Source organism: Nomascus leucogenys, chromosome X (genome assembly GCF_006542625.1).
Source record: "Nomascus leucogenys isolate Asia chromosome X, Asia_NLE_v1, whole genome shotgun sequence".
Taxonomy (NCBI): Eukaryota; Metazoa; Chordata; class Mammalia; order Primates; family Hylobatidae; genus Nomascus; species Nomascus leucogenys.
In genome coordinates, this window is record NC_044406.1 from 65,340,365 (window position 1) to 65,412,453 (window position 72,089).

At 37.8% G+C, this 72,089-nt stretch overlaps 1 protein-coding gene and 3 pseudogenes across 3 annotated transcripts; 3 read left to right on the forward strand and 1 right to left on the reverse strand.

Moving 5' to 3' along the window:
- Positions 1–192, reverse strand: part of LOC100602297 — a 4,015-nt pseudogene extending 3,823 nt beyond the window's left edge.
- Positions 193–8,900: 8,708 nt separating this feature from the next.
- On the forward strand, positions 8,901–9,322 carry LOC115833255 (annotated as a pseudogene). Its single transcript, XR_004028687.1, has one exon. The product of XR_004028687.1 is annotated as an ATP synthase membrane subunit DAPIT, mitochondrial pseudogene (transcript).
- Positions 9,323–20,622: 11,300 nt separating this feature from the next.
- On the forward strand, positions 20,623–22,891 carry LOC100602639 (putative BMP-2-inducible kinase-like protein). The gene has a single exon (XM_003269030.3). It carries the CDS (start codon positions 20,968–20,970, stop codon positions 22,201–22,203), a length of 1,236 nt encoding a protein of 411 aa, XP_003269078.2. The 5' UTR covers positions 20,623–20,967; the 3' UTR covers positions 22,204–22,891.
- Positions 22,892–38,012: 15,121 nt separating this feature from the next.
- LOC100602976 lies at positions 38,013–41,109 on the forward strand (annotated as a pseudogene). Its single transcript, XR_122046.4, has one exon. The product of XR_122046.4 is annotated as a rab11 family-interacting protein 1-like (transcript).
- Positions 41,110–72,089: the final 30,980 nt, after the last annotated feature.

Genomic DNA, 72,089 nt, shown 5'->3' on the forward strand with positions numbered 1-72,089 from the left:
CTTACAAACCCCATGCATAAAATACCTGCAGGTGACCTGTTTAGTCCAGCTGTGCCGCCGCTGCCGTGGCTGCCCAGCCGTCGCTGCCGTGGCTGCCGTCGCTTCCGTCGCTGCTGTCGCTGCCACAGCCCCCTCCATCTGCCCCAGGGGATAGGGCAGTGACTGTGGGGACCGGGGTGGGGAGGCCGCTGCTGCTGCCACCGCAACTGCCGCTCCTACTCCTAATGTGTTGTGGCTGTTGTTCCGGGAGCTGCAGCCTCGCCATTGCTGGTTATCCCACACAGCAAAGCCCCGGAACTTCCGGGATTATATAGTTCCTGTCTGGCTGCTGGGAGAAGACCACGAGGCCAGGCGAGGGGAGGGGAAGGAGACTGAGGCACCCGCTCGGTCCCTGCCACCTCCGCCCTAGCTAGAATTTTTTGTCGTTGATGTTGTTTTGTTTTTTGTTTTTTTTTTGTTTTTTGTTTTTTTTTGGTGCAGAGTCTTGCACTGTTGCCCAGTCTGGAGTACAGCGGCGCGATCTCGGCTCACTGCAACCTCCGCCTACAGAGTTCAAGCAATTCTCCCTGCCTCAGCCTCCCGAGTAGCTGGGATTACAGGCGCTTGTCACCACACCCAGCTAATTTTTGTATTTTTTAGTAGAGACGGGTTTCGCCATGTTCGCCAGGCTTGAACTCCTGACCTTGGGTGATCCACCCGCCTCCGCCTCCCAAAGTGCTGGGATTAAGGCGTGAGCCACCATGCCTGGCCCACCCTAGTTAGATTTTCAAAAAAGAGAGAGAAGTTCTGGCACGGTGGGTCATGCGTGTAATCCCAACACTTTGGGAGGTCAAGGCTGGTGGATCACTTGAGGTCAGGAGTTCAAGACCAGCCTGGCCAACATGGTAAAACCCTGTCTCTACTAAAAATACAAAAATTAGCCGGGCGTGGTAGCATGGGCCTGTAATCCTAGCTACTCCGGAGGCTGAGGCAGGAGGATCACTTGAACCCAGGAGGCGGAGGTTGCAGTGAGCCAAGATCGCGCCACTGCACTCCAGCCTGGGCAACAGAGTGAGACTCTGTCTCAAAACTAAAATAAGAGAAAAGATGCAAGTAAGTATAATCAGAAACGACAAAGGTGACATTACAACTAATCCTGCAGAAATACAGAAAAGCCTCAGAGACTACTGTGAATATTTCTATGCACGCAAACTAGAAAATCTAAGGGAAATGCCAAAATTCCTAGAAAGACAAAACCTCCCAAGATTGAAGCAGGAGGAAATAGAATTCCTGAACAGACTAACAGTTACTTACAAAATTGAATCAGTAATAAAAAACCTACCATCCAAAAAAAAAAAAAAAAATCTCTGGACCAGATGCTTTCACAGCTGAATTCTACCACATACAAAGAGCTGGTACTAATCCTACTGAAACTGTTTTAAAAATTTGAGGAGGGATACCTTCCTCATTCTGTGAAACCAATATCATTCTGATACCAAAATCTGACAAAGACATACACAAAAAGAAAATGATAGAACAATATCCCTGATGAAAAATCAAGAAGAAAGGGAAGCAAAAAGAAAGAAAAGGCATCCAAATAGGAAGAGATGAAGACAAATAATCTCTCTTCTCTGATGATATGTATCTATACCTAGAAAACCTTAAAGATTCCTCCAAGCCTCCTAGACTTGACAAACAACTTAATTAAGTTTCAGGATACAAAATAAATGTACAAATGTTAATAGCATTTCTATACAACAATAACATTCAAGCTGAAAACCAAATCAAAAATGCAAAAAGCCTCAGAAAATACTTACAAACTGAATTGAGCAGCACATCAAAGAGATAACCTACCACAATCAAGTAGGATTTATTCCTGAGATGAAAAGATGGTTCAACATATGCAGATCAGTAAATATTATTCACCACAAAGAGAATTCAAAACAAAAACTAAATTATCATCTCAATAGATATAGAAAAGGCATTCAATGAAATCCAATATTCTTTCATTTAAAAAAACAAAAAACAAAAAACTCTCAACAAGCTAGGCATCAAAGGAACATACCTCAAAACAATAAGAGCCATCTATGAAAAAGCCAAAGCCTACATCATACTGGATGGACAAAAGCTGGAATCATTCCCCTCAAGAGGTGAAACAGTACAAGAATGTCTCACCACTCCTTTTCAACATAGTGCTGGAAGTCCTAGCCAGAGAAATCAGGCAAGAGAAAGATACAAAAGGCATCCAAAGAGGGAGTCAAATTTTCTCTCTTCACTGATGACATAATTCTATACCTAGAAAATCTTAAAGGTTTCTCCAAGGGACTCATATACCTGACAAACGACGTTAGCCAAGTTTAAGGATATAAAATCAATGTACAAAAATTAGTAGCACTTCTATACAACAATGACATTCAAGCTGAAAACCAAATAAAAATGCAATCCCATTTAAAACGGCCACAAAAATATCTAAAAATATATCTAATGGATAAGATGAAAAATCTCTAAAAGGAGAACTACCAAATACTGCTGAATGAAATCAGAGATGATACAAATGGAAAAATATTCCATGCTCATGAATCAGAAGAATCAATATTATTAAAATGTCCATACTGACCAAAGCAATCTAGAGAGTCAATGCAAATTCTATCAAACTACCAAGTCTTTTTTCGCAGAATCAGAAAAAAAGACTATTCTAAAACTCATACGAATTTAAAAAGAGCCCAAATAACCAAACCAGTCCTAAGCAAAAAGAAAAAAGCTGGAGGCATCACATTACCTGACTTCAAACTATACTACAAGGCTACAGTAAGCAAAATATCATGGGACTGGTACAAAAATAGATGCATGGACCAATGGAATGAATAGAGAATGCAGAAATAAGGCCACACACCTACAACCAAATGATGTTTGACAAAGCTGACAAAAACAAGCAATGGGGAAAGGACATCCTGTTTAATAAATGGTGCTGGGAAACATAACTAATCATATGCAGAAGAATGAAAGTTGATTCCTACTTCTCACCATATACAAAAATTAACTCAACATGGATTGAAGACTTAAATGTAAGACCTCAAACTAAGACAGTCCTAGAATAAAACTTAGGAAATACTCTTCTAGATATTGACCTAGGCAAAGAATTTATTACTAAGTCCTCAAAAGAAAATGTAACACAAACGAAAACTGACAATTGAGACCAAATTAAACTAGAGAGCTTCTGCAAAGCAAGGGAAACTCTCAACAGAGTAAACAAACACCCTACTGAATGGGAAGAAAATGTTTGAAAACTTTGTAACTGACAAAGGACTGAAACCCAGAACCTATAAGAAACAGAAACAAGTCAACAAGCAAAAACAACCCCATTAAAAAGTAGGCAAAAGTCACGAACAGACATTTCTTAAAGGAAGGCATACATGCAGCCAACAAATGTATTTAAAAAAATGCTCAACATCACTAATACCAGAGAAATGTAAATCAAAACCACAATGAGATACTATTTCATACAGGTCAGATTGGCTATTAATAAAAAGCCAAAAAGTAAAAGATGTTGGCAAAGTTGCAGAGAAAAGGGAATGCTTATACACTGTTAGTGGGATGGTAAATTGGTTTAGCTCCTATGGAAAGCAGTTTTGAGATTTCTCAAAGAAATAAAAATAGAATTACCATTCTACCCAGCCATCTCATTACTAGGTATATAGATAATATCATTTGGATATTTGTCTCTACCAAATTTTGTACTGAAATACGACCACCGCCCCCCACCCAATGTTGGAGGTAAGGGCTGGTGGAGGTGTGTTGGTCATGATGGCAGATCTCTCCTATGAATGTCTACGTGTCCCCCTCATGGTTGTGGGTAAATTCTTGTTCTATTGGTTCATATGAGAGCTGGTGGTTGAAAAGAGCCTAGCATTTCTTTGGCTCTCTCTCTTGCTTCCTCTCTCACCACGTGATGCACCTTTTTCCCCTTCACCTTTTGCCATGATTTTAAGCTTCCTGAGGCCCTCACCAGAGCAGATTATGGCTCCATTCTTCTTGTAGTCTGTAGAAGTATGAGCCAAAATAAACCTATTTTCTTTATACGTTACCCAGGCTCAGGTATTCCTTTACAGCAATGCAAAATGAAATAATGCATATCCAAATGAAATAAATTGTTCTACCAAAAAGACACATGCACTTGTATGTTTATCACAGCACTGTTCACAATAGCAGAGATATGGAATCAACCTAGGTGCCCATCAGTGGTGGATTGGATAAAGAAACTATGGTACATATATACCATGGAATCCTATACAGCCATAAAAAAGAATGAAATTATGTCCTTTGCAGCAACATGGATGCAGTTAGAGGTCATTATCCTAAGTGAATTAATACAAAAATAGGAAACCAAATATTGTATGTTCTTTCTCTCTCTTTTTTTTTCTTTTGAGATGGAGTCTCGCTCTGTCACCAGGCTGGAGTGATCTCGGCTCACTGCAACCTCCGCCTCATGGGTTTAAGTGATTCTTCTGCCTCAGCCTCCCAAGTAGCCGGGATTAGAGGCAAGTGCCACCACATCCAGCTAATTTTTGTATTTTTAGTAGAGACAGCTTTTCACCATGTTGGCCAGGATGGCCTCAATCTCTTGACCTTGTGATCTGCCCACCTCGGCCTCCCAAAGTGCTGGGATTACAGGCTTGAGCCACCACACCCAGCCTTATGTTCTCTCTTATAAGTGGGAATTAACCACTGGGTACACATAGATATAAAGATGGGACCAATAGGCACTGGAGACTCCAAAAGAGGGGAAGGAGGGTTGAAAAACTATTTATTGGGTTCTATATTTACTGTTTGGGTGATGGGATCAATTGAAGCCTAAACCTCAGCATCATGCAATATATCCATGTTAACAAACTGCATATGTATCCCCTGAATCTAAAATTTTATTTTTAAAATGAGAAGATCACTTGAGCATAGGAGTTTGAGGCCAGCCTAGGCAACACATCAAGACTCCATGTCAAAAAATAAAATGCAACTCCCTGTTTCTCCCTGGAAGAGGTTTGTGCCACTCATCAAGTGTCACAACTTTTACAGCTCCCTCCCAAAGAACCTAATCCTAAACTTCTTAGCCCTGGGAGGAGAAAGCACTAGGCATACATGAGTCTCCTTAGATGAGAGAACAAAGACGTGGTCTTAACAGGTATGCAAACATGTTTACAAATGACGCCCTCTTTGAGCAGTGTGAAAAAGGGGCAGGAATATGCAGCTCCCATTTTCTCTCCAGAAGGGGTGTATGGCACACACTCCCAGTGGCTACTTGACAGCCTGAGTTCTAATAAACTTGCACTGGGGAGCCAATGGGGCAAACAAACAATAGCCCACTGGCAGCTGCAGCCAGAGCTTGGCAGTTCCTGAGCCTTTTCTCTGGCTCACCCCAGGCCTGCCATTCTTCCTGGAAGAAGTTTGGCCACACACTGTGTGCCACAACTTCTATACTGCCACCCAAGAGGCTATCTTCTTAACAAACTCTCTCTGAGAGTTAATGAAGCTTTGCATTCCTTAGTGACCCTAGACAACAAAAACCAAACAGGTGGACATACGATGGGTTCACATCCAGCAGCTTTCTCCTTAGGATCAGAGGGTGCAGCCTGAACATGAATACGAATTTTGCCACACATCCACTACCTGGCTTAGTGCAGACAGAGTGGGAGATTAACATCCATGCTCAGCTTCACCGTAAAGATACAAGTAACTGAAACATACAGCTGATACTCCCACCATTTTATCTACATCTAGAGAGTCTGGCTCCTACCTTTCTGGACTTAAAGTACTGACAGGGTATGGCATATCCTAAGCTCCAGGTGGGCACCAAAAACAAAGACAGCAGCCTGGACAAACACAAAGATTTAAGAAGCACCTTAAAATCTTTGGCTGGATGGATTGGCAGTGCCCTTCTCCTATATGGAGCCAGTCTGACAAGACTGGGAGACATAGTGGTATTAGCTAATGCACAGCAACCAACATGGAAAGTCAAGAAATATTTTAAAACAGGGGAATATGGTCCAAACAAAGGAACTAAATAAATCTCCAGAAACCAACCTGAGTAATGTTATTTACTTGACAGAGAACTCAAAATAATGGCCATAAAGATGTTCACCAAAGTCAACAGAGCAATACAAGAACAAATTAAGAACTTCCACAAATAGAAAGTAGAGAAGAGTACCAAACAGAAATCATAAATTGGGGGAATATTATGAATAAATTGAAAACTGCAGTAGAAGGGGCTCAACAGCAGACTACATCAATAAGAAGAAAGAATCAGTGAACTCAAAGACAGGTCACTGAAAATCATCCAATCCGAGGGAAAAAAAGGAAAGAATGAAAAACAGTGAAGAAAGCTTAAGGGACTTATGGGAAACCATCAAGCTGAACAACTTATGCATCACTGATATGCCAGAAGGAGAGGCGAGAAAGGGATGGAAAACATATTCAAAGAAATAATGGCAAAAAACATCACAAGCCTGGAAAAGGAAATAGCCAGAATCTGAAATCTCAAAGGACACCAAATAAGATGAATCTAAGGACACTCACAACAAAACACAGCATAATCAAATTATCAAAAGTTAAAGACAAAGACAGAGTGCTGAAAACAGCAAAGTAAAAGTGAATCATTACATGTAAGCAAACAACTATAAGACTATCAGTGAATTTCTTAGCAGAAACATTGCAGGCCGGAAAGGAGTGGGATGATATATTTAGAAAGCTTAAAGAAAAAAAAAAAAAACTGTCAACAAAGAATACTATAACCAGCAATCTTGTCTTTTAAAAACCAAGAGGTGATAAAGACTTTCTCAATCAAAATCTGAGAGAGTTTATCACTACTAGACCTGCCTTACAAGAAATGTTAAAGGGGGTTCTTAAGGCTGAAGGAAGAAGAGCCTAATTATTAATGTGAAAACACATGAAAGCATAAGACCCACTGGTAAAAGTAAATACATTGTCAAATTCAAAACACTCTAATAGAGTAATTGGAGTGCATAAATCAATGATATCTAGTATAAATATTGAAAGGTGAAGCTATTAAAACAATTAAAGCTACAAGAATTTGTTAAGGGATACAAATTATAAAAAGATGTAAAGTTTGCCATCAGAAACATAAAACATGAGAGGAGGGGGAGTAAAATTGTAGAATCTGTGTATGTAATCAAAATTGTTATTATTGTTATTATTTTTCACTACTCTCAGCTCATACCTGTAACTTTTTTATCAAATTAAAATAGCCTGTTATAAGGATAAGATGATTTTTTTGTTTGCTTTTTTTTTTTTTTTTTTTTTTGAGATGAAGTCTTGCTCTGTCACCCAGGCTGGAGTGCAGTGGTGCAATCTTGGCTCACTGCAACCTCAGTCTCCCGTGTTCAAGTGATTATCCTGCCTCAGCCTCCCAAGTAGCTGGGACTACAGGTGTGCACCACCACGCCCAGTTAATTTTTGTATTTTTGGTAGGGATAAAGTTTTGGTAGAGATGGGGCCAACCTGTTGGCCTGGTTGGTCTCAAACTTCTGACCTCAGGTGATTCACCCGCCTCAGCCTCCCAAAGTTCTGGGATTACAGGTGTGAGTCACCATGCCTGGCCAGTATAAGATGTTTTATGTAAGCCTCATGGTAACCACAAAAGTCTATAATAGATACCCAAAACATAAAAAGAAAATATCCAAAGCATATTACTACAGCCAGCCATCAAATCACAAAAAGAGAGAAAAAAAAGGAACAAAGGATTTACAAAACAATAAAAAAAATTAACAAAATGGCACTAGTAAGTCCTTATTAATAATTACTTTAAATGTAAATTGATTAAATTTTCCAATAAAAAAAGAATAGCAGAATGGATTAAAAACAAGACCCAAGTATATGCTACCTCCAAGAGACTCACTTCCCCTTAAAGGAAACTCAGACTTAATGTGAAGAAATGGAAAATGATAGTCTAACAAAAAGACAATAGGGATAGCTACAATTATTTGAGACAAAATAGACTTTAAGGGCCAGGTGCAGTGGCTCATGCCTGTAATCCTAACATATTGGGAGGCTGAGGTGGGTGGATCACCTGAAGTCAGGAGTTAGAGACCAGACTGGCCAACATGGTGAAATCTCATCTCCACTAAACAAAAAAATTATCCAGTTGTGGTGGTGGGCACCTATAATCCCAGCTACTTGGGAGGCTGAGGCAGGAGAGAATCGCTTGAACCCAGGAGGCAGAGGTAGCAGTTAGTTGAGATCATGCCACTGCACTCCAGCCTGGGTGACAGAGTGAGACTCTGCCTCCAAAAAAAAAAAAAAAATAGATTTTAGGGGAAAAAAAACTATAAAAAGAGATGAAAAATGTCATTATATAGTAATAAAGGAGTAAATATATCAAGAGGATGTAGCAATTGTGAATTTATATGCACCCAACATTATAGCACTTAAAATAAATGTACAGCAGTAATTAAGACATTCAAAGGGAGACAAAGACTGCAGTGCAATAATAGGAGGAAACTTCAATATTCCACTTTCAACACTGAACAGATCATCCAGAGAGAAAATCAATAAGGATACATTGAACTTGACCTACTTTAGACCAAATGAACCTAACAGACATATGGAACATTTAACCCAACAGCAACAGAATACACATTGTTCTCAATGCACATGATACATTCTTCTGGATAGATTATATAATAGGCCACAGGCCAGGCACAATAGCTCATGCCTATAATAACAGCACTTTGGAAGGCTGAGGTGGGAGGACCATTTGAGCCCAGCCCAGAAGTTCAAGGCCAGCCTGGGCAACATACTGAGACCCTATCTCTAAACATATATATGCATGTGTGTGTGTGTGTGTGTGCATATATATGTGTGTGTGTGTGTGTGTGTGTGTGTGTAATAGGCCACAGAACAAGTCTTAACAAATTTAAGAAGACTGAAATTATATCAAGTATGTTTCCCAAACACATTGTTATAAAACTAGAAATCCGTAACATAAAGAACCATGGAAAATGGGCGGAATTTGCAGCTTTGGCAGATTGAAATAATGGCAGGTCCAGAAAGTGATGCACAATACCAGTTCACTGGTATTAAAAAATATTTCAACTCTTATACTCTCACAGGTAGAATGAATTGTGTACTGGCCACATACAGAAGCATTGCTTTGATTGTCTTATATTTCAAGTAAAGGTCCAAAAAAACTCCCGCTATGAAAGCAACATAAATGGATTTTAAACTGTCTATAGTTCTTAATCTCATCTGTTAAGTTCCCACACCTGGAGAAGCTAATGCCAACTCATCATGTGATAATTCAGTTTGTACAATATATTATGAACCTGGAAAAAAAGAACCATGGAAAATTAACAAATATGTGAAAATTAAACAATATGCTCCTGAGAAAATATTAATATTAGAGCAAAGAAGAAATTAAAGAAGAAATTTTAAAATATCTTGAGACTAACAAAAATGGAGATGCAACATACCAAAACTTAACAGATGCAGCAAAAGCAGTTCTAAGAGGAAATTTTATAGCAATACATACTAAATCAAAAAAAAAAAAAGGATCTCAACTAAATAACCTAATGATACACCTCAAGGAACTAGAAAAAGAAGAACTAAGCCCAATGTTAGAAGAAGAAATGACAAAACAAAAATCAGAGCAGAAATAAATGGATTAGAGTCTAGAAAAACAATAGAAAAGATCAATGAAACAGTATTTTTGCACGCATTAACCAAACTCTCTTTATTCCCTCCTTCCCCACTCCCATTCTTCCCAGCTTCTGGTAACCATTAATTTACTCACTATCTCCATGAGATCACATTTTTTAGCTCCCACATATGAATGTGATCATGTGATATTTGTCTTTCTGTGCCTGGATTATTTCCCTTAAGATAATGTGACTATAGTTTCAAGAATGTGTTGTATATTTCAAAACAGCTAGACTAGAAGATTTGGAATGTTTCCAACACAAAAAATGTTAAATGTTTCAGGCAATAATTATCTGAATTACCCTGATTTGATCATTATATATTGTATGCATGTATCAAAATATCATATATACACTATACATTTGTACAATATTATGTATCAATTTTAAAAATGTAAAAGATCAATGAAACTAAAAGTTAGTATTTGGTAGAGCTAAGTGAAATTGACAAACTTTACCTAGACTAACAAAAAGAAAGAAGACTCAAATAAATAAAATCATGAATGAAAGAAGGGACATTAAAACTCATAACACAAAAATACGAAGGATAATCAGAGAAAACTATATATAATTACATGTCAACAAAGAGGAAAACCTAGAAAAAATGGATAAATTTCTAGAAACATAAAACCTACCAAGACTGAACTAAGAAGAAATTGATTATCTGAACAGATCAATAATGAGTAGGGAGATTGAATCAGTAATAAAGTCTCCTGTCAAGAAAAAGGTCAGGACCAGATGGCTTCATGACTGAATTCCACCAAACATTTAAATAAGAACTAATACTAATCCTTCTCAAACTCTTCCAAAAAGTTGAATAGGAGAAAATACTTCCACACTCATTCTATGAGGCTAGCATCACCTTGACACCAAAGCCAGACGGACACCACAAAAAAGAAAAACTCTACAATGCAATATCACTGATAAACATAAATGCCAAATTCCTCAACAAATACTAGCAAACCATATTCAACAGTACATTAAAAGGATAATTCACCGTGATCAAGTGAGATTTATCTCAGGGATGCAAGGTTGGTTCAACATATTCAAATCAGTAAATGTGATTCACCATATTAACAGAATAAAGGACAAAAACCATATGATCATTTTCATAAATGCAGAAAAAGAATTTGACAAAGTTCAACATTCTTTCATGATAAAAGCTCTCAACAAATTAGGTATAGAAAGACTGTTCCTCAATACATAAAGGAAAGCCATATATGACCAGCCCACACCTAACGTCATACTCAATGGTGAAAAGTTAAAGGCTTTTCCTTTAAGAGAAGGAAAAGACACGGATGCCCACTCTCACCACTTCTTTTCAACATAGTAATAGAAGCCCTAGCCAGAGCAATTAGACAGAATAAATAAAAGGCACCCAAATAGAAAATGATAATGTAAAATTGTCTCTGTTTGCTGATGACATTAATTTATATATAGAAAATCCTGAAGATTTTGCCAAAACTGCTAGAATTGATAAATGAATTCAGTAGAATTGCAGGATACAAAATCAAGTTACAAAAATTAGTAGCATTTCTATACACTAACAATGAACTTAAAAAGAAATTAAGAAAACAATCCTATTTATAATAGTATCAAAAAATACTTAGGAGTAAATTTAACCAAGGAAGTGAAATATCTATATACTGAAAACTATAAAACTTTGATGGGAAAAAATTAAAGAGGATGCAAACAAATGGAAAGATATCTTGTGTTCATGAATTATAAAAATTAATATTGTTAAAATATCCATACTACTCAAGGTGATGTACAGATTCAATGAAATCTCTATTAAAATTCTAATATCTTAACCGGGTATGGTGGCTCACATCTGTAATCCCAGCACTTTGGGAGGCCGAGGTGGGCGGATCACTTAAGGTCAGGAGTCTGAGAACAGCCTGGCCAACATGGAGAAACCCCGTCTCTACTAAAAATGTAAAAATTAGCCAGGCATGGTAGCGGGAGCCTGTAATCCAAGCTACTTGGGAGGCTGAGGCAGGGGAATTGCTTGAACCCATGAAGCGGACGTTGCAGTGAACCGAGATCATGCCACTGCACTCCAGCCTGGGTGACAGAGTGAGACTCTGTCTCAAAAAATATATAGATATATATAATATCAGTCTTAACATAAACAGAAAAAACAATCCTATAATTTGTATAGCACCATAAAAAAAACAAAATAGCCAAAGTGCTATTGACCAAAAATAACAAAGCTACCTAGAGGCATCACACTACCAGATTTCAAAATATATTATAAATCTATAGTAATTAAAACAACATGCTACTGGCATAAAAACAGACACATCAGGCCGGACACGGTGGCTCATGCCTGCAATCCCAGCACTTTGAGAGGCCGAGGTGGGTGAATCACGAAGTCAGGAGATGGAGACCATCCTGGCTAACATGGTGAAACCCCGCCTTTACTAAAAATACCAAAAAAAAAAAAAAAAATAGCCAGGCATGGTGGCACGTGCCTGTAGTCCCAGCTACTTGGGAGGCTGAGGCAGAAGAATCACTTGAACCCAGGAGGCGGAGGTTGCAGTGAGCCAAGATTGCACCATTGCACTCCAGCCTGGGTGACAGAGCGAGACTCTGTCAAAAAAAACAAAAAACAGTGGAATAAGATAGACATCCCAGAAATAAACCTATGCATCTATGGTCAATTGGTTTTGAACAAAAGTACCAAGAACATGCAATGGGTAAAGGACAGTTGCTTCAATAAATGCCACTGAAAAAACTAGATATCCACATACAAAAGAATGAAAATGAGCCATTATCTCAGTACTTATACAAGAATCAACTCAAAATGGATTAAAGACTTAAACATAAAACCTGAAACTATATAACTACTAGAAGAAAACATAGGAGAAAATTTCCATGACATTGACATGAGCAGAGATTTCTTGGATATGACTCCAAAAGCACAAGTAACAAAAGCAAAATTAGACAAACAAGATTGCATCAAGCTAAAAAGCTTCTGTACTGCAAAGGAAACAATTGAGTGAGGGAAAAATCCAGGGACTGGAGAGAATATCTGCAAATTATACATTCAATAAGAAAGTAATATCCAAAACCTACAAGGAACTCAAACTACTCAGTAACAAGAAAACAAATAACCCTTTTAGAAAATGGGTAAAGGACTCAAATAAACATTTCTCAAAAGAAGACATAAAAATGGACATCAGATATATTTTAAAATGCTCAACATTTCTAATCATCAGAAAAGTACAAATCAAAACCACAAGATATCACCTCACACCTGTTAGACTATTATCAAAAAGATGAAAGATAAATGTCAGTGAGGATGTGGAGAAAAGGGAACACTAGCACACCAATGGTGATACTGTAAATTAGTACAGTCATTTTAGGAAATAGTATGAAGGTACATCAAAAAACTAAAAATAGTATCACCCACCCACAGCTCCAATAGAAAATAAAAAACAGAAGAGGGAGGATAAAATTGGCCTATACCGCCTTCTCTAGTTGCAGAAACATCTGTACCACCTCCTTCGGTGGCAGAAATAGAGACCCTAATACAAAGAATTTTACGCTCTGCTGCCATAGCTGGAGAGCCCTTAGGACCTTGCGCTTTTCCTATTTCCATAAGGCCTGATCCAAATAATCCACAGCAGCTTATTCATGAACACACTCCACTAGAGTTTAAAGTTGTTGAAGGAATTAAAAGCAAGTGTGGCAAATAATGGTGTAAAGAGCCCATTCACCTTAGGATTGTTAGAATTTGTGTTTGGTGCTATGCATCTTTTACCCTTTGATGTGAAACACTTGGCGCAAACTTGCTTGTCCACTAGTGCATATATGACATGGAATTTAAATTGGCAAGAAATGTGTGCAGACCAGGCTAAACAGAACCGTGTTGCTGGACACGCAGACATTACAGAGAATACACTACAGCTATCAGTCCCTGTCTTAAACAGGCAGCATTAGAAGGAGAGCTCTTAACGTGCTCAGTAACGCAAAATCGGCAAGGCAATCAGGTGTATGTTCATAAAAAGATAAGAAAAAGACATTAGAAGTCGAAACCGCTTGGCCAAGCAGGCGGTGGGCAGAAAAAAAGGCTCAGCGGCAGAAAAGTTTGCAGCTACCAAGCCGACAAGGTCCGCCCAGGCCGGCAGCATCCCCCACCCCACCGGCAAAGGAGGGAGTGAGCGGAGCAGACACAGGCAAAGCCTAAGCAAGTACAACGCGGCCACCGCCCAAGGCCTGCAACCGCTGCCCTCTGGCTCTGAGGGCAGCCCATAGCAAAACTTCCTGTGTTACATCCCAGGCTATGATTCTCTACTAAGATTTTAGTAAAATGTAAGAAATTGAAAAACCTCTTTTCTAATAATGGCCACTGTTGTTATCTCTCTCCTACCCCTGACGTAGCTTTCCAAATTCAATTTAATTAAAACAGTAACCTCTGAAGGGAGAGAGATTACAGAGGGCCCATGAATTAGTTAAAGAGTACATGTAAAACCACACATTACCCTTTAAAAGAGAACTTTAAACCTAATTAAATGATATTTGTTAAATTTGAAGATAAAAATGTTTTGTCCTTCTCAGAAAGTGAAGAAAAGTTGTATGTAAGTGTACTGAAAACTCATGCATGAATGACTGTCTTAACCCACTGATTACAGATAGTCTTTGATTTGTACTTGCTAAAAGAGTCCTAAATTGAGTTCCCCAGCTAGTGAGTCACTGTTTTCAAGACTGTTTGCCAGATTAAAGTCCATAAACTTGGTCAGCCTGAAAACTCAATTACAAGATTTAAGCTATTCTGTCTGTGGCTTTAAGCACATGGTTAAAGTATATTATTTCAGTCTCTGCTTCTAGAGAAGCTTTCAGATTTTCTTTTTAAACTTCTTGTTACTTATTTCAGCTTGCCATCTTAATAATTAATGCAGTCAATTGCTATGTTATGACCCTGATATCATCAGGATTCCTTTAAGTAAAAGGCAATTCGAAGCGGTATTGCACTCCCCCATACCTAATGTTTTAACACTGTTTACTGATGGGTCTGGTAAATATGGAAAAGTGGCAGTCTAGTAGAGACCACATAATTCAATCACTCAATCTGAGTTTACTAGCACTCAGAGAGCTAAGGTTACTCTGTTTATTTATCAAAGAACTTTTACAACCTTAAGCTCGCTCTGGACTTTCCAGCCTTATGTTGCAAATACAACCAACAATTAATGGGGTCGAGACTTAAAGCATGGGATATGAGACTTACAAATGAAAACTTTGATAATCCAGGATTTAAAATGTTGAAGAACATGTGATATCACAGTGGAAAAGGTTTGGAGAGGTTTCTACAGTGAAATCCTAACCCAATATCAGTAACTGGAAAAACAGATAGAAAAGCACTAGGAGGTCAGGATTTCTGACGGAGGTCATTGATATTTCTTCTCCGCCCACTGCCTTACCATTAGAATGGCTTAATGACAAACCTGTATGGGTGGATCAATGGCCCCCAACACAGGAGAAACTAGATCAACTTCATCTGTTGGTAAAAGAGCAACTGAATGCAGGAAATATAGAAAGTCAGTTAGCTCCTGGAATTCACCGGTATTTGTTGTCCCAAAAAGGTCCAAAAACAATAATGATCTCTGGGGTTTCAGCTCAATGCTCAGAGCTAATTGCAGTCATTCAGGTTTTAAAGCTCACAGCTTCAGATCCTATCAACAATGTCTATGATTCAGCTTATGTTGTGAATGTAGCCAGTCGCATAGGCTACAGTTAAAAGTACACTAGACCCAGAACTGCTTGTTTCACTTATTCTCATATGCTGCATGCTACATGTCAAACAGGTGAGATAGCTGGTCATGTACAGCAACAGTCTGTCATCATTTGCTCATATAGGGATACCTAAATAATTAAAAACTGACAATGGACCTGCTTATACTAGTCATGCTTTTCAAAATTTCTTGCGCTTTGGGCTATAACCCATAAAACAGGAATTCTTTATAATCCTAGAGGACAAGGCATTATAGAACAGGCACATCGAACATTAAAACGCATGTTGAAAAGACAAAAAGGGGGTTAAAGGAGGCCAACTACCACCTCAATCAAAACTACATTTAGCCTTATTTACTTTAAATTTTTTTGACTCCTGGTACGGATGGTAAGACTCCAGCAGAAAGACATTGGCAAGTGTTAGAGGAAAAGAGGAAAGTTTATTACAAAGTGTTATGGAAATCCCTGGAAGAAGGACAATGGAAAGGTCCAGTGGATTTACTGATGTGGGGAAGAGGGTATGCTTGTGTTTTTACAGGAGATGAACAAGCCGTGTTGGTGCCCTCACGGTGCGTGCAACCATGGAATGGGAAACTGGAGGAACCCAGGGTGGCCAACTATAGGCCCGGTCCCTCTGGTATGAGCCATAAGTCAGCTGAGCCTGAGTGCAAAGATGGAGAGAAGGCCGACTGGAGTCATGACACAGTTCTAATATTACACTTGTAAAGAATATCACCACTTAATTTACAGTTTGTGTTTTTAATTCTTATGTCTTCTTAGCAGTTAAGAAGGACCAGCTCCAGTAAAACAATACCCAATTGACCTGTAAATCTTGTCAGTTATATCACTGCATTAATCATAGCACATTGCAAATACATAATATCTCTACTTTGATGATTTTAGGTAGCATCCCTGGGCTATAGATTCCTGTTATCGGTCTGAGCCTTGAGCTGCCACACCTGCTTTGCATTTTATGAAACTTCTTCTAACTCAGCTTACTTATTGTGTCCATAGAGCCTTAGGCATGATAATTTTTGCTATTGTTTCCTTGGTCACACTAATAACTTCTATTGTGATACCTTCTGTAGCTTTGCATAGTTCTGTTCAAACAGCTCAGTACATGGAAAACTGGACATGTACAGCTAACCAAGCATGGCTACTTCAGAATAAAATTAACACTGAGTTACAAACTGAAGTGCCAATGTTGAAATCCACGGTTCTATGGTTAGGGGGACAAGTACAAACTTTGCAATTGCAGCAGTAATTGCGTTGTCATTTTAATCACACTCATATTTGTGTAACCAACTTAGAAAAGTGAGTATCCATGGGACCTTGTGAAAGTCCATTTGCAGGGAGCTTTCACATCCAACATCACCTTTGATATTGGTGAATTACAAAACAAAATTCTTGATTTAAATACGCAAACTCAAGAGTTTCAGCCTTCTTTAGGAGACTGGACCGAATTCCAGCAAGGCCTGGAGAGCCCCAACCCTTGGGCCTATCTAAAGCACCACATTAACATCTTATATGTAGTTCTTGGAATAATGTTTTGTCTCTTCTTTTTATAGTCTGTAAAATCAGATGGACTGCCAATCAGAGAATGAGAGCTGCCCAGCCTGGCCTTACATTCTTCCAATTAATTCATAAACAGAAAGGCGGATATGTAGGGAGCTGAAGGCCTGTGGGACATGACCAACTCAGCATTCCACTGGAGGCTATACGATCAAACAGCAAACTTTATTATGAATGCAGGATGTGAGCAAACTTACGACTGCTCCTGCTGACAGAAGGTTTGCTGGAGGCAATCACTCCCTGGCGCCAAAGTTATCTACTGTGACATCTAGAGCCTGTTCATCAAGGAATGCAGTCTTGCAAGCCTACTCCGGACTGAGCAGCTGACCCTTTCTTCCACCCGCCTTCTCACTATCTCTTTTGCCTAATAAATACAGAGGGCTGTGTAAAGCTCAGGGCCCTTGTCCATTAGAGGCAAGGCGCCCCCGACCCCTCCTTCCAAATATACTCTTTTGTCTCATGTCTTTTATTCCCACATTTGCCCCACTTTGTTCAGTCCCCCTAGGTCCATGCAGGTTATATAGGGGCACCCCGAGCAGCGACAGAATCGGGTGCTCAACATTACTTGACTAGACTTGTTAAGGATATCTGTTTTCCGTTCAGAAAACTAGAGTTTTGATTTGTTTATCAATTGTGATTTTGTTTTAAAATATGTTAATGTCTTGTTTTAGACTTATTTTGTTTTCTCTAGATTTTTTCCCCTAACTCTTTGAGACTGATGCTTATTTTTTGTTTGTATACAAAGGAATGCATTGAAGGATTTTGAACTATCTCTTAAGTTCAAATATGTTCAAATCCCATCCATTTTGATGTGTGGCAGTCTTGTTTTCTAAGTAGTTTACAAATGTGGTTTAAATTTCTAGTTCAATAATTAAGAGTCTTTAAAAAAAAAAACCACAATAAGATACCATCTCACATCAGTCAGAATGGCGATTATTAAAAAGTCAAGAAAAAACATGCTGGTGAGGCTGCGGAGAAACAGGAACACTTTTACACTGTTGGTGGAAATGTAAATTAGTTCAGCCATTGTGGTAGACAGTGTGGTGATTCCTCAAAGACCAGAACCAGAAATACTATTTGACTCAGCAATCCCATTTCTGGGTATATACCCAAAGGAATATAAATAATTATATTATAAAGATACATACATGTATATGATCATTGCAGCACTATTTACAATAGCAAATACATGGAATCAACCCAAACGCCCATCAACGATAGACTGGATAAAGAAAATGTAGTACAAATACACCATGGAATACTATGCAGCCATAAAAAGGAACAAGATCATGTCATTTGCAGGGACATGGATGGAGCTGGAAGCCATTATTCTCAGCAAACTAATGCAGGAACAGAAAACCAAATACTGCATATTCTCACTTATAAGTGGGAGCTGAACAATGAGAATACATAGACACAGGGTAGGGAAAAACACACACTGGGACCTGTTTGTGGGGGTCAGGGGAGGGAAAAATAGCTAATGCATGCTGGGCTTAATACCTAGGTGATGGGTTGATAGGTGCAGTAAATCACCATGGGACACATTTACCTATGTAACAAACCTGCATATCCTGAATGTGTATCCCAGAACTTAAAATAAAAACTTAAAAACGTAAAAACAACAAAAGTAATGAAATCAGCATGCTGAAGAGATATCTGTACTACCATGTTCAATGCAGCATTCTTCACAATACCCAAGATATGGAAACAACCTAAGTGTCTACCAACAGATGAATTAATTTTTAAAAGTGATATATATGCACAATGGAATACCATTCAGCTCTTTAAAAACAGGAAATTCTGTCATTTGCAACAACATGGATGAATCTAGAGGACATTATGTGAAACAAGCAAGGCACAGAGAGACAAATACTGTATGATCTCACTTATATAAGGAATCTAAAGTCAAACTCATAGAAGTAGAGAATAGAGTGGTGTTTGCCAGAGGCTGGGGAAGAAAGAGGTGAATGGGGAAAGAGGAGACATTGGTCAATGGGTACAAAGGCACAATTAGGAGAAAAATTGTGTTATATTGCACGGCAAGGTGACTATAATTAATATTGTAGTGTATATTTCAAAATATCTAAAAGAGAGGATTTTAAATGTTCTCACACAAAGAAATGATAAATATTTAAGATTATAGATACACTAATTACCTGATTTGATCATTTCACAATGTATACAAGTATTGAAACATCACCTTGTACCCCACAAATATATATAATTACTATTTGTCAATTAAAAATAAAATAAAACTTAAAAAAACAAATTAACATCACCAGCAATAGGACACATCAACCTCATATATTTTCTGATATGATGCATTGAGAAGATACAACATGTCCTCTGTAGTATTATCATCAAAAATGCATAACCTTAATCTAATCATAAGATTCAACCAATCCAAATTGAGGAACACTCAACAATCAAATTAGTAAGTGGAATTCAAAGATGGCTCCCAAGTTTCCCTTTCTCCAGTGTTAACCCTTCTTTTTTAGTGTGGTTGTAACCTTTAAATATGATGAGATAATCAATGTCTTGATTAGGTTACATTTTATGGCAAAGGTGATGAAATAGTAACTATTATAATAATGTTACATTATATAATAATCTCCCATAGCAGACTAGAGATTTATCTGCTGGCTTCCAAGAAGTAAGCTGCTATATTGTGAGAGGTACACATGACTAGGACCTGAGGGAAGCATCTAAAAACAGAGCAAACTCTTGACAATAGCAAAAAAAAAAAAAAAAAAAAAAAATGGAAGACAGCAGTCCTCAAACTGTTAGAACTATATTCTGCCAACAACCAGCGAATTTGGAAGGGGATCCCAAGCCTCAGATAAGATCACAGCCTCAGGTGACATTTTGATTTCAGCCCACTGGTACCTGGAGCAGAGAACTCAGCTAATGCATACCTGGACTTTTGAGCCATGAAAGCTGTGCGGTAATAAATTTGTGTTGTTTTCAGCCTCTAAATTTTTGGTAGTTTTACGCAGCAATAGAAAATAATACGATAACTGACACACACTCTCCAAAACTTTCAAGGTCATGAAAGACAAGGAAAGATTGAAGGCCTGTCACAGATTAAAAGAGAACAAAGAGAAGTGACAACTAAAGGCAATTTGAGATCCTGAGTTGCACCTTGGGACAGAAAAATACATTAGTTGTATAACTGGTGAAATGTAAATAAAGTGTGTAGTTTAATTTAACATATTGTACCATGTTAATTTCCAATTTTTTATAGTTATACTATGGTTATGTAAGTTATTAACATTAGGGAAAAAAGGGTGAGGGGAAATGAAAATTTTTATCTCCTTTTTAAAATTTCTCTGGACTATAACATTATTTTAGTAATAAAGAGTTTAAAAATAAAACCTGGATGGTGGGAGGCCAAGGAAGGCGGATCACCTGAAGTCAGGAGTTCAAGATCAGCCTGGCCAAGATAGTGAAACCCTATCTCTACTAAAAATACAAAAATTAGCTGGTGTGGTGGCGGACGCCTGTAGTCCCAGCTACTAGGGAGGCTGAGGCAGGCGAATCGCTTGCACCTGAGAAAGAGAGTTTGCAGTGAGCCCGGATCACACCACTACACTCCAGCCTGGGCAACAGAGCAACACTCCATCTCAAAAAAACAAACAAACAAAGAAAACCTGAATGGATGATCAGGAGGCTGAGGGCAGTGGCCTCAATAAAAAGACATAGTTTCCTGGTCCAGTTTCTCGACCTGAACCAACGTTCAGAGCCACTGTAAACTGAAACGGGACTGGGTCCCCAGGAGGAGAGATTTGTAACATCATGGCAAGTATACATAGTAATGATTTTTTCAGTCCTTCTCCAAAGGGTCCTATATCCATTTACTTGAGTAATTGTGCACTGAAGAAAGAAGAATACTCAAACAAGTCAAGGACTTTTAGTCACAGTGTCTGTGTTAATATTGATACTCAGATACCCAATTGGCTTCCTGGCTTTCCTATCTGGTATGATTGCCCCTTCTCCTAAGAGCAGTGAAGAGGAAGAGCAAGAGGATGAAGAAGTTCTTCAGGGAGAACAAGGAGATTTTAATGATAATGATACCAAACCAGAAAATCTGGGTCACAGGCCTCTCCTCATGGATTCTGAAGATGAGGAAGAAGAGGAGAAACGTAGCTCTGATTCTGATTATGAGCAGGCTAAAGCAAAGTACAGTGATATGAGCCCTGTCTACAGAGACAAATCTGGCAGTGGACCAACCCAAGATATTAATACAATACTCCTCACCTCAGCCCAATTATCCTCTGATGTTGGAGTGGAGACTCCTAAACAGGAGTTCGATATATTTGGCGCCGTCCCCTTCTTTGCAGTGTGTGCTCAACAGTCCCAGCAAGAAAAGAATGAAAAGAACCTCCCTCAACACAGGTTTTCTACTGCGGGACTCCAGCAGGAGGAATTTGATGTATTCACAAAGGCGCCTTTTAGCAAGAAGGTGAATGTACAAGAATGCCATGCGGTGGGGCCTGAGACACATCCCAAAAGCATAGATATATTTGGCTCCACTCCATTTCAGCCCTTCCTCACATCAACAAGTAAAAGTGAAAGTAACGAGGACCTTTTTGGGCTTATGCCCTTTGAGGAAATAATGGGGAGCCAGCAGCAAAAAGTCAAACAGCGCAGCTTACAGAAACTGTCCTCTCGCCAAAGGCGCACAAAACAGGATATGTCCAGAAGTAATGGGAAGCGGCATCATGGTACGCCAACTAGCAAAAAGAAGACTTTGAAGCCTACCTACCGCACTCCAGAGAGGGCTCGCAGGCACAAAAAAGTGGGTCGCCGAGTCTCTCAAACCAGCAATGAATTTTTAACCATCTCAGACTCCAAGGAGAACATTGGTGCTGCAGTGACTGATGGGAAAGATAGGGGGAATGTCTTACAACTCGAGGAGAGCCTGTTGGACCCCTTCGGTGCCAAGCCCTTCCATCCTCCAGACCTGTCATGGCACCCTCTACATCAGGGCCTGAGTGACATCCGTGCTGATCACAATACTGTCCTGCCTGAGCAGCCAAGACAAAATTCACTACATGGGTCATTCCATAGTGCAGATGTATTGAAAATGGATGATTTTGGTGCCATGCCCTTTACAGAACTTGTGATGCAAAGCATCACTCCACAGCAGTCCCAACAGTCCCAACCAGTCGAATTAGACCCATTTGGTGCTGCCCCATTTCCTTCTAAACAGTAGATACTTCTGATGGATTATTGGCATTAACTCCTGTTTCAAAAAAGTATGAATAGTTTTATGAATTTGAAAAAAAAATTAATGGCTGTTTATATCATTCCTTCTTAAAGATCAATCAGAACAGGTGATTTTTAAATAAACCAGATAGAAAAATGAAGTATCTCTACAGGGTAGTAACTTGATGCCTCTTCCAAGCAGGAGAAAAGGGAGCTAAATTGCCAGCTCTAACTAAGGGTTTCTGCTACTGACATCACGACACAGAAATGCAAGTGTGGTACTTCCAGTGAAAGCACATGGCACCCTTCCAGGTGTGTTAACCACTCAGGAGGGACAGTAAAACTGTTATTTTTAATATCAGAATGTCATTTTTGTGTGCATATCCCTAAAATTAGGGTTATTTGTACATACACTAGTTACGTTTGTGAATTTTTTTAAGGTCTCTTCTAATTTCCATGCAGTTAAAAACAATCTAGTTCTCTTAAAGCATTAGAAAGTTATTATCTGGAGAGTGCAGAGATTTCACTCCATACACCTTTCTCCACAAAGCAGAACCAGAAGTAACTGACTATTGTGCCTAAAACTGTTTCATTTTAAAAACAAATGCCATTAATATGGAATATCTAATGATAAGTATATGAAATAATGTGTACGTTAATTAGCTCAATTTAGCTATTCCACGATTTACATATTTCAAAACAATGTTATACATGATAAACATATATAATTTTTGTCAATTAAAACATAAATTTTAAAAATGGACTATCACATAGAAGCCTAGAACAAAAAATATAAAGAGAAATATCTGACATTCAAAAAGAAATGATAAGCAGAAAAAATGATATAGAAGAAAAAATTCACTACTTTAGAAACACTTTATATTGTTTATGAATGGCTTCTTGCCCCAAACTTTTATTAACATGGCCCTAATAAAGCAGATTACTGGAAAAAATTGGGAGTGAGGACAAGGGTTATATAAAAATTTTATTTTAGGAAGAAAATACGTAGGAGAAACTGAATTTTCAGGACATTTACAGTGTGAAATCATGTTGCATTTAATAATGTACTTTATTAGCAACTTCACCAAATATTCCCCAAGTCATAAGCAACAATTATTTTTATTAGGTTTGGGGGGTGGAGTAGTTTTAATAAAGTGCACAGAACGGTGACACCCACAAAGCCTTATAGGCAGGATTCATGCATCCTGTTGCAAGTACCTCTGCACTAATACATTAGATCCTAAAATGCATGTAAGGTGGACTAGCATCTTAACTCTGCTAGCTGATCGTGTCTTCACTGAAAAGAACCCAGCTACCAATTGCCTTTTTTTAACACCACAAATGCTAATTAGAAACTTGAGATTTTATAGAAATTATTTAATGATAGAGATTACATATGTGAATTAATGTGAATATAGTACCTGTGCTTCCTGTGTCTATAAATATTTTAAGTTATAATTAACTGTCTTGCACTATCAGATTAACACTTGGAAGTTTCTAGAACAGTTAATGCTATTTACAGAAAGGAGTGGAAACTCATCAACTGGTACTCTCTTTGATTTTTATATTTTAAATTAACTCTCTTTGAACCCAATTAAAGTATATTTTATGAGTAATTTTGTTAGGCATCTCTTAATTATAGTGCCTCAATGGGATAAGATATTTGCCTATTTTCACAGTTCTGAACTTGGAAAGAAGCAAAGTATATGTAAATAAACCACATATTTGTCTTTTTATTGCTTTTTTCCCTCTTTTATATGCTAAATCAAATACAAATTTGTGGATAGGGAAGCAATATGTGAATCACAATGTAGCAGAGGCAGACCAAGCATTACATTATTACTTAGAGTTGTACTTTTAGAGCTGGACTGCACCAATTACTTGTCCTCATGCCAAAGGCAAATATATTTGCAACTTTTTTTTCCTGATTCTCAGGCTAATTAATACTGCTAATGCAAATGCTCAAGTAGATGTTTAAAAACTTTACAAAATAGATTCAAGGGATACTTTCTTTTAAAAGTGAAGACTTGATGATTACACATAGTAAATTCATGAACTACAGTAGGTTTGTATCAAACAGAATAACTTTTTAAATGAAAATCTGTTGAGGTGTGCACAATATGCTTCTTATTTTAGTCCTTGGTCTTTGCTAGATCTCATGAGTTTCATCATTTAGAAAAGGGGTAGGGGATGAACTAATGTGGTCTCCTTCAGATGTAAACATGAAATACCTAGCGTTTTACTCGCTTCTCAATACACTGAATAATTTTAAATGATTCAGACACTGATGTAGACCCTTTGGCTTATAATGTTGGATAAATTCTGAGGAAACAACTCTGACAGCTTAAAATATTTACATTCTTATAACACAGCACAGTAACTATCTTCTTTCAAGATTGTAGCTCAGAGAAAAGATACAGGATTCCATTGGGGGTCAAAGGGATAGAAATGGAGAGATTCCTTTGTGTTGAAGTAGAGGCATTTTCCTAAAAAGTATATATTTATACTTTGCATTTTTCATCCATCATCCCCCAGAATCATGGTCAAGGTGCAGGTCACTCCATACAGCTGATGCTCAGGTCATTGCATTATGATAATTATGAGAATAAAGCTCCCAAGGTATGTGAAAGTGCTTAACACAGTACCTAGCATACAGCACTCAATAAAAGTTTGGCTCTATTATGGGATGTTCCAATTCTGGTTTAAGAATGTAAGAAAGGTTATATGTATACCACTAAGCAAATATAAATATATATGTATATATATATATAGCAAAGACCATATATATATATGGGTTTCTTTCCCTAATATTATTTGGGTGTCCCCTGTGCTTCTTTAGGATGTAGTTATAACTCTCAATGAGAACACATGGACACAGGGAGGGAACATTACACACTGGGGCCTGTCAGAAGTTGGGGGGCAAGGGGAGGGATAGCATTAGGAGAAATACCTAATGTAGATGACGGGTTGATGGGTGCAGCAAACCACCATGGCACATGTATACCTATGTAACAAACCTGCACATTCTGCACATGTATCCCAGAACTTAAAGTATAATTAAAAAAAAAGATAAAAACAAACAAAACAAACAAACAAAATGTCTGCTGGGTTTGATAAGGATTGAATCTGCAGATGAGTTTAAGGGGTATTGCCATTTTAACTATATAAAGTCTTTATGGAATGTCATTCTATTTATTTAAGACTTCTTTAATGTTTTAACAATGTTGTTTTCAGAGTATAGGTTTTGCACTTGTTTTGTTACATTTATTCCTAAGGATTTTGTTATTTTTCATGATATTGCAAATTAAATCACTTTTCATTTCATTTTTGTTTTGCTCATTGCTGCTGTAGAGAAATACAATTGATTTTGTATATTGATCTGGTCTCCTGCCACTGTGTTGAAATTGTTAATTATTTCCAATAGTTTGTAGTAGATTCCTTAGGATATTCACGCGTACATTTATGTCATCTACAAATACAGATTGTCTTACTTCCTTTCAAATCAGGTTGATTTTTATTTCTTTTTCTTGCCTAATTGCCCTGACTGGAATCTTCAGTACAATGTGGAACAAAAGTGGTGAAGGCAAACATCCGTGTCTTGTTCTAGATCTTAGAGAGAAAGCTTTTATCATTAACTGTTATGTTAGCTGTGGGTTTTCCATAGATGCCCTTTGTCAGCTTTGAGGACGTTTCCTTCTGTTCCTAGTTTGTTGAGTGTTTTTATCATGAAAGAGTGCTAGATTTTGTCAAACTGTTTTTACTTTTATTGAGATGATCATTTGGTTTTTGTTTTCATTCTTTTGACATGGTGTATTACATTAACTGATTTTCAAATGTGAAACAACCTTGCATTCCTAGGATAAATCTTACTAGGTCATGCTGTACAATTCTTTTTATATGTTGTTGAATTTGGTTTGTTAATACTTTGCTGAGGATTTTTGTGTCTATACTCATAAGCAATATCAGTATGTAGTTTTCTTTCCTCGTAATATTGTCTGGTTTTGGTATCTCGATAGTAATGTACTCACAGGATGTGTAGGGAAGTGTGCCCTCCTCTTCTAATTTTCGGAAGAGTTTTAGAAATTTGGTATACATTATTAAGTATTGGATAGAACTAACCAGTGAAGTCTACTGTTTCTGGCCTTTTCTTTCTGTGAAATTGAGCGATTGCTTATTTACATCTCCTTACTCTCTATAGGTCCATTCAGATTTTACATTTTTTCTTGAGTTAGTTTCAGTAGTTTGTGTTCTTCTATGAACTTATCCATTTCACGTTATCTATTTTGTTGTCATATAATTGTAGATAGTATTTCCTTATATTTCTCTTGTTTTTGTAATGTTGGTAGTAATGGCAACTCTTTCATTTTTATTTTAGTAAATTGAGTATTCTCCTTTTTTCACGATTTGTGTAGCTCGTTTCATCAATTTTGTTAATCTTTTAAAAGAACCAAGTTTTTGATTACCTCATTTTCTCTGTTGTTTTTCTCTTTTACGTAATATTAATTTCTGACCTAATCTTCGATTCCATTCTTCTGCTTAATTTGTTTATTATTATTGAATTACAAATAAAAATTACATATATATGGTGTACAACATGATTTCTTAAAGTATGTATACATTGTGAAGTGGCTAAATCAAGCTAATTCACATATGCATTACCTTGGATATTTATTTTTGCGGTGAAAACACTTAAAATCTACTCTACGCAAATTTCAAGTACAAAATATATCATTAATGCATTGTTGTAAGTATAGTCACCATGTTAGACAATATTCTTGAACTTATTCCTCTTGTCTAACTAACTAAAATTTTCTATCCTTTAACCAATATCTCCTCTATCTCCCATTTCCCCAACAGGGCTCCTGTCTACACTCTGCTTCTGTGAATCTATCATTTTTAGATTCCACATATAAGTAAGATCATGGAGTTTTTGTCTTTCTGTGCTTGGCTTATTTCACATAACACATTATCCTCTGGGTTCATCCATGTTGTCCCAAATGACAGGATATCCTTTTTGAAGACTAAAGAGTATTCCATGTGTATATATATACCACAATTTCTTTATCCATTCATTTGTCAATGGACATTTAGGTTGAATTCATATTTTAGCTGTGGTGAATAATGTAAATAATATGGGAGTGCAGATATCTCTTGAAATACTGATTACATTTTCTTTGGATATTTACCTAGAAGTCAAATTGCTGGATAATATGGTAATTTTTTTGAAGAACCTCTGTTTTTGATAATAGTGGTATTGATTTACTTTCCCACCAACAGTGTACAATGGTTCCCTTTTCTTTTCATTCTGCTCAACACTGACCAACTTTCCCCTTTCTGATACTAGCTCACTCTACGGGTGTGATGTGATATGGTGGTTTTTAATTTTCATTTCCCTGATGATTAGGAATGTTGAGCATTTTTTTTCATATATCTAATGGCCATTTGTATGTCTTCTTTTGAAAATAACAACTTAGGTCTTTTTGTCCATTGTTTAATTGGGTTACTTGTTTTCTTGCTATTGAGTTCTTTGAGTTCCTTATATATTTTGTATATTAACTTTTTATCAGATGTGTGGATTACAAATATTTTCTCCCATTTTATGGGTTGTCTCTTCACTTTGTTTCCTTTGCTGTGCATAGGCTTTTTAATTTGTTGTAATAGCATTTGTCCATTTTTGGTTTTGTTACCTGTGCTTTTGGGGTTATAGCCAACAAATCATTGCCCACATCAGTGACATGGAACTTTTGCCCTATGTTTTCTTCTCGTAATTTTACAGTTTCAGGTTTTACATTTAAGTCTTTTATCCATTTTGAGTTGATATTTTGTATATAGTGTGAAATAAGGATCTAATTTTATTCTTCTTTATTCTTCTGTGTATGTATATCCGGTTGTCCCAACACCGTTTATCAAAAAGACTGTCCTTTCCCCATTGTGTGTTCTTGGCACCTTTGTCAAACATCAATTGACTGTAAATGTGTGGATTTATTTCTGGGCTCTCTGTTCTGTTCCATTAGTCTATTTGTCTGTTTTTATGCTAGTATCAAGTTGTTTTGCCTACTATAACTTTATAGTAGATTTTAAAATCAGGAAATGTGATGCCTCCAGCTTTATTCTTTTTACTCAAGATTACTTTGGCTATTCAGCATCTTCTATAGCTCCATACAAATTGTTGGGTTGTTCTATTTCTGTGAAAAATGTCATTGAAGTTTTGATATGGATGGCATAAAATCTGTAGATTGCTTTGATTAATATGGGCATTTTAACAATATTAATTCTTACAACTTACAGACACAAGATACATTTCTAGTTATTCTCATTTTCTTTAGTTTCTTTCATCAGTGTTTTATACTTTTTACTGTACAGATCTCTCACCTTCATGGTTAAATTTATTCCTCAGAGTTTTAGTTTTATAGCTATTGTAAATGAGATTGTTTTGTTGATTTCTTTTTCAGAAATTTATTGTTAGTGCATAGAAGCACTTCAGATTTCGTATCTTAATTTTGTATACTGTAAATTTTCAGAAGATGTTTATTAGGTCCAATTGTTCTTTTGTGGAGCCTTTATAGTTTTCTAACAAGATCATGTTATCAGCAAACAGAAATAACTTCACTTGCTCCTTTCTGAAATAGAAGCCTTTTATTTCATCTTCACTAACTGCTCTTGCTAGGAATTCCAGTATTCTATTGAACAGAAGTGAGTGGGCATCTTTGTCTAGTTCCTGATCACAGAGAAAAAGATTTTAGCTTTTTCCCATTGAGTATGATGTCAGCTGTGGGCTGTTATATATAAATGGCTTTTATTATGTTGACATACATTCCTTCTATACATAATTTGTTGAGGCTTTTTATTATAAAAGTATGTTTTGTCAAGTGCTTCTGCACCTATTAAGATGATCGATTGGCTTTTGTCTTTTATCCTATTAATGTGATGTACCATATTTATTAATCTGCATATGTTGAACCATTCTTTCCTCCCTGGGATAAATACCATTTGGTCATGGTGAATGACCCATTAATGCGTTGTTGAATTGAGTTTGCTAGCATTTTGTTGAGGATTTTGCATCTATGTTCATCAGGAATATTGGTCTGCAGTTTTCTTTCCTTGTAGTGTCTTGTCTGGCTTTGGTATCCGAGTAATGCTGGCCTCAAAATGAGTTTGAATGTATTCCCTCCTCCTCAATTTTGTGGAATATTTTGAGAAGGATTGGTATTAGTTCTTCCTTAAATGTTTGGTATAATTCAGCAGTGAGGTCATCAGGTCCTGGGCTTTTCTATGTTGGGAGTTTTGGATTAATCATTTAATGTACTTATTTGTTATTGGTCTATACAGATTTTCTGTTTCTTCATGATTCAGTGTCGGTAGGCTGTATGTTTTTAGGAATGTATCCATTTTTTTCTAGGTTATCAATTTTTTTGGGAATATAATTGCTCATAGTTTCTTATGACTCTTTGTATTTCTGTAGTATCAGTTGTAATGTCTTCTCTTTCATTTATGATTTTATTCATTTCAGTCTTCTCTCTTTTTCTTAGTCAAGCTAAAAGTTTGTCAATTTTGCTTATCTTTTCAAAATACTAACTCTTAGTTTTGCTTATCCTTTCTGTTGTTTTTCTAGTCTCTATTCATTTTTATTCCTGCTCTGACCTTTATTCCCTTTCTGCCAGCTTTCAGTTTAGGCTGGTCTTTTTTAGAGTTCCTTGAGGTATAATGTTAGTTTGGATTTTTAAGTCCTTTTTCTTTTTTGATGTAGGCATTTATTGCTATAAAGTCCCCTCTTAGAACTGCTTTTGCTGCATCCCATAAATTTGGCGTGTTGTTTCCACTTTCTTTTGTCCCAAGATATTTTTCAATTCCTTTTCATTTCTTCTTGACTCTTTGTTCAGGAGCATGTTGTTTAATTTCCACATATTTGTGAATTCTCCAATTTTTCTTGTTATTGATTTCTAGATTCATACCGTTATGGTTACTGAGATTCCTAGGGCAGGCCTGGATCCTGATTCTGCTGGACTGTCAAGGGTGGCCTCGAGTTTGGGTCTATGCACACCAACCTGGTGCTGGAGTGAGACTGGAGGCTAGGTCCACAAGTGTTGGCCTGGAGTCTGGGGCTGAAGAGGCAGACCAGGCAATGGTATGGGGGGGGGGGTGCCTGAAGCCTGGGCCCATGTGGTACTGGGCCAATCCCAGTCTGGTACTGGGCCAATCCGGAGTCTGGGTTGGGCCTGAAGCTTGAGTCTCCAGGGCCCAGCCTGGACCTTGAGGCTGCAGGAGCAGGCTTGGTGCTCGTGCCTGTTGGTGCCACCCTAGCACTGCAGTAAGCCTGAAGCCCGGAGCTTCAGGGGCCAGCCTGGTGCTAGAGCAGGCCTGGAGCCTGGGTCTGCATTTGCTGGCTTGGAGTCTGGAGATGTGGTGGCTAGCCTGGCACTGTGGCAGACTGGTTCCTAGGTTAGTAAAGGCTAGCCTGGAGCTACGGTCTAGAGGTGTTGGTCTCGTGCAGAGGAGGGCCTGGAAACTAGGTCCATGGGTATCTGCCTGGAGTCTGGGGCTATGGGGCCTGGCCTGGCAGTGGGGCAGGCCTAGAAGCTGGGTATTTAAGGTCACGGCTTGGTCCCAGGGCTGTGGGTGCTGGCCTGGTGCCTGAGACTGCCAAGGTTATCCTGGAGCTGGGTCCTGGGTGTACTGGCCTGGAGGTACCATCAAGTGCTGACCTGAAGCCTGGAGGCATGACTCTTGGCTACACTCACCAGGAATTTAGTCAATTCAAGTTGGAATTGGAGGGGATAAGAAATGCTGGCAGCCTGACACTCCAGGTGAGATATAATAAGCCTTGAATGGGAGCTAGACACAGACCTTACACCCTTCATAAAAATGTTCTTAAAATGGACCATAGACCTAAGTGTAAAATGAAAAACTATAAAACTCCTGTAAAATAGTATAGGAGAAAATCTGGTTGACCTAGGGTTTAGCAATGACTTTTTAGATGCAATACCAAAAGTACAACCAATGCAAGAAAGAATAGATAAACTAGACTTCATTAAAATTAAAAATTTCTACCCTGTGACACTATAAAAAGAATGAGAAGATAAGCCACAGACTGAGATAAAATATTAGCAAAGGACATTCTGATAGAGAACTTTTATCCAAAATATACAAAGAACTCTTTAAGCTCAACAATAAGAAAATAAACCTGGTTTTTTATGTTTTAAATAAATTTTATTGTCTATATTAAGGTATACAACACAATGTTATATGAAACATATATATAGTAAAACTATAGTGGAACAATGAACATACCCATCATCTCACAGTTACTGATTATTCCCCCATTGGCAAGAGCAGGTATAATCTACTCATTTAGCAAAAAATCCTGAACACAATATACAATATGTATTAACTATAGTCCTCATGTTGTACATTTGATCTTTGATCTTTTCACTTGTTCATCCTGCGTATTTACTACTTCGCATCCTTTGACCTACATCTCATTTCCTCCACCTTATCCTGAGCTTAGTAATTACTGTTTTATTCTCTATCTCTATATATTTAACCTTTTTTTCTTGATTCCACATATAAGTGAGATCGCACAATATTTTTCTTTCTGTGTCTGGCTTATTTCACTTAGCATAATGTCTTCCAGGTCTATCTATGTTTTGGCAAATGACAGGACTGCCTTCTTTTTAAAGGCTAAATAATATTCTAATTTTCTATCTATTGATCTCTCTATATCACAGTTTCTTTATCCATTTGCCCATTGATGAACACCTAGGTTGTGTCTGTATCTTGACTATTGTGAATTGTGCTGCAATAAACTTGGGAGTGCAGAGATAATCTCATTTCCTTTGGGGATATACCCAGAAGAGGGATTGCTGGGTCATATGGTAGTTCTATTTTTAATTTACTTAGGAACCTCCATACTGTCTTCCATAATGGCTGCACCAATCTATAAGACATTCCCACTAACAGTGTACAAGTGCTCCCTCTTCTCCACACCCTCACCAACACCTGTTAGCTCTTGTCTTTTTGATAATAGCTATCCTAACAGGTATGAGGTGGTATCTCAAAGTAGTTTTGATTTGCATTTTCCTGATGATTGGTGATATTGAGCACCATTTCATATACCTGTTGGTCATTTTCTGTCATCTTTGAAGAAATGTCTATTCAAGTCCTTTCCCCATTTTTTTAAATCAGGTTATATGTTGTCTTGCTATTGAGTTGTATGAGTTCTTCCTAAATCCTGAATATTAAACCCTTGCCTGATATATGGTTTGCAAATATTTTCTCCTTATCTGTACATTGCCTTTTCATTTTGTTGATTGTTTTTGTTCTGTGTAGAAGTTTTTTAGATTGATATAATTTCATTTATTTATTGTTGCTTTTGTAGCCTGAGGTTTTGGTGTGATATCCAAGGAAGCATTGCCAAAGCCAGTGTCAAGGAGCTTTTCCCTTATGTTTTCTTCTAGGAGACTTATGGCTTCAGGTCTTACATTCAGATCTTTTATCCATTTTGGATTGATTTTTGTGTATGGTGCAACGTAAGAGTCTAATTTCATTCTTTTGCATGTGGAAATTCCAGCACCTATTTATTGAAGAGACTACCCTTTTCTCATTTTGTCTTTTTGGTGCTCTTGTCAAAAATTCATTAACCATATATGTTTGGATTTATTTCTGGCTATTTCACTGTCTTGTGTATCTCTTATGCCAATACTATATTGTTTTGATTACTCTCGTTTTGTAATATAAATTTAAATTGGGAAGTATGATGCCTCCAGGATTTTTTTTCTCAGAATTGCTTTGGTTATTCAGAATCTTTTGTGGATCTACAGAAATTGTATGATTTTTTTCTATTTCTGTGAAGAATGCTGATGAGATTTTGACAGGGATTGCATTGAATCTATATATTGCTTTAGGTAGTATAGACACTTTAACAACATTAATTCTTCCAATCTATGAGCATGGAATATCTTTTTATTTATTTGTGTCCTCTTCAATGTATTTCATCAATGTTTTGTGGTTTTCAGTGTGCAGGCTATACTGACGCACTTTCATCTTCTTGGTCAAATTTATTCTTAAGTGTTTTATGTTATCATAAATGGGATTGTTTTCTTGATTTCTCAGCTAGGTTGTTATTTGTGAATAAAATGGCCATGGATTTTTGTATATTAATTTTATATCGTGCAACTTTACTGAATTCATTTATTAGATCTAATAGTTTTTTTGGTGGAGTCTTTGGAGTTTTCTACACATAGGATCATATCATGTGCAAAGAGAGTATCATTTTACTTCTTTCTTTCCAATTTAGATATCTTTAATTTCTTTTTCTTGTCTAATTGCTCTTGATAGTACTTCCAGTACTATGTTGAATAGAAGTGGTGGGAGTGGGTAATAACTGATTTTTAAATGTACAAACATCTGAAAAGGACACCTCACCAAAGAAGATATACATATGGAAAACAGGCATATGAAAAGAAGCTCAAGGTGATATGAGCTGTCTTCCAAAAGGTAATGAAAAATGCATATTATGAAAAAATTATGGAGTCCAAATTTTTTTATACCAAAATAAGCTCATACTAACTTGTTATAACATGCCTGAACAGGATCTAGTTTGAGGCACTGAAAAGGTAAGACGTAAGTTTGAAAAGAGCACCTGCCAGAGCAACATAAATTCCACTAAAATTGAAGCAAAAACAAACATCAAATTTAGTGTGAAGCTTGGGGGAAGAGTGGTAAAATCATTGATGCTTTATAAGAAGTTTATGGGGATGATTATCCAAAAGAAATCAGCAGTTTGCAAATGGATAACTCATTTTAAGAAGGGATGAGATGATGCTGAAGATGAAGCACATAGCAGCAAGCCTTCCACATCGTTTGAAAAAAATCTTGAAAAAAATTATGTCCATGCCCTAATTGAAGAAGACCAAGAATTAACAGCACAAACAACAGTCAACACCATAGGTATCTAAATTGGCTTAGCTTACACTATTCTGACTGAAAAATTAAAGTTGAGCAAACTTTCTACTCAATGGGTACCAAAACTGTTGTGCCCAGATCAGCTGCAGACAAGAGCTGAGCTTTCAATGGAAATTTTAACAAGTAGGATCGAGATCCTGTAGCAATTTCTTGAAGAATTTTAACAGGAGACAAAACATGGCTTTACCAGTATGATCCTAAAGATAAAGCACAATCAAAGCAATGGCTACCAAGAAGTGGAAGTGGTCCAGTCAAAGCAAAAGTGGACTGGTCAAGAACAAAGGTCATGGCAATAGTCTTTTGGAATGTTTAAGGAATTTTTCTAGTTGGTTTTCTGGAGGGCCAAAGAACAATAATCAAAATCTTAACAAACCTTTAAATTGCACACATTTTTCTTCAGTTCATAACGTAAAAAAGACTTCATTGACCTGATTAAATTCTCAGAACCCTCAGTTCCTTAGGGATGAACCAAATGGCTGGTATCAGTGCTTACAAAGTATCTTGAACTCGATGGAGCTTATGTTAAGAAGTTTATATTTTTTACTTTTACCTTTTTGTTCAATTTTTCCCTGAATTTTTGAAGTCCCCTCATACATCATCAGGGAATTGCAAATTAAAACAACAATAAGATGCCACTATGCACCTGAAAGAATAGCCAAAATCTATAACACCGACCACACCAAATGCTGTAGAGGCTGTTTAGCATAAGGAACTCCCATTCACTGTTAGTGGAAATACAAAATGATACAGCCACTTTGGAAGACAGTTTGCAGTTTCCTACAAAACCAAACATATAATTGCTATACTATCTAGGAATTATATTCCTAGGTATTTAACCAAATGAATGGAAATTCATGATAACACAAAAACCTGCAAATGAATGTTTATAACAGCTTTATTAATATTGGCCAAAACTTGGAAGCAACCAAGATGTCCCTCAATAGGTGCACAGATAAACATTTTACGGCCCATCCATAAAATGAAACATTATTCAGCAGTAAAAGGAAACGAGGTATAAAGCCATGAAGAGATATGGGGGAAATTTAAATTCATATTGCTAAGTGAGAGAAGCCAGTTTGTTAGTTTATTTTATAAATCAGGATATGGTTTATTTTGGTGAACATTCCATGTGTACTTGCAAAAATTGTGAATTCTACCACTTTTGGTTATAGTGGTCTACAAATGTCCATTAGGACAAGTTTATTCTAGTGTTATTCAGATCTATCCTTATTCACTTTTTAGCTGATTTATTTAGCTAAAATTAATTTTTAGCTAATTTTTTATTAATTATTAAGAGTACTGTAATCCCAGCACTTTGGGAGGCCAAGGCCAGCAGATCACCCGAGGTCAGGAGTTCGAGACCAGCCTGACCAACACAGTGAAACTCCATCTCTACTAAAAATACAAAGTTAGCCAGGCATGGTGGCGCATGCCTGTAATCCCAGCTACTCAGCAGGCTGAGGCAGGAGAATCGCTTGAACCTGGGAGGCGGAGGTTGCAGTGAGCTGAGATCGTGCCATTGTACTCCAGCCTGGGCAACAAGATCGAAACTCCATCCCAAAAATAAAAATAAAAACAAAAACAAAACAAAAAAAAAGAGTAAAGCATTGAAATCCCGAATATAATTGTGGATTTGTCAATTTCCCCTTGCAGTTCTGTCAATTTTACTTCCGGTATTGTTAAGTCTTTATCAGAGGGCAATTTGCCAAGCAGTGCCCTCTTTCTCTCTGATAATATTGCTTCTTCTGAAGTCCACTTTTGTTTATATTAATATTGTCATTCCAACTTTTTTTTGACTAGAATTTGCACAATATATTATCCCTTTCTTTTTATTTACAGTGAGTTACTGGTAGAAAGCATATATTTGGGTCTCTAGGAAGAATTGAATATTTAATACCTTGGGACTATATAAGATTTCTATTTTTTCTTGAGTAGGTTTTGATAATTTATATTTTGCTAGGAATTTGTCTATTTTCTCTAAACTTTCAAATCCTATTGGCATAAATTGTTAACACTGTCCCTTAATCTTTTTAATCTTTATGGTGTTTTTCAATATGCTCCCCCTTTTCTTTCATAATACTATTTCTATATACTTTTCTTTTTGTCTTGATGAATCTGCCAAATGTTTGTCTATTTTATTACAAAATTAAAATAATCAAAACAGGCTGGTACTGGTATAAAGATAAACATTTAGACCAATAGAATAGAATTGAGACTGCAGAAATAAACTCATACATATATCTTCAATTGAATTTCCACAAGGGTGTCAGGACCATACCATCAGAAAATAATATTTTTCAACAAATCACTTTGGGTCAATTGCATAGATACATGCAAAACAATGAAGCTGGACTCCTAACACACACTATGTTAAAAATTAACTTCAATTGATTACAGACATGAATACAAGAGCTAAAACTAAAAATTATAGAAGAAAAAGTAAGAGTAACTCTTCATGACCTTTAATTTAACAATGAATTATCAATAATGATACGAAAACACAAGCAATAAAAAATAAAGTAAAAAGACAAAAGACAACCCACAAAATGGGAGAAAATATGTGCAAATTACATATCTAATAAGGATCTGTTATCCCGATTATAACTCTTACAACCTAACAACAAAAAGACAATAACTCATTTAGAAACTGCCAAAGACTTGAATAGACATTTCTTCAAAGAAGATATACTAATGGCCAAGAAGCACATGAAAAGATGCTCAATATCATTAATCATTTAGGGAAATGCAAAATAAAATCACAGTGAGATACCACTTTACACCTACTAGGATGGCTATAATCAAAAAGAAAAACAGAAAATAATAAAGGGTTCTCAGGATGTGGAGAAATTTGTAACTTCATACACTGCTGGTAGGAATATACAATGGTACAGCCACCATGGAGAACAGTTGGGAAGTTCTTCAAAAAGTTGAACAGAATTACAATATGATCCAGCAATCCCACTCCTAGATATATACCCAAGAAAAATAAAAACTTGTGTCCACTAAAACCTTGTACACAAATGCTCACAGCAATATTATTCATAATAGCTAAAAAAAGTAGAAACAACCAATCAATGGATAAATGGATAAACAAAATGTGGTATACTCATACAATGAAATATTTTTCTCCATGAAAATGAATGAAGGCTGGGCATGGTGGCTGATGCCTGTAATCCCAGCACTTTGGGAGGCTGAGGCAGGCAGACGACCTGAGGTCAGGAGTTTGAGACCAGCCTGGCCAACATGGTGAAACCGTGTCTCTACTAAAAATACAAAAAAATTAGCCGGGCATGGTGCCAGGCGCCTGTAATCCTGGCTATTTGGGAAGCCAAGACAGGAGAATCACTTGAACCCAGGAGGCAGAGGTTGCAGTGAGCCCAGACTGCACCACTGCACTCCAGCATGGGCAAGAAGAATGAAACTCCATCTCACAAAAAAAAAAAAAAAAAAAAAAAATTGAAGTCCTGATACATGCTATATGGATTACCCTACAAAACATCCTAAGTGAAAGAAACCCGTGATAAAAGGCATCTATTGTATTATTCCATTTACATGAATTATCCGGAACAGAGGAATCCATAGAGATAGAACATAAATCAGTGTTTGACAGGGATGGGGGAAAATAGGGGTGACTGCTTAATGAATGCAAGATTTCTTTTGGGGGTGATGGCAATGTTGTGGAACTAGGTAGTGGTAATGCCTGCACAACATTATGAATTTTCTGTTGGTAGGACAGCAGTAGAGGCCATGGGTCATGGCAATCTTCTCATGTCAGTCAGCTGAGGCATCATCATCCTGTCCTTAATGGCCTTAGCAGGTCCGAGGGCTATGTGGCTCCCAATCCACATGCAGGTGACAGTGTTGCAGGCATAGGGCCAGGGGCCAAGAACCAAGGGCCTGAGGGTACAAGTAACATGTACTCAGTGATTCAGGTGGGTAAGGAGAAGTATGCCACCTCAGTGTCAGAGGAGGAGGCCACCTTTGAGCTGCTGCTGCTACTGTACTTGGGCTTCGCCGAGGTGTACCTGCAGGACCTGCACCCAGACTAGGGGAGCAGGAAGATGCAGTGGTATACCTTGAAATCCAAACCAGGAGAGAAGGATAAAGAGGAGAAATTGAGGTTGACATCCAGTTTATGAGAAACAACATGACTGCCAGTATGTTTGATCTTTTCATCAAAGACAAGCCACGGAATCCATTAGGAAAACCTAAAGACAAGATCAAGGGGAAGAATATGGATAGTGCATCAGATGCTGCCTCCACCATAGTCTCCAGCACTACACCTTCAGTCGAAAGTGATGATTAGTCTTCATCCAAAGACAAGAAGGATCAAGACCTTGTTTTCCAAGTCTAATTTGCAGAAATTTCCTGATCCATGATTGCCCTGCAGACTTCAAAGCTAAAGTGCTGCCTCAACTGGGAGACTTTCAGTTCTGGTGGGACAATGACAACAATGAGAGGGACTCCTCTTCAGCTTCAGATGTCATGTCTCACAAGACAATAGCAAGTACATATCTTAAGCAGCTAAACGAAATCAATGTCACCCTTCCCAAAATGGAAGGAGTTTCCTTTCTTGGGGGTCTTTGGTCTACGAATGAAGTCCTTTCCCACTCTAATGTCTGTATCAGTGGGAACCATGTTTAACTGGAGCAGCCAGAAGCCAAGGGTGAGAACAAGTATAGCAGTCCTTCTTCCTACCTGAAGCCCCAGGGCTTCAGGAAGAAACATTTGTTCTCATCTACCAAAAACCTGGCTGCTCAGTCTTGGAAGTAACCTGGGGAAGGAAGTGGGATGTCTCATGACATGTGGCTCTTTGAGTCTTCTACCAAGAACTCTCTGAAGTCCATGTCTCTGCCATCCTACCAACCACTGTTCTGTGGGGACATTAGAGAAAACACGGCTCCAGCAAACTTGGAAGCTGCAAAAGAAACCAAAGAGAGCAAGAAGCAGAATAACGAGAGTCTTCTTTGTTTTCTGGGGTGACGGGGAAGAAGGACATGGCTAAGAACAGTGAAGGTGAAAACCCTCTTACTGTCCTGGAGAAGGAAGGCATGCTTATGGAGGTCAAGCTGGGTAGGATGCTTCAGGGCCTCTTAAAGACCTTACGAGAAGATTGGAGAAAGATATTGCAGCTATTGTCTCCAGAAGGGGTAACTCCCTGAACCCCTTTGAAGATGTGCAGATCACAGAACCAAAAGCTGACCCAGAATCCAAGTCTGAACAGAATCACCAATTCTCTCTGTGATGACTCCAAAAACCAGAGGTGTCAAACCTTGACTTCATCCTGTGAAGCCAATGAACACAATGGCCACCAAGATTGCTATCTCTAGCTTGGGAACTGCCACCATCATCAGAACTTGATCAACAAGACCACGATGAAGAAAACCCCTCGGATTCTGCTTTTGCGTATGCACAGCTAACCCAGAATGAGCTTATCCAGCTGCTCCTCAAACAGAAGAAAACAATAATAAGAAAATAATAATAAGAGGGATTTCCAGGATCCTGAGCTGGAAGACTATACTGACAACCTGCCAGTCATGGAAGAAACCCCCACACTCCACATTCTGGCTCAGGTTAGCAAAAAATGCGGGAAAGATGTAAATCACCAGAATTAAACATGGGCATGTTTCCGTGAGTTTGTTTCCGCCTGTTCTTGAGGTAAAGGACTCGCTATGCCTCATAACCAGCTAGCAGGTTCCGAATCACCATCTCCCTCACGTGTTATCTGGCAAGAGTTAATTCTACCAGTTGAAGCCAGGTTAATAATTACAGTGAATCTTTTACCGTGGGTCCCCAAGACTCTATTTTTAAATGCCACTGTGCCTTTAACTAGATTATAAGTATTTTATGGCCACCAGAGACATGATCCTAAGTTCTGATCCTGAGCCAGAGATTCAGATGGCACAGGAGGTATTAATGTATTTCAACAATGGGGTTTTCTTTCTTTCATACTGAGATTTTTTTCAATATGTATCCTCCAACTGTTAAAGCTTACCTGAGAAAGCTTTAAATAAGAAAAGGACCATGCAATAGTTGCTGTGTTACATACGTGTACTTTCTCAGCTTTTGAGTAGCACAGTTGTGGCTTTTGGCTGCAGATGCTAAATTTTTGATACCATGTAAATGTACCCAACTTCTCAGACTTGGGTCCTGTTTTTAATCTTTTTTTTTTTAATGGGAGCCGAAACGTTTAGAGAAAGCTTCTGGGTGTGCCTTTCAGATTTTGAACAAGCTGCCTTGTCTAAACATCAACTTCTACTACTCTCTAGCCTTAAAATGTGCTCTATTTAGATCCACAGGACCCTTCTACTGGAGATATGAAAAACAGAATACAGAAATTAAGAGAATCACTTTTTACTCAGTTAGGGGAAGTTAGTCAAAGCCCTGCTCTTGCAACAGCAGATTTCCTGCTGGCCACCTGTTCAGCACCTTGATAGGGGATTGGGTGATCAAAGCACTCACGAAAACAGTTCATTCAGGTATGGAATGTCAGAATTCCTTTGGCCATTTTCTCCTGAGTCTTTGCTAGGTCCCCTGGTTTCCTTGGCAGCACTTCCTGGATGGAGGACAGGGTCCACCAACTTCTCAAGACATTGAGTCTTGAGACACAAGAAACCACAGACTTCGACCCTGAAGGACCTAACTCTGTCCATATGTCTGTCCTTTGAATACTTCCTGTCCCTGCCTAAAAGGAAACCCAAACTGTTTCTATGATACTGGGGAAGTTGTAGTGAGGGTCTTAATGCAGTTAATAATCTAAAAGCCAGTAGAAAACCAAAATGCCTCAGCTTTAAATGGTTGTTTCTTTTTTATTTTCCATAATGAATAGACTCACAGGCATTTTACCCCCTTGTTATAAAATTGTGAAGAGAAAGAAGATGACACATTTTTGGACTGCTGTATTTTATGTATTTATTTTTGAGACAAAGTCTTGCTCTCCTCGCCCAGGCTGGAGTGCAGTGGCACAATCACAGCTCACTGTAGCTTTGGCCTGCTAGGCTCAGGCAATCCTCCTACCTCAGCCCTCCAGGTACCTGGAACCACAGGTATATGCCACCATGCCCAGCTTTTTAAAATTATCTTTGTAGAGACGGGGGTCTCCCTATTTTGTTCAGGCTGGTCTTGAACTCCTGGGTTTAAGCAGTCCTCTCACCTCGGCCTCTCAAAATGCTGCGATTATAGGCATGCGCCACCACACGCAGCCAATTGCTATGTTTTTAAAACTAGATTTATAGACATATTTTTTAAAAGCTAGGGCACTTTTCCCCTTAATTAAAAGCACTAGTTCAGTTCTTCAGGTAATTTCATTGGAACTCACCTAAGACTGGAATTGGAATGTTTCCATGTTGCTCATTTTTTCTACAGGTTATGATAGAATCTCATTAAATCTTGACATCTCTCCCAGGGGAAGAATATCACAGGCCAGTGGTGTGAATGGCGTATGAGATGATAGCATTTACTAAATCAGTAATCTCTTTTGTGTATGTTCTTGTTATATTGAGGTTAAGAGGCAAGATAATTGGCAGCAGAACTCTTCTTCAGGATTTTGTTTGCTGTGGTATGGATTATATTGGAGCACCTTAATCTGAAGGATGAAACTGTAACTTGATTTATCTAATTAGCTTTTAATTACCTGTAGCTATTTTATTTTATTCTCTCCTATAGTTTTGGGGACCACCGTAAACTTCTCTCAGATGACTTGTATTTTTGTAGTGCTATGAAATTTATTTACACACTTGAAAACTGTATATTCACTTGAACTCTAACAATGTACATGTATATGTATATATTTGCTCCACATTATGTTTTTTACTTTATATAAATGTATTTTTATTGTGATAACCCAAGTGCGCCATGGGGTCATGTGTACTCTTAATGGTTGGAGAGCTGGTGTGGAAAATGGTGTGGAAACCTGCATTTTTCATTAGGGTGGTTGGCTTGGAGATATCTGCTGCTAGAACCTGGGATGTGTGACTCAGTGTGAGAGGAATATCTGGGTGGAAGAGTGAATTCCTGTGCTTTGAAATGCCACTTGGGAACTCTGGAGAATGAAGGACAATTGACTTCAAGGTGTCTGGCTTCTGCCACTGCTGGAAAAAAATTCAGTTTATAGCATTCCTGCATTTCCTAAAGTAGATAACCTGGAGGTTATTCAATAAATAACAGTCCCCGAGGACTCAATTTTGGGGGAGGGATTATCCAGGAGAAGCTTTACCCTGCTCTGAGCCATCAGCAGAATTTGGTGAATTGGAGCACAGGAGAATCCTACAAATGGAGTATGTCTCAGGGCATACATCAGCTATACAAGATTGCTGGGACTTGCCTCTAGCTTCTGCAGGCACTCACCTGATGGGCCCTGGGGGAGAGGGGAAGGGGTGGTCTGGAGGAGCCAGAATAACTCTTGGCCTGGCCTCTCTGCTTCCAGAAAGAGTATTCAGGACTTGAGGGAAGCATCAAATTAAATACCAGTGAACAGTTCGAGGTCAACTTCCTGAAGTGTCAATCCTTTTCCCAATTGTTTCATATACTCTTATTCCTTGCACTTTGGCAGATGTCCTGCCCTCCTCTTTCATTCCAGTGTGTTAACCTCATCAAGGCAGCAAAGTGGAAGAGAAAGCAAGTCTGCCCTTTGCCATACTGAACAGCTATGGACCCTGAGGGATAGTACACATGCCTGTAAGAATGAGATACAAGTGTGTGCTTTCCAGCTTTGCTAACAGTGGGAGTTCAAAGGGGCAGAGAGGAAGGAAGGTCCATGACACTCAGCCACATAGCGCAGGGAGGCAATTTAATATTAAGTGATGCACCATCCTCCCTCCCTAGGTCCCTTCGGGGAGGTAGCAGTGAGCCAAGATTGCACCACTGCACTCTTGTCTGAGCGATAGAGTCAGACTCTGCCTCAAAAACAACAACAACAAAAAGAAAAACCTGTGAGGTTGTAGGTTCTTTCCCTTTATCCTTTCCTTTTTTTTTTCCTTTTTCCTTTCCTTTTTCTCTCACTCTGTCACCCAACCTGGATGGGAGTGGAGTACAGTGGTGTGATCATGGCCCACTGCAGCCTTAACTTCCTTGGCTCAAGTGATCCTCCTGCCTCAGCCTCCTGAGTAGTTGGGACAACAGGCATGCACTACCATGCCTGGCTAATTTCTTACTTTTTGTAGAGACAGGGTTTTGCCATGTTGCCCAAGCTGTTCTCAAAACTCCTGGGCTCAAGAGATCCACCCACCTAGGCCTCCCAAAGTGCTGGGTCTACAGGCGCAAGCCACTGCACTGAGCCCAGGTTACTTCTTCAAACGTGGCCAGGTGCAGTGGCTCACACCCATAATCCCAGCACTTTGGGAGGCTGAGGCAGAAGGATTGCTTGAGTTTGGGAGTTCAAGACCAGCCTGGCTAACATAGCAAGACTCCAGCTACTGGGGTGGCTGAGGTGGGTAGATTGTTTGAGCCTGGGAGGTTGAGGCTGTAGTGAGCCATCATTGCACCACTGCACTCCAGCCTGGGTGACAGAGGGAGACCCTGTCTCCAAAAAGAAAAAATGAAAAAAAAACACACACAAATAAAAACAAACAAAAGAAATAAAAAATTCCCAAAGGAACAAAGCAGGAAATAATAAATCTATAATCCAAAAAACACTGGGTGATCCTTCAGTTGGAGGGAGGAGGAGTCAGTTAAGTAGCTCACACAATAGATATGGAAAAACCAGAGTTGAGGTTGGTTGGTGTGGCTTCTAGGAGTTAAGTTCTCCACCTAAGGCAATTAAGGGATAATTAATTGTTCTTGAGGGATAATTAGTCATTCTTGAAAAAAGGAAAACGATTGATTGGGAGAAGCCACCGAGTTCAAGGGATCCTCCTGCCTCAGCCTCCCAAGTAGCTGGGATTACAGGCACGCACCACCACACCTGGCTAATTGTCATAATTTTTTGTGAAGATGGGGTTTCAACATGTTGGCCAGGCTGCCCAGGTTTTGTTTTTAAGAAGTAACCTGAAATTTCCTACAACACTGAATGAAGTGGTACTAGTTCCTCCCACCACCCCACCCCCCAAAACAAACAAACAACAACAACAAAAAAAGCCATGAATTTTCTATGGGAATGAATATACCTTAATAAGGAAAATCAAGCAATACAATGGGCTATAATGACTGACTAAGAAAAACACATGATTATCTTAACGGATACAGAAAAAGTATTTAACAAAATTGAAGTATCAACTCATGATCTTAAAACAATTCTGAACAATCTAGTAATCGTAGGAAATTTTCTTAAACTGATAAAGAATATCTACAAAAAACCTATAGCTAACATCATACTTAATGAAATACTGAATGCTTCCCCCCAGCCACACTAAGATCAGAGACTTGGCAAATACGTGTGCTCCAAACACTCCCCTTTAACTTCTTACTGCAAGTCTTAGCCAATGCAGTATTTCAAGAAGACATAAAAGGCAAGCAGATTGAAAAGGAAGAAATTAAACTATCAGTATTCACATGTAAATAGTAAACTATACAGACACCACTGTATGTAGAAAATGCCAAGAAATATACATAAAAGTTCCTATAATTAATAAGTGAGTTTAGCAAAGTTGCAGGATACAAGATCAACATACCAAAAGTGACTTTCAGATGCATATACACCTATTTGCTGTTCAATCACATCAGTGTGTTCTCTCTATAAAAGATGACGCTATTAATATTCCCACTCTGTCCTTCCTACTTTCTCTTCTGTCCCCATATACTGTCTACTACATTTTTACCTTTATATTATCTAGGTAAAAATTGTTACCTTTACCTTTACATTTACATTGTCCCAATTGTCAACATTTTTAATCATTGTGTTGTCTAGATGTGGTTTATTAAATTGAAAAACAATAAACGCCATTACATTTTTAAAAAGTGATTTTATTTCTATATACTAGTAATGAATGTTTGAAAATTTAAAAACCACTACCATTTACAACAGTAGAAAATATATAAAATATTTGGTATAAATATAAAATATGTCCAGGATCTGTATGCTGAAAGTGGAAAAAAAAGCAAGACCAAAATAAATTTACAGCTATATCATGTTTGTGGCCTAAAGACAAAATATTGTGAGGATGTAAATTTTCTTCAAATTCATCTATAGATCTAACTCAATAGATATACTAGCAGAATTTTTTATAGAAAGCAACAATTCTAAAATTTCTGGAAAAGCAAAGTAGTAATCAACACGATTTTTGAGATGGACGAAGTTGTACACACTATCTAATTTTAAGACTTCCTATAAAGTAATTAGGAAAGTGTGGTATTTGTGAATGGATAACAATGGAACAGAATAGGCAGACCAGAATTAGACCCAAACAAATACAACCAACTGATTTTTTGACAGAAGTGCAAAAGCAATGCAATAAAAAATAAACAATCTTTTCAACAAATGGTACTAGAACAATTAGATAGCCATATTTTAAAAATTGAACCTTGACCCATAGCTAAACTTTATACAAAACTTTATTCAAAAAGTATCATAGATATAAATGTAAAACTTAAAACTATAAAATTCCTGGATGAAAATAATATATAATCTTCATGACATTGGGTTCGACAAGTGTTCTTACACTGCACATCAAAAGTAAAAAAATTGATAAGTGAATTGTATCAAAATTAAAATTTTTGCTCTAAAAAAGGCAGTGTTCAAAGAATGAAAAGACAAGTCACAGACTAGGAAAATCTATTTCCAAATAATGTATCTGACAAAGGATTTGTATCAATATATTAAAAAACATATAAAAACAGTAAGAAAAGGAACAATCCAATAAAAAGCGGAGCAAAAGATCTGAACAGACACTTTGCAAGAATATATCATCTTTAACTGTAAGATCATCATAAGGTTTGAGGTGATATCCTGATATCATCATTATACAATGTACACATGTACTGAAACATCACGGTGTATCCCATAAATAATTATGTGTCAATTATAAACAAAAGATAACACCATATATCATTAGGAAATTACAAATTCTAACAACGATTAAAATTTAAATGAATATATACATATATATATATATATACATACATATATATGTATACTACAAAATTGCTAAATACTGGTAAAGATACAAAGCTACCGGAACTCTCACATATTTGTAATTGGAATGCAAAATGCTAGGGAAACTTTAGAAAACAGTCTAGCACTCATTCCCACTCCAAAGCATTTACCCTATAAAAATGAGCATTTATGTCACACAAAACTTGTACCTGAAAGTTTATAGCAAATTTGTTCATATTCACCAAAACTAGAAACATCTTACAAGTTCATCAGTTAGTGAATGGATAATAAAACTGTGGTACAAACATCCACACAATGAAGTACTACTCAGTGATAAAAAGGAATGAAATAATTATCCACAAAACATGAGAGAATCTTGACTGCGTTTTACTAAGTGAAAGAAGCCAGACCAAAAGGGCTACATATTGCTTGATTCCACTTATATGACCTTCTGGAAAAAGCAAAACCATGGGGATGAAGAATAAATTGATGGTTTGCAGAGACTGAGTATGGGGCAAGGGGTTGAATACAAAAAGAGCCACCAAGAGAAATTATTAAAGTGACAGAACTTCTCTGTATGGTACTAGTGTAGAAGACACATGACAGTGCATTTGTCAAAACCATAGAACCATATACTAAAAAGAGTGAATTTTACTGCGTGTAAATTAGAAATAAAAATTTTAAAGCAATAAAGGTATATTTTTACCTATTAAATTAGCAGAGATTTACAAAATTAGAAAGGCCATGTTTTGATGAATGTATGGAGGGATATTCACATTTATACACTACTGGTGGGAATGTAATTTGCACAACTGTATTGAGGAAAACTCAACACCACCTGTCAGATGCTCTAATAAATGCTCTCATCATCCAAACCAAATAATTTTAATTCTGGAACTTTATTCTAAAGAAATAATTACAGATGTGCATAAAAGTTAATGTACAATGATGTTCTTCATTACATTTAAATTTTATAAGCAAACTTGATAATAATCAAAATGTCCAATAACATGATATCATCTAAATAAACTTTGTTAAATCCATAAGATATTATGGAGCACTTAATATTGTATTTTTCAAAGAACGATAACATGGAAATATGCTTGTGAATTTTCAAATGAAAAAATTAGATAATAAAACAATATATACAATATGATGTCAATTTCATTATAAAACTGTGTTATATACATAATTTTTAAAAAAGAATGAAAGGACATACACCTGAATATTACAAATTATTGTTTTTTGGCTTATAAAATTATACATATTACTTTTTAATTCATACTTGACACTTTATTTTTTAACAATGATCACCTGTTACTTTTATCATGAAGGAAAATTTTTTTTTTATTTTTAAAAAACAAGCCCAGCCCAATCTAGCCAAGCCCATGATCTTTTCAGTTGCTATCTTCACTCAAAATGCCACACTGTTGTCCACTGGGTGCTTATTGTCCTTTTGCTCCTTTAGGTACTGCACTCACTGGTGATAAACACCCGCCAAAGTGAGAGTGCAGGTGGCAGCATCCCTCCAAGCTCATTAAATCTTTCAGATAAACTGGCCTAGTAAGCCATAGGCTGATACTGGGATCAATCTCCATGACCCATATAGGGAACCAATGTTTTGAGAAGCTATAATGCCCACCTTATGTAATTGGGAGTTTCCCTTCTTCTAAATCTCTTCTATGAAATAATATTTTGCAATCCTTCTCCAAAGCAACTCTTTTTATTTTAGATATTCCATCATGCCCTGGGGAATGACAAATAGTAGGTCCAAGGATAGACTTTCCATTGTACTATTTCCTTATCCCAGATGTGGTGTTTGGGGATGCCTAGAGCCATTCTGTCCACTGTCCCTGTCTCATCTCACCTATCCAATTTTTTGAGCTGGCTATTTAGTGCTACTTGTACTATCTCCTGTGTACTTGATCCCTTTAAGGGGGTCACAGACCCCTTGTCACAGAATCAAAGAATTCCTCTAAGTTACAAATCTTGTTTTGGGTTGTTTCTAAATTGGGTCAAGAGAAACCTCCTCAAGGGCAGCTTGACATGAGAATAGTGGCTGGCAATGACTCTCACAGTAGTAACAGAGGTATTACAGTGCAACAACTTCTCTCCAATCCACATTAAAAAGGTATGGATTTATGAAGTAAGTCTCACTGCCTGCTTCAAAGGATTACTTCAAATCCATTGAAGTAATAGATTTTATGGCATCTCTCATTTTCTCCCTTCCTTCCCTCCCTCCATTCCTAAGGGCAGTAAGTTCACTCCTATCTTCATTTACAAATATCACAGATCTCAGGTTTGCCTCATTCATGTAAGCTTCTAAGTCCAATATCCACTAAATTATGTCAAGCATCTGTAACTCCATTATGGAATTTCATAGCCTCCTTCTCTTTCTTATTTTTTAAAATCTTTAAAAATACTTATTTCAGTAACTTTTGGGGTACAAGTAGTTTTTGGTTACATGGATGAATTGTATAGTGGTGAAGTCTGAGATTTTAGTGTACCCGTGGTACTGGTATAAAAGTAGACACATAGACCAATGGAACAGAATAGAGAACCCAGAAATACAGCCAACTACTTACAACCAACTGATCGTTAACTAAGCACACCAAAATATAAACTGGGGAAACGACATCCTACTTAATAAATGGTGCTGGGAAAAGTAGGTAGCCCACATGTAGAAGAATGAAACTGAATCCATCTCTCTTACCTTATACAAAAATCAACACAAGATAGAACAATGACTTAAATCTAAGACCCGAAACCATGACATTTCTACAGTATAACCAGGAAAACTTTTCTGGACATTGGCCTAGGCAAAGAATTCATGACTAACACCCCAAAAGCAAATGCATCTGCCTCTCTTTTTATATCCAAGGGCAATATGAACATAACTCGCAACACTCTCTAAGGTTTCATTCACTCATTCACAATAAAACTTTCAGATGGGGGCTTGTTAGAGACAAATGGCTTAGGATGAGAGAGCAAAAAAGACCTACTGAAACTCATCAAGGTGGGGAAAGAAATGGAGGAAGGTCAGTGAGGGCAAGAAATTCCCTAGGATGACTCCAGAAAAGAAAAATGAGGCAAGAGCCAGGATAAGGTGACAGAAGATGTGAGCAAACGTCTCCTGGGGATTCATCAGGAATGTATTTGAGTCAGGCACAGTGGCTAACGCCTGTAATCCCAGCACTTTGGGAGGCCTAAGGCAGGCAGATCACTTGAGGTCAGGAGTTCAAGACCAGCCTGGCCAACATGGTGAAACCCCATCTCTACTAAAAATACAATAATTAGCTGGGTGTGGTGGCATGTGCTTATAGTCCCAGCTACTCGAGAGGCTGAGGCAGTAGAATTGCTTAAACTCAGGAGGCAGAGGTTGCAGTGAGCCAAGATGCCAAGATGGCACCACTACACTCCAACTTGGGTGACAGAGCAAGACTCCATCTCCCCCCCACAAAGAAGGAATGTATTTGAAACACACAAGAATTTCCACTTCCCCTATACCCTATCCTGCCCATCCTCGAGAGACAAAAACTAACCAGGACTCCTGATATTGTTTCTGTTCATATCTGTATGTCCTAAAACAAGGACATGTCTGATGACCAAATCAGAAGGGGGACCTGGGATGGGGGAAGCCCTCCTACCAGTATTTCATGATCAGTTGAGACATCGGGCATAAATCCTGGGGCTGGAGTTCGCAGAGTTGCTGGCCTTGGCTACATCTCCAATGGCTGATATGAGATCAGATAAGGCGTGGGCATCAAAGTAATCAACTTGAGTTGATTACTCCAGCCATAACTATGACAAATTCAACCTCAACCTTAGCCTTCATGCCTCTCTGGGTCTTAAGTGATGGGAAGAAAGTGCAAATGAAAGAAGAGGGTGGCTCCCAAAGGCATATACGTGGGAAAGAAAAGTGCCAGTGGAAGGAGAAAGTTACGGCTTTTGTTTCATCTCATCAGTGATATGTCTTACTTATAAGGCTTAAGGAAAAAGTAAACAAATATGAGCACAAGGATTGGGGTTACTTTCAAATCGGCTGACTACTCTCCTTCTATGAAGCTGGGTCATTTATTGCTGAAATCCAAACCCATCTCTGGTGGCCTATATTCCAGCAGTGGGGATCCACAACATTACTGAAGGCCTAACAGAGCAAGTACTCTACCATGTTTTAAGAATTTTTTTTTTCGGTAAACATGGGGAGCTGTATGGGAAGTAACTGTTCATATATACACATCCGTGAGTATAGTAACTTCTGAAACGGGACAAGAGAAAAGAGAAATCTAAGCATGCATTTGAAAATAGCAACCTGTGATCTGGAGAGGATCTTAATAGTGATCCCTTTGTTGAATGATGCTTTGTGAAGCTGAGATGAAGAGAGGTTGTAGTCATCCCCTGCTACTTCTTTCCTTTTCTTCTCCTCACATGAAGTCTTCTACCAGCTCCTCCTGAGGAATAAATATAAAGCAGCCCCTACAATAGGGGATGGGTTGTCTGAGGGCCTGATCACTTTAACACAGTGGTTCTTAAACTTCTTTTGGAATATTGAGTCATGTGGAGAATATAAAAGACATGGACCCTCTCCCCAGTAAAATGTACTCAAAAGAAAAATGTCTGCATGCCATCTCAGAGGTTTTACAGACTCTCTTCTCCTAAGCTTTACCTTCCAAGTCCTTAAGGCCATCTCTCTGCCTCAATTGCCAGCCCTCTTCCCTAACAGCACAGGGAAATTCTACAATATGGACCACTAAACTGGATGTATTCTGACCCTAGAGTGGCTTTTACAAAGTAGCTGTTACTCACCTATTGATGTGAGCTTTCTTTTGTCTACCCTTTATCCTAAAAAGCTGAATTAATAGGATTGTGTCTTGCTCTGGTTAATCAACATGTGTGTAGTATGACTGGTTTTTTGTTTTTGTTGTTGTTTTTTAAGAGCAGCACTAGCTCACTCTTCAACTCAGAGGCTCAGAAGCCAACTTACATTATGGAACATGGCCAACAAATGCTTGTAACATGTAACTAACTTAGGTCAAGATCAAGGAAAAATTTAGAACCCAAATAAATCTTTTTATGCTACTTCAAGCTGACCAGCCTGCAGCTCTTTGAAAGAGTTAGGAGATGGCCACAAGATTCCAGCAGTGCTAAGGGCCAACAGCTCCCCTGGCTGTTCTCACCAGGAATTGTTGCACATTCTCCCACTCCTGAAGTGTGACAGACCCAAAAGAGGGAACAGATAGCATATAGCAAGGTGTCAGGCATAGAGCAAATACTCAATAGGAGAAGGAATCACCTGGATCCCACCACTCTTCTAAGGCTCATCTACTATCCCACTACGGCCTTTCTTCTCTAGTATTTGCACAGTTATCATGTGCCAACCTCCAAGTCATTCCTCACAGTCACTGAAGCCTTTTGTACCTGGCCCAGTGTTCATTCTAAGCCTAGCTTCTACTATAATCCTGGGTTACTATAATAGTCATGTAAATGATCATCTGACATCCTAGCTTCACAGGTATCTTAACCACTCCAGTTTTGAAATCTAACACTCCAAAGTCTACTCTGATTACAGGTCCTATCACTCCAGTTTTCCAATTACTCAGCACTCACCTTGTTCACATTAAAGCCTCTTTTTGGCCCAGACTGAGGCCACTCCTGACCTTACTTCCTTCCGTGTCCAGGTTGGATTTTTTTTTTAAATGAAGTCTCGCTCTGTTACCCAGGCTGGAGTACAATGGGTGGGATCTCGGCTCACTGCAACCTCCGCCTCCTGGGTTCAAGTGATTCTCCTGCCTCAGCCTCCTGAGTAGCTGGGATTACAGGCATGTGCCACCACACCTAGCTAATTTTTGCATTTTTAGTAGAGACAGGGTTTCACCATGTTGGTCAGGCTGGTCTCGAACTCCTGACCTCAGGTGATCTGCCCACGTTGGCCTTCCAAAGTGCTGTGATTACAGGCGTGGGCCACCGCGCCCGGCCTTAGTTTGGATTCTTAAATCCATTTCTGTGTAACTCCTCTCTTGCTAGCTGTGCACCCCTCAATCAATCAAGGCAACCAAATACTGCTAGTGACAATGCCCCAAAACCACTTCATATTTTCCTGAGCTTCTAACCCAGTTTCAAATTCATTTCTTACTTTGATATACCATAAGCTCTCCTGTTAATGGTCTCACTCCAGCATTTTGGCCTGAACATTTCTTAGGGACTCTGGTTCATATTTAGCCCTCTAGTCTTTCTGTTCCAGCAGCTTTTGTCTCCATATTCCTGTTCCTGGTCAGCTTCCTCCCCATCATCCACCTCTACAATTACAAATCTTCGCCACCCTTGCCAAGTCCTCTTCCTTACTCCTATCCCTATCTCTGTGCTCCAGCAAAGAGGTAGTTCCACTTACCTAAGGCTAACCCTCCACCTGCACGTGTTCTAGAGCCATAAATTTCACCCTTCCAGCTTCACCTGCATCATCTTTCAAGATCATCTTCCATCTATTATCATCTCTCTCTTTCTCACATCTACAATGACTCCCTTCTCAATTCCTTCTGCCCCATGGTCTGCAAACACACTCAATTTTTTTCTCATGTTAAATGATTCACTGTAAGGCGCTGGAATAAGTGGTTTTAACTTATATTCTGGTTGTCACATCTACAATCAGAAAAGCTTCTCACAAAATAATGATTAAGTACAATAAATAAGATAAAGAAAATATGAACCTGGTGAGAGGTGAACAGGAGAGTGGAGGCTTACCTGTCAGTGCAGGTAAGGGGATAGCTGGAGTAAAGTTGAAAGGGGAAAACTTTAAATATCAGCCACAGGAGCAAACCTCAGACTGTGAGGATGAGGTTTCTGTTCAGACAATGAGCACTCTGGTCCAACCCAGGGAGCAATTAGCAGCAATTACAGTAGCAGCAACAGCCATGCAACATTAGCAAGTAGCTAAGACTAAAATGCAGGCATAGAAATGAAGTATTTCATAGAAAACAGAGTAGCAAATATGACATATGAGGCACTTGTGCTGCTACTCCCCCTTCTCCCACCCTCAGCAGACATCACTAAATAGTTATAAATGTCTTTCACACTGAGATAAGACCTGGTTTCAGAATCTTGTTATAAAACATAATCAGGGCAGGCATTATCAATCAATTGGAGACGGTACTTGAGATGAAGTGTATTTGCTATCATTGCACTACACAGAAAAGTCAACAAAAGAATTAGAAGACAGGAATAAGCTTCAGGAGTAAGCATTCTGAAGAGAGCTTGGACGTTGTTGGCAACTGGCGGGGACAAGCTGAGCCCATGGAGATCACAGAGCAGGCGCCCAATTAATGTCTGTTGATGATTCATTTTTTCATTCAACAAACATTTAATGAGGCCTACAATGTGCACCGGATTAGGCACTGCGAATACAAAGATGAGTAAGGCACTGTCCTTGCCCTTAAGGAATTTAAAGTCTGGTAGACGAGAGCCATAGACACGGACAATGATAATACAACCTGCTAAGTGCTAGGACACTTAGCAGGTTGTATTATATCCATCCGAGTAGGATTTCTTCAGAGGAGCACCACTCCAGGTTGCTGCTGGATCCATGAAGTCCTCCCAGGCACCAGGGTCTGTTGTTTCTGTCACGTGCTGGGTGTCCCAAGATCTAACAATAATAGCTGTAATTAATGTATAGAGTGCCTATGACAAATACTTTACAAATATCTTCATGGAAACTCTGAAAATTAATAGTTATATTAGAGAAAGAAACTGAAGTTCAATGAGTTTAAGTCACACAGCCAGCAAGCAGTTGAATTAGGTTCCAAATCCAGTTTTGACAAAGTCTAATGCATTTTTCTGTTTTCAGGATAACCTTTATGCAGGTGTAATACAACAACTTTTCAACAGCTTTCTATTTGGAACTAAAACCAAAGGCAATAGACTAGTCACTACAGCATGGAGTGATTAATTTGGTTTCCCACTCTACCTGGCAGAGAAATAAAAGGTGAAACGACCTCACACTTACATATTATTGAAAACCTTGAAGTCAGTTACTGTTTTTCTTTCTCAACCCTAACATCGTCACTGATCATTCAAAATATAAGTACCTCTAGTCAAATCTCTTCTTCTAATACTTGTCATAGTCAACACCATTATCAGCAACAACAGCTGACACAGCATTTAGCTGTATAATCCAGGCCTGTTCTAAGCAATTTACATAATTAGTCCCTTTAAGTACTTTTTACCCCCATCATTGATAATGAATATTATTCCTATTTTACATAAGAGAAAACAGAGTCCTGGGGAAGTGAAGAATCATGCTCAAGACCACATTGGTAAGTGTGAGAGCAGATTTGAGCCCAGGCTACCTGGTCCCAAGACCCAAACTCTCACTTTACATAGCTCTGCTGCACTACTCAGGGCCTCCTTTCCCAACTCTTGATGGCAAGTTACACAAGACCCCCTGAAAAACCCAGTCCTACTTACATAAAATCTCCTCACTAACCATTCTGGTCATAGAAAGCCATTCTCTAAATCCCAAATATCAATACTCAGAGCCTTAATTGGAAAATTTCCCAAAGAACATTGAGTTTAGAATATACCTTTGAAAAAAGGGAAAATAAACACTGGATATGTTTAGGTTTTTAATTATTGAATTTTTTTTTTTTACTTGCAGATATAGCCATAAACGTTTTAAGATCCATAAGCAAACTAAAGCAATTATGCCAATAATGACTAAGGCCACTGCTTCCTCAATTGAGTCTTTGATATAAAACCCTTCACTTTTGGTTAATTACAAAAAAAAAAACAAACAATGTTGGGAGATATGTGACAGTGAGAGTAGGCCTGCTACTGATGAGAAGGACCAGCAACTTAGCAACACCATAAAATGTAAAATGTATGCTACAATTCAGGTGTCTAGGTGTCTCCCTGAGAATCAACATTTCATATACAGCTGTTCTCAGAAAACAATCTTGCACAATCTGTACAGTCAAGTTATGATCTAAAAGGAGTTAACTGCAACATTCATCCAAAGAATATGACAGTATTTTTCATCAAGGTCTTTTTCTGTAAGTTTTTCTATAAATTTTCCTATAAGTTCTATTATGTCTATAGTCATGTGCTGCCTAACAATGTTTAGGTCAATGATGAACCTCATATATGACAGTTGTCCCACAGTTGTCCCACCACAAAATCATATATTTTTACTGTACCTTTTCTATGTTTATATATGTTTAGGTACACAAATACTTACCATTCTGTTATAACTGCCTACAGTATTCAGTACAGTCATATGCTGTACAGGTTTGTAGCCTAGGTGTGTAATAGGCTATACCATTTAGAGAGGTTTGTGTTAATATACGCTATGATGTTCACATGACAAAATCGCCTAACAATACACTTCTCAGAACATATCCCCATTGCTAAGCAATGCATGACTAAATTTTTATAACTTCCTAAGAGATTATCCCCTCTTCGCCACTCCCACTCCTTTCAGCCCTACATCATTTCTCATCTTAGCCACCACAGTATCCTTCTAACTCATCTCCCTGTCCAGATTTGAAAACATTCCTGAACACACCCCACACTACTGCCAGTGATCATCTAAAAGCACTCCTTTCTGAAAACACTTATAATGAAGTCCAAATCCCATGGCATACCATATAAAGTCCTATTCCTGGCCTACATTTCCAATCTAATTTAGAGAGCTATTTGTAGTTCCCCAAACTCATCATACTACTTCCAATGTCCATGCTTTTGCTTGGAAAGCCTTTCCCTGTTTTTCACCTAGTCAAAAGGTGACTTTACTTCTTTAAAGACTCAACTCATATACCAGGTACTCTGAGCTCTGTCATCTCCAGACTCCATAAAATGATTTCTCTTTGAACTCCAGAGTATCTTGTAGATACCTCCATTGTAGAGCATACCATATTGTTGTAATTATATGTGTACATAGATGTTGATCTCTCTCACTAGACTGAGAACTCCTTGAGGACGGGGATGGTGTCTAATTCATCTCCATATCCCCACTACCCAGCACAGTGCCTGGCAGCTCAAATGACAGTAGAGAGGAGAGATGCTGAATATGCAGGAGTGAGAATAAAGCAATGTTCTTGAGTAGTGGTACAATACAAATATGCTGAATGAATTGAAGCTATAGAAAAACATTTTGGCTCAATATTGTAAAGCGGTCTCAAAAGAAGGGACAAGCTAACTCAAGGAGGAGTCCCCAGTTACCAAGTAAACTTACTCAGAAGTTAAAAGACCATTTGTTGGGTATGTTATCCAGGGACTTGAACTGGGGTTAGTTTAAAATAATCTATTTGGGATAGGAGACTTTTAAGGTCCTCCCATACTGGAGCTTCTAAATCTATGATCTGTGCCACAGTCAAGAGAGCCATCATTCTGAGAGCCTATGGCACAGAGTGAACGGTGACTCCCACAGTTGTTGACAAATGCTAAAAACAGATCACAAACTTATAACTTATTTGGTTGGGTGTGGCGGTTGACACCTGTAATCCCAGCACTTTGGGTGGCTGAGGTGGGCAGATCACTTGGCCCGGGAATTTAAGACCAGTCTGGACACCATGGCAAAACCCTATCTCTACAAAAAATACAAAAATTAGCCAGGCATGGTGACATGTGCCTGTAGTCCCAGCTACCCAGCAGGCAGAGGTGGAAGGATCATCTGAGCTCAGGGAGGTGGAGGCTGCAGTGAGCTGGGATTGTACCACGGCACTCCAGCCTGAGCAACAGAGTGAGACCTTGTCTTAAAACAATACAAAAACAAAACAAAAAAACCCTCATCCTCTGTTGACCCTGTTCCCAACTGACCCTTGAACCTGGCGCACGAAGTGTTTTTAAGGCCAACAAGAAGGACCTCATGACCCTAAATATATCCTCTACAAGCTGCTACCTAATGTTTTAAATTCCCCCTTAAACCTCTGGTGCCTTTCATTCATGTTTGCTAAAATGCCACTTAATCTAATATGTTGAGCTAGTATCAATTAACTTTACACTACACAGTAGATACAAGGAACATACCATCCATTCCCATACCCTGTGAGATCATCTAATCCAACCCTCTTCCATTAACACAAATCTAAGAACACCCACCAAATGTTCAGATTTTTAACTCTGGTACTCAGTTTCTTGAAGTGCAAAATACAGAAGTTGTATTGAATAATTCCCCACATCCCTTCTTCTCATGATATCCGAAAGAGCTTCTGAGCCTGTTTTCCACCTACAAATTAGACACATTGGTGAATCTGTTCTTATTCCTAACGAAACTGTTATAAGGGCCAAACAAAACCATGTTTGTAAAAAGCTTCTAGAAACAATAAAGTACAAAAATAAATTAATTAACTAAAAATAAAAATAAAAAGGTTGGGCTCGGTGGCTCACCCCTACAATCCCAGGACTTTAGGAGGCTTAGGTGGAATGACTGCTTGAGCCCAGGAGTTCAAGACCAACCTGGCCAACACAGCCAGATGCAGGAAGGAAGGAAGGAAGGAAGGAAGGAAGGACGGACGGAAGGACTATACAAATGTAGGAGAATTAAGCTATATGTGTGGGGGAATGTGCTCTGCCATTAATTAGACATTACCTTACAAAACCTACTCTACCTCTCTAACATGCCTCAGAGGGTTGGTGTGATGATTAAATGGGAACATGTAAAGTAGCACACTCATTTGCCAATCGAGACCTTCACAGAATCTCAGGAATAAAAGTGACCTTCAAGTGCATGTAATCCAACTCATTCCACCTAAGGAGATTCTGAAGTTCAATTCCCAGTGTTCATACAAGCCTCTAGATGTCACTTCCAAGAATCATCACTTTGGAGAGTCCTTAAAACTGCTTCTCTGTTAATTAGAACTGCCTTCAAAAGCAGCAAAAGACAATTGTCCCTGACCCAATAAGAGATCTGAAAACAGACAGAAGACAACAAATTCTTCTTTTTGGAGTTCTCCTACAATATAAAGAGCTCTACTTCCTATGATGCTTCTCATAAGATCTACATTCAGATCCCTCTCCATATCATGGATGTTCTCCTCCAGCTTCCTCTCAAAGAGTTGCTCTTAGAATTGAAACAAACTACCAAATGGGACAGAATTCTTACCTTCTTTGGTTCCAAATACTTTTCTCTTTTCTTTTTTTCTCTTTTTTTTTTTTTTTTTTTTTTTTTTTGTGAAATGGAGTCTCACTCAGGCTGGAGTGGCACGATCTTGGCCCACTGCAATCTCCACCTCCCAGGTTCCAGCCTCCCGAGTAGCTGAGATTACAGATGGCACTACCACGCCCAGCTAACTTTTGTATTTTTAGTAGCGACAGGGTTTCGCCATGTTGGCCAGGCTGGCCTCAAACTCCTGACCTCAAGTGATTCACCCAACTCAGCCTCCAAGTGCTGGGATTATAGGCCAGCTGGCCCCAAATACCTACCTACCTACCTTCCTTCTTTCTTTCTTTCTTTTTTTTTTGACAGAGTCTCTCTCTGTCTCCCAGGCTGGAGTGCAGTGGCGTAATCTCGGCTCACTGCAACCTCCACCTCCCGGGTTCAAGCAATTCTCCTGCCTCAGCCTCCTGAGTAGCTGGGATTATAGGCGCGCATCACCCTGACTGGCTAATTTTTGTATTTTTGGTAGAGACAGTGTTCCACCATGTTAGCCAGGCAGGTCTCGAACTCCTGACCTCAAGTGAGCCGCTTGCCTCGGCCTCCCAAGGTGCTGGGATTGCAGGCAGGAGCCACTGTGCCTGGCCCTAAATACTTTTCCAGTAAGAACATAACCAGTTACACTGAAGGCTTTGAAAGTCTTCAACTGGTACAAATCCTAAAAAAAAAAAAATGAGCACCAAGTCTACAGGGGCTTTCAGGATGGAGAAAGCCCTTCCAAATGGGAAAGAAGGTCAAACGGATGCTGCCATTACTGAAAACAAATGCCTTACTATGTCATTTTCCTAATACCAGCTCTCACCTCTGGAGTTACCTAAACCAGGAATACAGAACATTATAACTAATGCAGGCTGCTAGGAACATTTGAAAGAAATGGTAAGATCAAACACAAAATACATTTTGAATGACATTCCCTACTGATTGGCCCTAGTCTATGCAGATGACATCTATACTTTTCCCAACAGAATTGCAGTTCCAAAGACATCTTTTTTTTTCCATAAAATGGGAGAGATTAAAAGTAATAAATAGAATATACATACACAGATACCGAAGACCTGAATAAAAGGAGAAAAATATTACATTAATGTATGAGAAGATTGTAAAAATGACAGCTCTCCCGAAATTAATCTACAAATTCAGGGCCATTCCAATTTAAATTCCAATGGTATTTATGAACACTCGACAAGCTGTTTCTATAGTTCACATAAAATAACTACATGATAATGAGATAAAATTTTGGAAAAAAGAAGAATGAGGGATGTGTCCTGCAACATAAGGTTGTTATTAAAAACTAGGCATGTAGGAAATGACAGCACCCACATTGTCTCATTACAATGAAATAAAAACATGATTTTTTTGAGGAAAAAGAAAGCCAGAAATCCTCAACATGAAGCATCACACTAAATAACTATTGAGTCAAAGAATAAATATAAGTTATAATCAAGCATATTTAGCAAACAACAAAACAAGAACATTACTTAGGAAATTCAGCCAATACTATCATAAGTTCTCTTATTATAAAATAATGAAAAAGAATTACTCTTAGTAAACATAACAAACATGATGAGAGAGAAAAGGGGCAGAAAAAATGTGAATGAATAATGGCTCCCAAATCCCAAATCTGATCAAAAATATTAATCTATATGTGCAAGACCAACAAATGCCAGAAAGAATAAACTGGCAGGCTGAGGTGAGCAGATTACTTGAGCCCAAGAGTTCAAGACCAGCCTGGGCAACATGGCAAAACCCTGTCTATACCAAAAAAAAAGAACAAAAATTAGCTGGGCGTGGTGGCATACACCTATAGTCCCAGCTACTCAGGAGGCTGATGTGGGAGGATCGCTTGAGCCTGGGAGGTGGAGGATGCAGTGAGCTGCGATTGCGCCACTGCACTCCAGCCTGGGCAACAGAGCCAAACCCTGTCTTAAAAAGAAACTCAAAGACATTCAAATTTACACATAGTAGTAAAATTATCAAAGCCAGACGTCAAAAAGAGAATCTTGAAAGCAGGAAGAGAAAAAAAAAAAAAACTCATCACATTTAACTGATCTTCAATAAGATAATCAGCTGACTTCTTATCATAAATCAGAGACCAGAAAATAATTTTTTTCTTTTCCTTTTTCTTTTTTTTGGAGATGGAGTCTCGCTCAGCCACCCAGACTGGAGTGCAGTGGCGCTATCTCAGCTCACCACAATCATCATCTCCTGGGTTCAGGCGATTCTCCCATCTCAGCCTCCCAAGTAGCTGGGGTTACAGGCACCTGCCATCATGCCCGGCTAATTTTTATATTTTAGTAGAAACAGGGTTTCACCATATTGGCCAGGCTGGTCTTGAACTCCTGACCTCAGGTGATCCGCCTGCCTCGGCCTCCCAAAGTGCTAGGATTACAGGTGTGAGCCACTGTGCCTGGCCAACAATGGGAAATATTTTCAAACTGCTAAAGTAAAAAGAATATCAACTGCAAATTCTGTATCTAGCAAAACTATCCTCCACAAACAAAAGAGAAATTATGGCATTCGCAGATTCACAAAAATTAAAAGAATTCAATGCTAGCAGACCTGCCCTACAAGCAATACTAAAGGAAGTGATTCAGAGAGAAATGAATGAATACTAGACAGTAACTCAAATGCATGAAAAATAAACAGCACCACCAAAGGTAATTAAATAATTATAAAAAACAGAATAGATCTATTTGTGTAACACTTTTCTTCACATATCTATATTAAAAGACAACTGGATAAGGAAATAATTACAAAATGTGTTGATATGCCTATATTGTATAGAGATCTAATTGGTATAGTAATAATAGCACAAAGGACGGGGAGAAAATGGAAATATAGTGAAGCAAATTTCCTATGCTATTGAAACTAAGTTGATATTAATCTGAAGCCAACTATTTCAAGGTAAAAAGTTAATTTTAATATCAGGGCAAACAATAAAAACAAAAGTAAACACACAAAAAAAATTTAAAAATGAGTAGGAGAGGGAATTAAAATGGCACCCAAGAAAATAGTTGTTTAATAAAAAAGTCAGTAATGAAGACATAAGACATGGGAAAACAAATAGCAAAACAGCAGACATTAGTCCCCCCCTTATCAGTAATTACAAACATAAATGAAAGAATACTCCAATCAAAAGACAGAGCTTGGCAGAACAAATATTTTTAAAATATGATCCAGCTACATATTATCTACAAAACACATACTTTAGATTAACAGGCACAAAAAAGGCTGACAGTTAAAAAATGGAAAAAAGATATACCAGGCAAGCAGAAGTCAAGGGAATGCTTGAGTAGCTTTAATTATGTGACAAAATAAAAGGAAAAATAAAATTTGCCAGGCATAGTGGCTCACGCCTGCAATCCCAGCACCTTGGGAGGCAGAGGCCGGGAATCAAGATCACTTGAGTCCAGGAATTTGAGATCAGCTTGGGCAACACGGTGAAACTCTGTCTCTACAGAAAAATACAAAAAAAATTGCTGGGTGTAGTGGTGTATGTCTGTAGTTCCAACTACTCAGGAGGCTAAGGCATTGAGTTGGAGACCTCAGTACGATTTCAAAAATAAAACTGGGCAGAAAAATAAGAAAATAGAAGACTTAAACAACACTATAAAACCATATCACCTAAACATACACAGAAAATCCATCCAACAACCACAGTATACATATTATTCTCAAGTGTACATGGAGCCTTCTTCAACACAGACCATATGCTAAGTCATAAAACAAGTCTCAATTAATTTTAAAAACTTGAAACCATACAAAGTATGTTCCCTATAACAATGAAATGAAATTAGAAATCAATTTATAAAAAGCAATTTGGGGAATTCACGAATATGCAAGTCAGGTGCTGTGGTTCATGCCTATATTCCCAACACTTTGGGAGGCCAAAATAGGAGAATTCCTGGAGCCCAGGAGTTCAAGATCAGTGTAGGAAACATGGCGAGACCCCGCCTCAACTAAAAAAAAAAAAAATATCTAAGTGTGGTGGCACATGCCTGTAGTCCCAGCTACTCAGGAGGCTGAGGCAGGAGGATCACTTGAGCCCAGGAGGTCAAGGCTGCAATGAGCCATGATTGCACTGCTGCACTCCAGCCTGGGCAACAGAGTGGTACTCTGTCTCAAAATAAACAAATAAATATGTGTAAATTAAACAACAAACTCCTAAAGAACCAATGGGTTAAAAATGAAATCCCAAAAATGATTAGAAAATACTTTGAGATGAATGAAAATGTAACAAAACATTAAATTTATGGAATGCAGCAAAAACAGTGCTTATAGGGAAAAGTAAAACTGTGATCACCTACATTAAAAATGAAGATCTCAAATAAATAAGCTAACTTTCCAATTTGAGATATTAGGAAAAGATCAAACTAAAATTGATTAGGGGCCGGGCACAGTGGCTCACACCTGTAATCCGAGCAATTTGGGAAGCTGAGGCAGGAGAACTGACTGAGCTCAGGAGTTCAAGACCAGCCTGGGCAACACAGCGAAACCCCGTCTCTACTAAAATACAAAACATTAGCCAGGCATGGCAGCGTGTGCCTGTAGTCCCAGCTACTCAGGAGGCTGAGGCAGGAGAATTGCTTGAACCCAGGAGGCAGTGGTCGCAGTGAGCCAAGATCACACCACTGCACTCCAAGCCTGGGTGACAGAGTGAGACTTGGTCTCAAAAAAAAAAAAAAATTGATTAGCACAAAGAAAATAATAAAAAAAAAAAACTAGAGTAAAATAAATTTAAAAAACAGAGAAACAGAAAATTAAGGAAAGCAAATGTGGTTCTCGAAATAATTTTAAAAATGAACAAATCTGTAGCTAGACCAAAGATGAAAAACAGAGAAAACACATATAAAATCAGAATAAAAAAGACATTATCACCAATGTTATAGGAAAATAAAAGAATTAGAAAAGAATACCATCAAAAATAGTATGCCAATTAGATATGTTATACAAAATGTTTGTTTTTTAGGAAGACACAAACAGCCAAATCTGACACAAGAAAAAAAACCTGAATACTTACAAAAACAGATTGAAGGCCGAGCACGGTGCCTCGAGCCTGTAATCCCAGCACTTTGGGAGGCCGAGGCAGGCAGATCACCTGAGGTCAGGAGGTCGAGACCAGCCTGACCAACATGGAGAAACCCCTGTCTCTACTAAAAAATACAAAATTAGCCGGGAGTGATGGCGCATGCCTGTAATCCCAGCTACTCAGGAGGCAGAGGCAGAGGTTGCGGTGAGCCGAGATCGCACCATTGCACTCCAGCTTGGGTAACAAGAGTGAAACTCCCTCTCAAAAAAAAAAAAAAAAAAAAAAAAAAAACAGATTGAATGGTTAATCTACAAAATTCCTGTAAAGAAACATTCATGAACAGATGACTTCACTGATGATTCTGCAAACGTTTAAATAATAAACATCCGTTATTTACATAATTTTTCAAAAAAATTACAGGAGGAAACACTTCCCCAATTAATTTAATACATGATATTTACATATGCATGGTATTTATAGAACAAAGATAAAACCTCGTGATTGTGTCAATAGACATAAAAAAGCCATTTGACAAAATTCATTTATAATTTTAAAATCCTCAACAAACTAGGAACAAAGGGATCTATCTACATTTGACAAAGGGTATCTACAAATACTGTATAGCTAGCTCTGTGAACCTGGGCAAGAAAAAGAAAAAAAAAACAACCATACAGCTAACATCATTTAATAGTCAAAATCTAATTGTATTACCCCTAGTCAGAAACAAGTCAAGGATGACTGCTCTTGCTACTTCTGTGCCGGTTTTTGCCATGGTGATTAGGCAGGAAAAAGAAATTTAAAAAAACAATGCAATTGGAAAGAAAGTACAACTATCTATATTTATAGGTGACATAAACATAAAAACCCAAAGGAATCCACAAAAAAATGCTAATAATGAAACTATTAGAAAAGCTTTTCCAATAAGTTCAGAAACATTGGAAGATACAAGATCAACAGAAAACTAAATGTATTTTAATATGCTAGCAATGAACAATCCAAAATTAAAGTTAGGAAAATAATTCCATTTTCAATATTATGAAAAATAAAATAAATGGAGAGGTATCTATTGTTAATGGATTGGGAATATTAATATTGCTAACATGGCAATACTCCACAAATTGATCTACAGATTAAATGCTTTCCTTAGCAAAATTCTGGCATTTTATAGAAATTTACAAGCTGATCCTAAAATCCATATGGAAATTCAAAGCCTTCAGAATAATCAAGGCCAAAGCAAAGAACAAAGCTGGAGAACTCATACTTCCAGATTTTGAAATTTACTCCAAAGCTACAATAATCAATACTGTGTGGTACAGGCATAAGGATAGGTATAGAGACAAATGAAATAAAATTGAGAGTCCAAAATAAACTCTTATATTTAGAATCAACTGATGTTCAACAAGGGTACCAAGACAATTCAATGATGAAGTAGTCTTTTCAACAAATTGTGCTGAGAAAACTGGATATCCATATGCAAAAGGACTAAGTTGGACTTCTTCCTTAAACTATATACAAAAGTAAATTCCAAATGAATCACACACCTAAATGTAAGAGCTACAACTTAGGTCAAGTAATGGTTTCTTTGTTATGACACTAAAATCACAACTAACAAAAAAAATAGATAAATTAGATTTCACCAATATTAAAAACTTCTGTGCTGTAAACAATGTCATCAAAAAGGTGGAAAGGCAATACAAAGAATGGAAGAAAATAATTGCAAATCATATATCCAATAAGAATCTGTTATCCAGATTATATAAAGAACTCTGATAACAACAAAACCACACATAACCCAATTCTAATGAGCAAAGGATTAGAACAGACATTTCTCCAGATACACAAATGACCACTAAGCACATGAAAAGTTGCTCAATGCAGAAATACAAGTCAATAGCACAATAAGATATTTTATATCCACTAGGTGGCCATAATTTTAAAAGGCAGAAAATAACAAGTGAGACTATGAATAAATGTAATTCCTCATATTGCAGATGAAAATGTAAAATGGTGCAGGCACCTTATTAAAATTTGTTAATTACCCACAACATTAAACCTAGACATGCCAGGACAAAGCAATTATACTCCTTAATGTATACTCAAGAAAAATGAAAACATGCCCACATAAAAAGTTGTACATGAATGTTTTTAGCACCATTACTGACAAAAGACAACATCTGTAAATGCGAACATCCGTCAAATGATGGATAAACAAAATGAGATATATCCATACAGTGAAATATTATTCATCAATAAAGAACAGTAATATATACCATAACCTAGATGAATCTCAAAAAAAACATGGTAATTAAAAGAAGCCAGTAACAAGGGTAAGAAATTGCATGATTTATATGACTGCCCAGAATAGACAAATCCATAGGGACAAAAAGCTAAATTAGTAGTTGTCAGGGTTGGCAAAAGGGAAATAGTGAATAAGTGCTAATGAGGTGGTGATGAAAATGTTGTAAACTATAATAGTGGCAATGGTCGCACAACTCTATGAATACACTAAAAGTCGCTAAACTTTAAAATGGTGAACTTTATATTATATGAATTATATCACGAGTTCTTTTTTACAAAAGAAGGTAATTACCTTATCCAGAGTATAGTGCTTAGCAGGATTGCTGAGATAGGCATTCCTACTCCAAAGCACTTACTCTTACTACAAATTTCAAATACCATTTGTTAACTGTAAAACCATTGGCAAGTTGGCCCCAGGTAATGTTTACAGTGTATTGACCACGAGTGAAGGTAGATTTGTACAAGCACCTAACTACTCAATACATGTAGATACACAATAAAAACAAACAGGCAAATGTTAGGGAAAGTAAAGGAATACCACATGGCGATTAGCACTATAAGTGAAACACTTTCATCCAACGGAACATTTAAGTTTTCCAGTGACGCCATGAAGTCAAATGATCCCGTAATACTGTTGGGCTAAATAATAATCTAATAGAGGAGTAGCAGATGTAAGACTGTAAAAATGAGTCACTAAAGAAACTCAAAACTAGATAAAGGTACCCTACATTCAACCACCGGTGGTGAAAAACCATAGCAGAACCACATCTACAATACACAGGTCATGCTGACCTAACTAGATATTTTTCAGTGAAAGATTTGAAAGTATAATAATATCTAACTACCAGTATAAAGCAGTGGAAAATAAATTTTCTTACTGGCAGATAAACCCCAAAGCCTACCAAAATATAGTCTTCTTGGTGACTATGGTGTAAATTAATACTATTTAATAAAGGACAGCAAGATAGAAGCAATGACTGCACACCACAATAAAATTCTGGAATACGTTTCTTGTTAAAGTAGTTAAGTCAGTCTTTGCGGTATGACAAATCATGGGCCTGTGCTTTCATAATATGGCAAGTGACAGTACCTCAGGAACCATTCAACCTATGGTTAGCAACTCTTAATAACTAACATTTTACCAAAAGACAAAATTCCAGACAGCCAATTGGAGTGGCAATGGGTTAAGTGGTTAATACTATTAGAATGCACCCTTTCTAAATAGCAACGTTGAATTAAAGGTAAACAATGAAGCTACACGTGTAAAGCACTATAACGTGCTGAACCACCAGGTGACAACACTAAAGCACACTACCTAAACAAATTTTGCCATGAAAAAAAATTATTTTTGAAACCAAAAGTGAGATGAGAATGAAAATACTGTGAAGTATATAATAGGGGCTGCTAGAGAATACCAGCAAAACTAAACCATCACTCATTACTACATCATATTTATGGACCCTAGATGACCGTTTTTAAAAAAAAAAAACGTGGGAACACAGAGGACAACTATAGGAAAAGCACATTGATACATACCATGTTTTTCATTACACAACAGGACTTACCACAGGGCATGTGCTTACTGGGGTACATTTAACAAAAGTCAACTGAACTTACTGCAACAAAACTACAACACGTAGGCCAGGTGTGGTAATTCCAGCACTTTGGGAGGCCAAGGTGGGAGGACAACTTGAGCCTAGGACTTTGAGACCACCCTAGGTCACATACCGAGATGCTGTCTCAGATAAAATAATAAGATAAAATAAAATAGTTGGGCTGGTAGTGCACACCTGTAGTCCCAGCTACTCAGGAGGCCGAGGCGGGAGGATGGCTTGAGCCCGGGAGTTCAAAGCTGCCATCAGCTATAATAGCTCCACCATGTTCCAGTCTGGGTGACAGAGAGACTTTGTCTTAAAAAAAAAAAATGTACAACAGTACTTTTAAAAGCATGTGAAATACCAATACTTTTAAGTTTTGAAACAGTAGTACATTAAGCCTTTAACACTAAAATATAGTCCACAGATGTGATGAACTCCCATAAGGTCAACTCACTTAGGAGAAACACACTAACACTGGTGCCTGATGAAGATAATCAGTATATATTTAGTTTAATGGTAACAATAAAGCAGAACCATGTAGCTAATAATAGTACTGAACTAAATAAGAAATTGTACATCAACACACTTTACTAGACAATATTAAATACCTATGCAGTCTATAAGCCAGGAACTGTAATTAGAAAAATGCATAAAATACATCATGCACCCTTGGAAATCCTCAACATAGCACAGTGATTAGGTTACCATATTAGTTTTCACTCTAGAATTTCACACCAAATTAGTTATGCAAGCTATGCAACTATTCAGAAGGACGCACTGTGGAATTTCCACAAATTAGGTAGCGACACTGGGCACACTTCCAACAATGCAAAGGATGTCAAAACCTATAAACCAGAACTTGTAACAAGCCAAAAAAAAAAAAGATGCAAACATCCATGAACATTTTCAAACATATTTTTGGCTCACTAACACATTGACTAGGGTACTGTATTAATATCCCTATGAGAATCAAATCCATGATAACAAGCATCCAACATAATTTCAGAAGGACATGCTGTGGACTAATGGTAGTACTTTATTTTCCACCAAAAATTACTTTGTGTACACAAGGAGGCCATACTGAACATATTTCCTGACAATAAGGGAAACAAAATAAAACAGAAATGGGGGAAAGAAGCCTAATGTTACAGTATTCTCCTCTTATCTATGGTTTTCCTTTACAAAGTTTCTATTACCTGGGGTCAAACGTGGTTCAAAAACATTATATGGAAAATTCCAGGAATAAACAATTCATAAATTCCAAATTGTCTGCCATTCTGAGTAATATAATGAAATCTCAAACTGTCCAGCAAAAAGAATCACCCCTTTCTCCAGTGTATACCCCACATTATATGCTACCATCCATTAGTCACTTAGTACCCTTCTCAGTTCAGATTGACTGCTGCAGTAACAGTGCTTAACAATGACCCCAATATAAGAGTTGTGATGCCAACAATACAGATGTGCCAAAGAGAAGCCACAAAGTGCTTCCTTTAGTAAAAAGGCAAACATTTTCAACAGAATAAGAAAAAAAAATTGTATACTGAGGTTGCCAAGAGCTATAGTAACAAATCTTCTAAATGCACTTTGGGAGGCCAAGGTGGGAGGATCATTTGAACGCAGGAGTTTGAGAAATTGTGCAGGAAAAAGAAATTCGTGCTAGTTTTGCTGTCACACCTCAAACTTTGCCAGAAGTATGTATGTGTAGGTAAAAACATATAGGGTTCGGTACTATCCAGTTTAAGGGATCCACCAGGAGAACTAGAACCTATCGCCCATAGATAAGGGGTGGAGGAAATTACTGTACAGGAAATTAGCCACTTTAATATAATTACACTGACCAATTTTAAGATGTCACCTTCGTGTGGAAATAAAATGACATTATACGTAAACAGCTTTTAACTGAATATATTTTTTGCCTCTATAGTAAGGAGATCAGATTATAATGTTATGATCTTCCTATAATCAAATTTCTGATGGGAGTGGGGAACTAACATTTCTAAAAGGTCTTTTGGGTGAACTGAGTACTGCAAGGTTCCCATAACAATGCTTCTTTCTAGTCTTTTTATTCCAATAGAGTATGCAAATCTGGACAGCTCCTTGGAGTTTCAAGGTTCAAGGGTGAAAAATCTAGTTTATGTGTTGTATACAGCTAATTGCAAGCCTACTACTTCACATACCATGTAACAAAAACTGAGCTATAAACAAGGAAATCATACAAGCAAAACTACATATCAGAACCTACTACAATAGCTAAAAATCACAATGCCCTCAAGAAAGCTACATTAATATTGGTTTACTAATAGAACAGCAAACTAGATAGCTACTGGAGTGATAATCTCTGAAGGGCAATATTACCAACGCCACTATCACAAACTATAAATAATCAATTACTAGTGAATTTCCATTATCATTGCTTAGTGCAACAGGAAGTCACAAAATTTAGAGGTGCACGATAAACAGAATGGGAAGGCACTACAGGTATCAGTAAATAGCCCTTCTAATACCTCAAAAAAAGTGGAAATACACTATTGGCCCCCAAAATCCTATCAGAGTATTCTTTTAATTTAAATATATGAATAAAGGACACTTAATTATACAATACACTAGTGATTATGAGAAGTGTTGGATAGTAATACTAGAAAAAAATTAGGGAACCATTTCAGGTATGTGCAGTTCTGCCAAGGGCACAACTATGTGGACAAAATTCATACTACACATCTATCATATCAAGTTACTTCACAAGACAGCACCAAATCTAATAATTCATATGGAAAATAGAGTTGACCATCACTTCTACAGGGTCCTTAATTTTAGAGGGCCTTAAAAGGGCGTAACTGTAATGAAACAGTGAACCAAAGAATTACACTACCAGTGTACAATTAAAAATTACATTTTAAAACTTTGAAGGTCTCTACCAATTTCAATACATTTCTGGGCAAATAGCACTGAGCCATTAAACTGTAGTGCTAATGGAACTGATTTCCTAAACTCACATGAACCTCCAACCATCTGTATCAGCAAAATGCAACACTGCATGGTACAAATTATGTACTACAGAACTTGTGATTAGACATCAACTGTCCAGAATTCCACAACGAATCTGGAAAGGCCCAATATATTACAACCTATGAAAACTGAACACTATTATCCTGGAGTTACTGGGATTGAACAAATGGCCATATGAGAACCAAGAGAATCTGGCAAACATTTTTGACTAAATTCACCTATACTGTATATACTTTGTCAAAAGTCCTTATAAAAACTATTTTTGTCTGTAGGACAAGAATGATATTTCTATTAATTAGGAGCAGATACAGATTCTTAACTTTGGACTCTATGCCACCAGCTAAAAAGCGCTGCTGTGTAGACAAATTTAGTACAAAACTTCCAATTGATTCATTAACCAAGTCCCTGAAGAAGCACCAAATTAAAAATTTTAAGATTACAAATGTGCTAGAAAAATACATGATACCAATACAGGGGAGGGAGTTCTAAAATTACTTGCAAATGACAATGGTAAGAAATCAAATTTGGTTATGAAACATTCAGGCTAAAGGACCAAAGCATATATACCTCTACACTTAAAGCAAAAATGTTGGTTGCTTCACCGAATGTCTTTATTATTGAATAATTTATTTCCAATGTTGCTGAAGTGCTATATTAAGAGGAATTTTCTTCTTTCATAAATTTATCAATTTATAAAGGGCAACATTGTGAGGGCAAATAAAGCACTACTTAAGATTCAGAGTAATGAGTTATTTGTGCAAAATACATCACAAAATTTGGCATTTAGACATGTGAAAAATATGGGCAATAAGCTACTACTTAACATTGCCAAAAATTCATGACTCCCCTCGCCAACTCCCCACTCCCAAGAAAAAGTACATAGGTACTAAACTTATGGAAATACATTGCATTGAATAGTTCCTTTAAAACCTTTAATATTGGCTGGAAAGAACTGAGGAATCCTAATTAAACTAGAAAATACACAAGAAATGTGCATGTAATGTACTCTCTAAAGGGGCAACAGAGTGGACAGTCAAGGAACTCCACATATTCATAGTGTGATTTGCAAGTTTCTAAGCAGCATCCACAAATAAAAAGTAGGTGGCTGAAGTTATAGGCTGATGCTACACATTAGTAACACAATGTGATCACACAAATTTGGCAAAACATAAGTATTCACGTTTGAGGTCAATCAATTTGACAAAACATATGTCAAACAGATGTCAGATAGCAAAAGGCTACATTAGGGACTACAGATTTGCACATTAGTTGTTCACCATCTCAAAAACAAGTACCAAACCTTTATTGAGTAAATTCATTGTACCAAATACCAATTGGCACAGAATGGAAATATCCCTACTAGGTAACATGAGTTGGCAAATGTAACCAGACATTGCACCAAAACCAACCTAAAACAAACAAAACCCTAAACACAATTCGCCTAACACTGTGTATATGAGAAAGCATGAATACTATCTCCAAGAAGTCCTTAAGATCCTGTATTTTCCTCAGCTGCAAAATCTTACTAAAATTTTACTGCCTCAACATTAGAAGACAGCACTGTACCTGTTATTTCCAAAAGACAAGGCCACGCAAATGCATATGAAAGATTTCCATTGTTTCCCATTTTGTCCAGAGAAGCCAAAATTGGAATTTCAATTATACACAGATCAAAATATCCCATTTGCTGAGTTTAGCTGCTAATTGGATGTTAAATCTAATTTGAAAAACCAGGGCAGGTGCCGTGGCTCACCCCTGTAATGTAGTCTCAGCACTTTGAGGAGCTGAGGTGGTAAGATAGCTTGCGCACAGGAGTTTGAGACCACCC

Coding starts and splice junctions, on each gene's coding strand:
- LOC100602639 (XM_003269030.3), top strand. CDS start 20,968: ATGATTGCCCCTTCTCCTAAGAGCAGTGAAGAGGAAGAGCAAGAGGAT.